The sequence below is a fragment of the Carcharodon carcharias genome, chromosome 5 (assembly GCF_017639515.1).
Source record: "Carcharodon carcharias isolate sCarCar2 chromosome 5, sCarCar2.pri, whole genome shotgun sequence".
NCBI classification, from domain to species: domain Eukaryota; kingdom Metazoa; phylum Chordata; class Chondrichthyes; order Lamniformes; family Lamnidae; genus Carcharodon; species Carcharodon carcharias.
Window position 1 is genome coordinate 107083942 of NC_054471.1, and position 64618 is coordinate 107148559.

The 64618-nt window shown below is 41.8% G+C and overlaps 1 protein-coding gene across 3 annotated transcripts; it reads right to left on the bottom strand.

Annotated features, from left to right (window-relative positions):
• Positions 1-13637: 13637 nt before the first annotated feature.
• slc17a5 (solute carrier family 17 member 5) lies at positions 13638-42201 on the bottom strand. Of its 3 annotated transcripts, none has more exons than XM_041188363.1 (12): positions 42064-42176; positions 37552-37702; positions 36486-36682; positions 33542-33775; positions 31531-31618; positions 30748-30834; positions 25934-26052; positions 23275-23433; positions 19991-20123; positions 17614-17761; positions 14842-14932; positions 13638-14216 (listed from the first exon to the last, which is right to left on the bottom strand). In XM_041188363.1, exons 3-12 carry the CDS (start codon positions 36585-36587, stop codon positions 14097-14099), a joined length of 1281 nt encoding a protein of 426 aa, XP_041044297.1. In that variant the 5' UTR covers positions 36588-36682; positions 37552-37702; positions 42064-42176; the 3' UTR covers positions 13638-14096. The 3 variants fall into 3 exon arrangements, with proteins under 3 accessions (XP_041044297.1, XP_041044299.1, XP_041044296.1); XM_041188365.1 differs by having other exon boundaries at positions 37548-37702; XM_041188362.1 differs by lacking the exon at positions 37552-37702 and having other exon boundaries at positions 42064-42201.
• Positions 42202-64618: the final 22417 nt, after the last annotated feature.

Genomic DNA, 64618 nt, shown 5'->3' on the forward strand with positions numbered 1-64618 from the left:
ATGTGGATAAGTGTGCGGTTAAGCATTTGGGCAAGACAAGCAAGGTATGGGAATACAAGAGTATTGGTAGGACCGATGGAAGTCACGACGATTACAGGGACCTTGCTGGGCAGACCCATTAAGATAGCAGAACAGGAACATAAGGCATTTAACAAGGTCAAAGCCAGACTTGCCTTTATTAGCAAAAGAATAGATTGTAGAAAATGGGAGGTCATGGTGCAAGTGCAGAAAACACTGTTGAAGCTATATCTACACTTCTGTGTTCACTTGTGACCTGTGCTTCATGGGAGGGATGCCATTGGAGTGGGGAGAGTGCAGAGGTTCCTGACCTGGATGCATGCTGGCCTGGAGAGTTGGAGTTATGAGGAAACATTGCACACACTGGCGACATTTGCCGTGGAGCACAGGAGATTGACAGATCACGTTATTGACCTTCATGCCGTTATGAGGGGCATAGATTGGGTGGACAGAAGGCAACATTTACCCTTGGCGCAGGGATGACTAGCGTGGTGGCATTTGTTTAAGTTGAGTGCCATGAGGTTGTCAGGTGAGGTGCTGAGGACCTTCTGGACAGAGTAATGTGGTTCGCACTGGCTGAAAGGGTGGTGGAGGTACAAACCCTCCTAAGATGCAATAAGTCTTTGGATGTGCAGCAGCGATGCCATGGCACTTTAGGCCATGGGGATAGTGGTCACAAATGGGATAAGGCGCCTTTGGAAGGTACTAGAGACGCGCATCCTCAAGGGGCCGAGGAACCTTTGTGTTTGACCCACATGTCTGACTGTAACAGTCTGTGAATGAGCAGTGTTGCTGCATTAACGATTGCAGCAATCATCAGTGCTTTGGATGATGGGGAGACAGAGTGGATGGGACTGTGGCCCTCAAATACCTGGCCACTCCACCCTAGCTTCACCAACACCTGCCGGCCTGGCCGCCTGCTCGTCTCATAAGTGGTGAGGTGCTGCAGCACAGCGTGCTCACCACCAGTCCGCAGACGCTCCCGGATATTACTCTCAGTTTCTGCCCGCAGAACAGAGAAGAGGGTTTATTGGGGCTGATCACTCATGTACTCTGTACGCGCAGGCCGCACCCCAACCACAGTGGCTCATCTGAGGCCTCCAGTGGTTCCTGTCCACACTACTGGTGATCAGTCCCCAGAAGATAGTACGGCTGCCCCCAATCCCCTCCCCCAACGGACATCTTGGACACATTCGGCGTCCATCACTTTCAATAACACACGGATCTTAGCGCCCACGGCAAGGAGGTGCAACTAGGTGCGGCGCTGAGGCCAGCAGATGGCTCTTGGCCCCGACACCTTGAGGCGCCCCTTTCACCATCTCATCACCATCAATAAGACGTGTTGGAGTTGTGTGTCTAGCTGCCTCCCCTGCAGGTTGCCCCCAGACTACTCAAATGAGACAAACGCCAACAGATGCTGTGGGGAGAACCCATCTTCTCCTCAACCACTAAAGCTGATGTAAGCATAGTCACTATCTTTTTGCTCACCCTGCGTGCGCCAAATGCCCAATGCCGTAATGACACTAAGACGTGGGGGGGGGCCTCAAAGGCTAAGGCTACCTGCTGGGTAAAATGGCCAAGGCTGACATGGTACTCACCCTTCCAGAGCGCAGCAAATCATTGAAACGCTTATGGCACTTTGTTCCTGTGCGCCGCATAGCATCTTGAGAGTTAACAGCCTCCGCCACCTCCTGCCACGCCTGCCTGGTCACTTGGGGGGGCCCCCCTTCTCCCATCCTCCAGAAACAAGACCTCCCGATGGTTGGACACCTCTTCCAAGAGGGCAGCGAGACAGGCATCGGAGAACCCAGGGGCACAATGGTCCCCCCACTGGCCTACCCTGCAGCCTTTGCCCCTCCCCCTCCTCTGCCCTCACCTCTTGTGGTGCCCGGTCACTGGCCATGGTCAACAGCCTAAAGGAGGCTACCTGGCCGTTCTTTATACAGACTGCCGGTTCCCCATTGGAACCAGCGGTCTGAACATACCCGCTGCCGATTTAATTTTCCTGCTGAACATGGGAGTCTGAAACGTGCTGGGTGGGCCTTAATTGGCTCGCCCGTGCAAAATGGCAGCGCAGCCCGTTTCGGCGGCGGGGATCAGCTCTCTGCCCACCACTGATCAGTCAGGCCCGCCTGCCCAACAAATACAAAGTTCGGCCCTTAGAACTATTTACCAATATCCTTAAAGGGTACATGCTAGGAGCTGTCTCCACGCTTGCTTGTATACACGGCTCTGTCCAAAATTAGAATGACCCTGGGTGCAGGTCATATACTCTCTTACACTACTGTGTGGGCAGCATTGTACCACATTAACTCTATATGTGCCAGACCATTATACTACATTCTCCTGTCCTGTTCAGTTTACATTTAGGCTGCTTGAGTTTCTTGTGGATCCCCCACCATCCCCCACCCCCACCCCATACTCTTCCCATTGCAGTTTAAAGCCTTGCCACCTCCCTATTTACCCTTAGATTTAACCCACCACCCCCCACCACCCCCCCCCCCCCCCCCCCACCCCCGACCCCCCCCCCCCACCCCCCCCCCCCGACTTTCCAGATAGAAATGTTTTATGGTTTCTCTTGTTGAATACATTGTTATGGAGACATGCTTAGGTCAAATTTTGGACTTTTAAAAAGACTGATTTTCTTTGAGACAGACTAAAATGATTTCAAATCTACAGAAAAATGGCCAAATCTAATTACATAACTACATCAAAGACAACAAATCTATGAACTCCATTACAGACAATGGCTATCCTGGGGATTTGGAAACTATCCTCTTCCTGCCTTATCAAAGATATCTATGGAGGCGTCCACAGTATTCAACAATGGAAAAAGAACCATTCAAAGGTTAATTCCCTGAACAAATTATCTTAATTCTTTTTTAAGATAGCGCTCCAGACAAACTAATCAAGTTATCATTGGAAAAACAATTATTTTTTGAAGTATTGGCAATCGGAGTGAAGTCACATGACCAGCCAAGTTTTTTGTGTGTATTTGAAGAACGTGCTTGGGGTAGCTGCAGTTGAGTGCAGGAGACTCCTGCTTTCTCTCTCCATCTAAGGAGTGAACCCTGTCTACTAAATGTGATTGCGTCTTCATTACTGCAGTAGGCAGAGGATTTTTAAAGAAAGATTTCAATTTTGCAGCAGCATATCCAGAGAAGAAAAAAACAGCTACAACTTTAAACCACCTTGGCACTGAAAGCAGGATCCTCCGATCCTATCTGCAGCCAGTCAAAACAGCAAGCTGCAAACTGTGAACTTTTGGTTTTTTTTTGCATTTTAATTTAGCCAAATTTAATCTCCTCTGGTCTGTAATCTGGATTTGCATGTGTGGTTTTTGAGTGTGTGTGCGTGTGTGTGTGTTTGCAGATGTTGGGACATATTTTTAATCTTTCTTACCTAGGTTCATTTTAGCGTAATAAAACTAACCCCTTTGTTAAACACAAGTAAAGCTGTCTGACTAGTTCTTTATAATCACAGTAAACAGTTAAGCACACTGAATTGGCAAGTATAACCTTTTTAAACAAAAGCCCTGTTGCGATTAAATGAGGAGAAGGAAAAGAGGGGAGCTCTTCAACCCCTCCTCACCAATCATAACAATATCATTAATTTTAGCAGTCATTCCTTGGAGCTCTATGAAGTGAAATATGTGGTTTTGTACTATATTTATCTTCATCTCAAGTTTCTACTGAACCAATATTTCACCTGGGCCTTTGCTTTGCACATTCTGTCTGATCAGACATCACACAGTTTTCATTGAGGTTTTGAATTTCTGTTAGAAATCTGAGGCAGTCAAGAATAGACAATTCATGCCTGTAACCTAAACCTTGGATCCATCTTCATTATTTGATGCTGTCTTGTCAGGACAGTCTACACTAACAGCTCAGGATCAGGGCAGCGAATGGTGAAGAATTCAAGGTGTGGTGAAGATGTAAATGATGGGGCAGTATCAGTGGCAAACTGGCAATCAAAGGTCTGGTTATAGTGGCCTCACTGATATTTTGAGGAGTGCCCTGTTGAAGAATTTGGAACTAAGATAACCTTCATGAGCTGTTGGTGCATCTAAAGGCATACTGCATAAGTCATTAATCTCTAATATTGTCTGATCCCACCACTGCCTCTGCTCACCTGCTTAAACTTTCATTCATGCCTTTAATTCCTGTAGAGACTATTCCTATCCACTATTCCTGGTTGGACTTGCACATTCTATCCTCCATAAACTTGAGATCATCCAAAACTCTGCTGCCCATGTTCTAACTTGCACCAAATCCTGTGCTCACTGACCTAGTGGGAGCTTGATTAAGCAACGCTTTGATTTAAAAATTCTCAACCTTGTTTTCAAATGCCTCTCGGCCATGCCCCTCCAGCCCTACAAACTTCAGATCTGTGTATTCCTCCAATTCTGGCCTCATGAACGTCTTCAAATTTAATTGCTCCACTATTGGTGGCTGTGCCTTCAGCTGCCATGTCCTGAGATCTGGAATGTCCTCTCTAAACTGCATTGCCACTTTTTCACCCTTGAAGACACTCCTTAAAACTCTTTGACCAAACCTTTGGTCATCTGACCAAATACCTTATGAAGCTCAACAGCAAATTTTATTTGAAAATATTTCTGTGAAGCACCTTGGGATGTTTTATGTGCTACATAAATTAGTCGTGGTGGTTGATTGTGGGTGTCAGGTATTGCTTCCAACTTGCAAACATTGAACTTTGCAGTGTGGGCACGAGTAGGTTATCTTACGGTTGTGGCTAGAAGCTTACTTTTTTTCTCCTGGGGAAGGAACAGTGCTTTTAGTTACTCTTTGAATGTAGGAAGCACTAGCAAGACAGTATTTATTGCTAAGCCATAACTACCCTGAAGCCATTGAGTTAACAATATAGTGTAGGATTACTTTCACATTGGACAGCAGGTGCCTTTCTCTGAAGGCATTACATATAGATTCTGACACAGGAACAGGCTGTTTGGTCTAATCCATTTGTGCTGGTGTTTATCCTCCATGGCAGCAGTAGTCCTAATTCTCCTCCTCTTATACCATCTAAATGTTGACATGGTCTCCAATTCAATCTTTATCCAGTGGTGCACTCCACAGCCTTGCTATCTTCTACATAAAAAAGAGATTTCTCCTGCCTGAACCATGAGACAATCTGGTCATTGATACCTAATTTTAAATAGCTCATGCAAATCCCCCATAATTTGCTGTGTACCGAAAAACTCTCAATGTGTCAACTGGGTTTTTATTGCAATCCTGCAGCTTTCAGGGCCATTTTCTGGTGCCAGTTGACAAATTATTTGATTTATTGAATTTGATTTCATAACTTGCTCTGGTGGGGTTTCCACTGACAAGCTCTGGGTTGCTAGGCTAGTACCATCACCACTAAGCTATACTTCTATCATCCAAATTAGGAGTTTCAGTTAAGTCTTTTCCACCAGTGGTTGGAGAAATCAGTGATCAAACTAAAGCCAATTTTGTAGAAGCCGCTTGCTTTCTAGATCATTGAGGATAGGTTTTGTGGCATTTACCTCTTCTGTTGGAGGGCCATTTAAGGCTCTAAGCTAGAACTTCACTCGATGCTGCAAGGGGGTGCTTATTGCTAGTTGTCACATCTGGTCCAGTTGAGTCATGTCAGGGAATTGTAAGCTGGAAGATCAGCTACATTTATACTACATTTTTAATCATTGCTTGAGATATACCTTTAATGTGGTACGATATTTAACATCCTTGAACAGCCTTGACACTTTAAAATTTATCTATTGTTAATTTAAATGTTGATCGTGCCACTTTCACCCATATTCTAGAAATACTTGAACCATGAGGAGAGAAGACAGCATGTCTGCTTCCAAGCAAATGTAAACCTCCCTCTGGGATAGTTTAAAGCAATGGAATTGGGGTATGGTTTAGCTAAAACCAATACCGGGGTATAAACGTACTATCATACATAGTGCTGATGATTTCCATACATTTATTTTGATCCGGAGCTGGGCTTGAGCTTTGTGATTGGCTTCACAATCCCTAGGCAATTGGAAAGTGGCTCCTTTTGGCTGCAGTTTCCTTTTCTAAGAGATAAATGTTAAATACTTTCTTGGGAGACATAATGATACAGCAGTACCATGCTGTTGTTCAATCCAGTGGAAAATTAAATTCACCCAATTCTGAAGTCTGCAACTCCCTGCATGATTAGGGAGGCCATGACTACCAGAAATCCTCATGAAATGTAGTTTATAGGAACAAATGTAGGCCATTCATTCCCTCAAGCCTGTTCAGCCATTCAGTTGTGTCACAGATGATCTGTACCTTAACTCCATTTTACCTGCCTTTGTGCCATATTCCTTAAGACGCTTACCAAATAAAAGTTAATGATCTCAGGCTTGAAATTTTCAATTGATCCTGCATCCAGACTCTTTTAGGGGAGGAAGAGGAGGAGAGAAATTTTGTTCCAGATTTCTAATACTTCACGCGAAAAATGCTTCCTGATTTTCCTCATGTAGCCTAGCTCTAATTTTAAGGTTGTGCATCTTTGTTCTGAATTACCCCAGAGGAAATAGTTTCTCTGGATTCTATTATCGTTTAAAGCACTGCAATTTGATCATCCATTGACATTTTAAATGCAAAGGAATACAATCCAAGTTTATTTAACCTGTTCTCGATGTAACCATTTAAGCCCTCGTGTTATTCTGCTAAATCTATGTTCTAGCCCCGTCAAAAGCACAAACCAATGCGTAGCTCCACTGCCCATATCCTAACTCAACCCATCCCATTCACCTATCATCACAGTGCTCACTGACCTACATTGGTTTAATGTTCACCAATTTAAATTTCTCAACTCTCCTCTTGTCATCTTTTTACCTCTAACCTCTTCCAGTCATGCAACCCTGCCAAAACTGTGAACCTCCAATCCTGACCACTTGTGCATCCCCCACTTTGTTCACCATTAGTGCTTTGCATTCAACACTCCAAGCCTTATGCTCTGGGATTCCATCCTTAAATCTCTCTCTCCTTTAAGACAATCAGTGTTAAATTATTGCCTGATTACACTGCCATGATGCACCTTGGGAATTTTTGCTTTGTTAAAGGTGTTATATACGTGAAGTTTGTTGTAAGATGCCATGCCCAAACACAGTACTTCAGATGGGATCTAATTAAACTTCCTTCCTCTTTGTATCCAAGCCCCCTAGAGATGAAGGCCAATATCTCCTTCGCTCTCATTGTCAGTTTTTAGACCTGTGCACTAGCTCTTAATTTCTGTACCTATACACCCCTTTGCTCTCTCACAGTTTCTAGTCTCTCACTACTGAGAATATTCTGTGATGTCATTTTTGGATCCAAAGTGGGTGACCTCACAGTGAATTCCATCTGCCACTGTTTTACCCACTCATCTGATCTCTTTTGTAACTTCCTGGTCCATCTACACAACTTACTGAGACTCCTCACTTTGTCATCTGTAAATCTGAATACACATACAAGTCTCTTTTCCTTGATGCATAAATGGTGAAAAGCCAAGGACCCAATATTGACCCCTGAGGAACATCCCATTAATTGAAAAAAAACCCTTCATTTCTACTTGCATCCACCTCCCAACCAATCTTACAAGGTTACCTTCAGTTCTCTGTACTCTTACTTTGGCTAATAATCTCTTCTGCAGAACCTTTTCAAAGATTTTCTGAAAATCCATACAGACAACATCCATAGACATTTTGCTATCCACCATGTTAACGGCCCCCTCAAAATATTTAGCTTGGTTAGTCAGAGAGCCGTTATCTCTTCGATCAGATCATACTTGTCCAAGTGCTCAACCATTCTCAGTGGTGTAGTGGAAATTTTGAGATGCAGGAGTTCTAGGAAAATGTGTTGGCTATATCATTTCTAAATCTATTACGTTGTTTTCTTATGGTTGGAATTTTCCGTGCCTGCTGGCGTGGGGCATGCTCGGTGGTGTGAGCGGACAACATGGTGAGAAGGCCAGATGGTACTTAATAGTAACATCTGCATATTATTCTAAGGCCAGGTGGCTGGTGTCAGCCCTCCACGGCTGGATCGTCCACCCACAATGGCGGGAAAGCATGCCAGTGCAGAACACGTCTTGACAAGCGTGATGTACAGAAGTCAGGACTTGTTGCCAGGCCCTTGCACACATTGTGGATATTTGAGGAGCAGAAGGTGCTGGAGCCCTAACAGCACACTGGAGGAACACCCATGGCATGCTGGCTGGATTCTCATGGACGTGGCTGTGCTGCGAAGCAGCTCATGGAAGTTGGAAAGTCACAACTGATGGTTTGCTCACAACAGATGTTGGTTGAGGGATGGATAGGAAGGCCCAGCTGTGTTTGGGAGAAGATGTAGTGGGGGTGGGAGAGGAAAGTCTAGGATCGACTGGGAGAGGAAGAGGTGTCAGGATGGGGTGAGGCTGGGAGGGGGGGAATGAAGGTGTCAGGATGGGGTGAGGTTGGGAGGGGGGAAATGAAGATGTCAGAATAAGGTGAGGTTGGTAAGGGGGGAATTAAGGTGTCGGGGAGAGGTTGGGGGCAGGGGAGAAGATGGCAACCGGGGAGGTAGGTGTAAGGGGAGGAGGGGGTGGAAGGTGCAAAGGAAGGAGTTCAGAAGGCGGAAGGAGTGCAGAGAGGGGAAGGAGTCCAGGGAGAGGAAGGATTGCGGATAGGGGAGGGAGTAAGGCTGGAGGAAGAAGTAAGGGTGTATGAAGGAGTCAGGAAGGAGAAAGACTAAGCTGGGGTGTAATCTGGGGGGGCAGGGGCTGGACCAAAAGGGGATGAGTTCAGGGGGGAGGGGAACATGCAAGGGAGGGCTCTGCTGAGTCCATGACTGCCTCCTAGGGAGCAAACTGAGGGTGGGTGTGGAATGAGGGCGGAGTGAGACGGTAGGGTGAGGGTTCAACAGTAACAGTAGAAGGGACGGCAAGGGTGGTTGGTGGGGACTCAGAGGCAGACACAGACCTTGGGAGCGGGAAGGTGAATGTGGATGGGAGTGGGATTTTTCAGGAAAGAAGGGAACGTACAGGTTCACTTGGACATCCCCGATGGAAAACGGTTGTGGCTGGTAGGTCACGGAGGGGAAGTGGAAGGTGATGCCGGGGTCAACAATGATAGGGGAAAGGAAATGGGGGGCTGGGGAAGGGGAAAAGACAGGGGAGTACATGAGAAACTGAATCAAGACCATGCTGTACAAATCGAAAGTGAAACGACAGTTGTGGTGGACGAGATCAGATGCTGCTTGGGAGTGTGATGCAGGTCAGCTCAGATGGACAACTGAAAGCAAACCCCAGCAGGTAACATTAAAGATGCTCAGGACATTGAGGTGAGTGTGATATGTGAAGGATTCGCATGCGTGGGACAGTGCTTGCACGAGGCTCTGAAAGGCCCTACCACACACACACACACACACACTTCTCCCGCTACGGTGACAGAGGACAAGGTTGCGGGGCTCACAGGCAAATGGGACTGAGAGAGAGAGGACAGCTCTGAGATTCCTGAGTGAATGACCTAGGGGTGTCCAGCTAATGCTCCTCTGCCCTTCAGGTGCCCAGGGGCCCTGGCCTGATTTCTTGAGGGGAAGGAGTGCCTAGAGAAACATTGAGGTGCCCAATTTCCCTCTCACATTGCCACTGCAGGAACTCACCCATGGCTATTGTGATGGAGTGCAAGTCTGCACACATTTCGGTGTTCTGCTGGAGCAGGGTCTCCATAGCATCTGCCATCCCCATGGAAACTCCATAAACGCACATGTGGGCACCACTTCATCAGAGAGCAAGGGGGCACACTCCTCTGACTCATGTGCCACTCAGTTGAGGGCTTCCAGCAGCTCTGTGTAATGTTCCCATGCCTTCTGCTGACTCTCCACAGAAGGCTGAATCCAGAGGCTTGACATCTGACTTGGGCCTCACAGGTGCCTCTTCCCCAGCCGTCCTTTGAGTGCCAGGGAGCTCTACCAAACCTGCCTCTACCTGTTGCAGCCATGTGTCTGTGTGGTGACCACCAGATTGTGAACCCAAGCCTGCTCTAGATCTATGTCCTACTGAGGTGTCTTTCTGCACTGCTGCAGGGTGTGGGTAAGCACTGTGACAGGTCTTCCAGGCAGCTTATTTCCACCTCTTCAATGGAGGGTGTCCCTCCTGCGCTGGAGGTAGGACCTGGATGGAGTTGAGAGACTGGCTGGCTGAGGGTGCCAGTTGCTTGGCAGAGCTCCTGTGAGCTGAGATAATCAATGCACGTCAGTGGAATCAAAATGAGAGCACTCACCTTTGCGTTGAGAGGGGGATGATGTGGCACAGGATCCTCACAAGGGTGTTTGCTGCCAACCGCACTGTCACCGCAGACACAGTCCATGTCCTCGCCAGTCAGCCCGATGGCACACTCCTCAGTGTGAGGGGCCTAATGTGAGCCAATCCACCCCCAGTCTGGAACCTCTCCCTGCTGATGTGAGCAGTCTTCTCCTGTGTGGAAACAGATGGAGAGTTTGTGAGTAGGACACATGGCACTGCATGGAACATTTGTGTGGTGAGCGGAGCCATGGACAGGATAAGGATGCGAGCTCGAGAGGGTATGAGCCTGATGGAGATATTAAGGTGTGTGAGCAAGTTAGTGTTGTTGTCCCTTGAAGTCTCAGATCCCTATGGATATGTGATGGGTTTGAGAGTTGAAAGTGATAAGAGTAGCTTACCCTGGTGGAAGGGACGAGGCCATTCATCCTGTAGTGGCACTGGATGGCTATCCTCTTTTGCAGGGCATTAATGCTGACCACTGCTGCAGGGCATTGGTGCTGATCACTGCTGCCACCATCTCCTAAGCTGGATTGGTGGTGCAGCTGCCCAACCTGCAGTCAGAGCATTGGTAGAGGATATCACAGCATTTAAAAGGCGCTCAAGGGACACGTCATTGAAGTAGGGGGCTGCAGTCTTTTTGTTACTATTGGCATAGTAGTGAACAGGTAATGTGCGAAAACCTTTGAAGCTCCTAGGGGATTTGCTCTTCCCAATTACAGCCGATTTACATTTGTGTGTGCCAGCCGCATTGGCACAACCAAGGACTATCAACCTATCCTTAGCATCCTTAACATCTATTGGTACACTCTCCTCAGCCATTCCTTTTCGAGTCATGTTACCAGAACAGACTGGCTTTGTCAGCATTATATATTTGTTCAAACAATTTTTGCAGCCAGGTTGTGACGTATGGTGTTGGATCCCAATGTGTCAGGAGTAGGAGGGGTTCTATGTAGCCTGACAAATATGACTGCTGATACCTGGCTTATGAGAATTCTTCAGGGCATGGGTGTTATAATTAAGTTCATTTGACTGAATCCTCACACATTCTGCAGTGCTGCTTGGAATTACTTGTGTGCAATTTAGTAATGGTCATAAATCCTGGGGAAATGCATTGTCCAGCTTGCTCCGAATAATCTCTGAATGCATTGATCACAGAAGTAGATGAAGCTATTGACGATTCTCCATTACCTGGTGACATGTCAGTTGGCCAATAGTCTTTGTCAAGAACGCTCAATTGGTCGATCAGAGACGCATAACTGGATTAGGTTGCAGAAGCTGAACAAGAGACTTTCAATGACATGGTTATGAACATTCAATTTTCAAAATTACTAATGAGATTAGTAAGAAACTGAAGTTGATGTTGATAATCTTAACTGTTGCTCCCTAACGAGACAGTTCCAAACTTTCCCTGTGTGACTGCAACGTTGGCCTCGAGTTTTTGTGCCAGGTCATTCTTTCGGTCATGCAAAAAGCCTACTCTGCAAAGGATCAGTTTGTCTGCATACATGATTGTTGGAGTGCGTTTCTGCAAACACTTAAAGCATTGAGTTCATGCAACATGTCATACATCAGAGCTAAGTCTAAGAGAAAATATTGAGGAAATTCTCTTTAACAGAACCTCATGGGTTTCCCTGTCAGTCGCAGACCTTGTTTCATCTTTCACTGACAGTTCAAAATAATTGGAGCACACAGCCGACACTGTTCAAGATGAACTTACTACCCATCTAGTCTTTAAAATGCAGCCTATTTTGGAAATTTGCTGTTCTAAATCAGCAGCACATTCGACCAGTTACCTCTGATTGAGAGGTGATCTGTTACACACAGGCTATAATTTGTCCATAAATGAATGGAAACGGTACATGCCACTTCTGTCACTGAATCACCCATTGAAAATTCTAATCCAAGGTTCAGGCAATGTCAAATAATAATATGACATTGCTCCATAAGTCTGTGAGCTACAACTGATTTGGTGCCCAGCATAACACTTGCTCCATCACCAGTAAGCGCTACAAGATGCTGCTTCAGGTAGAGGTCTTCAAAATCATGTTTTGCAAGATATTGAAAAAGATGCTTAACTATTGTACCAGCTTTTTGATCTGGAAGTTCAATCGGATCATAAAACATGAAGGGTGGATCATTTTCACACTTCAGGTAAACTACTAGAGCAGTTTTGGTCCTTAGGCTTTTAGATTCATCAATAAGAATCAAAATTTTACCCTTGATTATTTTGTTATGCTGGCAAATTTTCTTCCTCATTTGGGTAGCTGTGTAGTCAATAATTTCCTAACCTAATTCCTGTGTCAACACCATTTTCACTTTGAAGTTCCAGCAAACCAAAGTGGTCAGAGTAAGGTCTATTGTTTTGAGTCACGCAGTATGCAGAGCAGAAAACTGCACAAGTCACCTTTAGATGAGATGCATTGAGGTTGTCACAATTTTTCTCAAGAATGTCTTCCTCTGCTTTTTCAGCAATTTGTTGCACAGTGATGTGAGCTATCGTGTTCTATAATTTATTTTCTGAGAGATTTTAAATATGCACTCTGGCTGGGTCCATTGTATGTCACTTGGTACAAACACCATTCATTCGAAAGTCTCAATCCCAAAACTGATAAGCTACTAATATTTGCACACAGGATATGTCCCAAGTGCTATTCATTTCTTCATTACCATTTTTAACTTGTGTGTGTGTGTGTGTATATAATATATATACACATATATAAATGAAAAGGGGGAAATTTGACATCATGTTCCATACCAGAAAGAAAAATTGGTATCCAATAATAGATGAGTAAATGGATGATTTATCACAGATAGTCTTTAATTTCTTTATTAAATAAATATATAGAAAGTTTAGAAATTGTGGAACAGTTCAGTTTCATCATTTAAAGTTCGCACAACAAAAATGGTTCTTCAATAACTTATTTTAAAATTCCCTTGGACCATTGTTATTTTATCCTCTTTCTCTTTTGTGGATACAAAGTATTCATTTAACAAGTATACATGTCTGTCATTGTTTATTTTCTTTCACACTCCCTTTTTGAACCTACTTTCCAAATATTCATTTCTTTTTTTCAATGTGAATACATATATAAATGTATATATTTTATATATATATATATATATATATATACATATATATAAAATTCTACCAGCCTGATGGATTTCTTTATTATTATGTTTGTGCAAATCATTTATTTTAGCACGGTGCCATCTTTCTCTTCAGTTTAATGATCCACATCCATCATGGCAGCGTTCCGCTGGGCCCATTTGTTTATACATAGACAGATTAGACTGCAATTATAATTGTATACAATTGTGTGATTCAAGATGCTTAGATTAAGGAATTCTGCAGATTAAAGGCACTGTTTATTCACAATGATTCTTGTCACCAGGACATCACATTTTTTGACTTTTGACATCACATTTTACACGGGGAATAAAAATTGATATCTAATAATGCTGACTAAATAGATGATTTATCACAAATAGTCTATTTAATTCTTTATTAAATTAGTTTACTGACAGTTTGAATATTGTGGATGCTATTCGGTTTCAGCTTTTAAAATTTACACACAATCATGAGCTGAAAATGCTTTGGTAGCTTCTTTTTGAATAGTCACAGAATCCTTGGATTAAGCAGGATAAAGGAATACAATTAGATTATCTGGTAATTGTTGGTAGTAATAAAAGGAAAGCTCAGCAATGTGAAACAATCAGTCCAGGTCATATGGCAATAAAACAATGGAGGCACTTTCAGATCACATGATCAAAGCAAAAGGTACAAAAGATCACAAGAGAAATGTTCAGTGATTAATTGCCCAGGGCTGGACTACACCTTTCCCAAAAATGGTGAAAAATATAGCACCGAATACATCAATAGCAGCAGCAATGTAGAATACAGTTCGCCACTGTGCAATTGTATGCTGTGGAGTAAAAAGGAAAAATAAAAATGAACACTAATTCTGATTTAGAGAAACATATGCACACCAACTATTAATATAAAATGTGCAGTCAAATTCACTTGTCATTAACAATGTCAGTATCAGAGAAGACACCATCATTTCCCTTGCATGCTAAATATATTATAAATTAATACTCTGCACAGCTTATGATTTCATTATTCATTATGTACAGAGGAAATCCTTCATTGAATAGTCTTGCATTCAATCAAATTAGAAACATATTTCTTTATGATAAATCATGATGTTTTGTTCAGGACACAGTTATACTTAATGCACAGATGTAGTTTTCTACATCACAGTAGATATTTCAATCTGGTTAATTATTTTGAGGGCATTTTCAAGACCATTTCAATAAACAGTACCAAACTCTAAAGCTACCTATGTGATATGTTCTCTGTAATAATAAGTATTTTTGCCTATCACTATGACATACAGGTCAAGACATAATATTTTACTGGTCCAGGGATTCCTTTGGAACAACCAAACACTGTTTCCAAACAAACAAATGCAGGCCAAAATAGTTTCCTTGATGAGAAAATTTGCAAGGTTTTTCACTTGGTAAGGATATATAGAAACGTATACTTACATTGTATGTCAAGGCTTTGGCAATAACGGGTCCTACTATTCCTGGGATAGTAGCAAATGTATTTGTGATTCCAAGTAAAATTCCTGCATACCTGGTAATGATTAAGCATTTAATTTAACTTCTATGATGAACTTTCACACAAAAATAACAAAAAAGTTAAACATTTCCAACTCTCCCCCCAAAATGTTATCAATAGTGTAATTGCTGATTGGGAGGCACAGACTCCAACACCAGTTTGGTTTAGCAGCTTAACCAACAGCAGACTGTGGACTGGGTGGTACTGTGCCAATGAATATTGGAGCACTAAATGCTATGTGCCTCATAGTGGGAGGAACAGAGCTTCAGTCAGCTTCCAATCCAAACCATGCTGAACAGTGGACAGCTAGATGAGGGCTACTTTAGCATCCTATAGAGAGATGAGAGAAGTTCAGAGAACTATAAATGTTTAAAAACACAGGCAGAGGCCAGTCAGACCATCATATCTATACCAAATTCTTTATTATAGCAATTATAATAAACTCTGCTGATCTGCCTCTTCCTCAAATATTTATCCAATTTTCCTTTAAAAACATGTAATGGTCTCTTCCTCAATCACTTCATGTGCCAAACCATTCCATGCTCCAACAACCCTCTAAAAAAATTCTCATCTTTCTCTTTATTCTATGACCAGAGGAAATCATATAATTATATAGAATAGTATAATACAAAAGGAGTCTGCGCAGGCACTTCCAAAGAGCAATCCAGTTGGTCCCAATCCCCACACTTTCCCACATCCCTGAACGTTTTTTCTTCTGGTTTTTAACCCAATTCCCTTTGAAAGGCTACTATTGAATCCGCTTCCACCATCATATTAGGCAATGCATTCCAAATCTTTATGCCGAGTTGCATGAATATGTATTTCTTCATGTTGCCTTTTTTTTGTCAATTACTTTAAATCAGTGCTCTCTGGTTTTTGATCCTTTAGCCAGAAAGATCTAAACCTTTTAAGATCTTAAATAGTTTATCAAATCTTCTGTGCTCTGACCCTTATTCACTCAACATCATTCACAGTTAGAAATAAAACTCATTAAATCTCTGCTTTCATTAAGTTATAGTATCTTAAGTCCTGCTGAAATCCATAAACAGGTACCAAAAGGACGTAAGAACTAGCAGGAGTAAGCCATTTGGGTCTATGAGCCTGCTCTGCCATTCAATAAAGTCATGGGTGATCTGATTATAGCCTTAATTCCACTTTTTTGCCTGCCTCCCATAACACCCAGCTCCTTGTAGATCAAAAATCTGTCTAACTCAGCATTGAATATATTCAATGAGCCAGCCACCATTGTTCTCTGGGATAGAGAAGTCCACAGACTAACTAAATTCTGAGAGAAGAAGTTCCTCCTCATCTCCAGCTTAAATGGGAGACCCCTTATTTTGAACTATGTCCCCTAGTTCTAGGCTTCCAAACAAGGGGAAACATCTTCTCACATCTATCTTATCAAGCCCCTTCAGAATTTTTTACGTTTCAGTATGATCACCTCTCATTCTTCTAAACGCCAATGAATATAGGTTCAACTTTTTGCTCAACCTTTCCTCATAAGACATCTCCTTCGTCCCAGGAATAAAACACTATGAGCTACCAATTGAGCCACGGCTGACATTGCAACAAGGAAACAGGGAGAATGCATAAAGAAGCTTGAAAATGAAAAAGTTCCAAAGTGTTAGTACTACTACATTGGCTCCTCAAGTTGAACTTTAAGTCAACTATTTTGAAAAGTTACCATGTGATCTATTTTTGGTCAGCCTCATACCAAGAGATTGGGAAATTATCTCTGCAATGGCTGTGAACTTGAAGTTGGATTGGCCGCTGCATCCATCTGTAATGGGCAGCATCAATGCTTGTGAACTATTCTCGTAACAATGCACATTTCCTCTCTGATATATAAAGGCAAGGCAGGTATCAGAGGCAACTGTGCTTTCCATCAATCACTCTTGAAATTTCAGAAGCTGTAAGGTTAGTGCTTCTGTTGAAAACTGGGAGGAAATTTTGAAATAGGTGGTAGATATCCAGACGCTGTATTGGAAGAAAAAGTACCAAATTATCGAGGACAATCTGAGCCTGAAGGCTGTAATTTGTGCTGTATCTTCCATATTAGGAGGATTACCGGTCAGGTTCTCTGCTCCTTGTGTGCAAATATGTACCTTCTTGGGTAATAACCAAAAGCCACACAGTCTGTATGAGGTAAAGTACTACAATCCATAAAGAGTGGACAAATTCCTGCTCTCACCCTATCCCGCCAAAATAGTACTTATTGCACAGCAAGAAATGAAGGAAATAACTATTGGACAGGAAGATGAGGCAGATCCAACTCAATAGGAGCAGCAAATTTATTTTGCTACTCAACAAATTTGAACATCCAGGTAATTGAAAATTAGTCTGATTTCATGTCAATACCAAGAAACTTGACATTACTTTTGTATTAAATGAAGCAGAATAAATAGGATTAAATGATTGAAAAGATACATTGATGTATGTAATTTATGTATTTACAAGTTATTGATTATTGCAGTTCAGAAAAATCTGCCAATGATCAAAGACAAAAGGAAATAAGAGGGAGGATGTCACCCAGGTCATTCTTCTCCACCTTAAGAGAGGAAGCAATTTATAAATGTCTTTTCACAAATTTCTTCATTGTAAAGGGGAGATTAAAGAAAAACACATGGAAAATTATTTTGCTTTTCAGCAGCAGAATAAAGAAACCACAGGTTAATAGTTTAGACTAATTCACTTACGATGGGGCAATGTCCAAATGATTAATATTGAATCCAGACATGCTAAAGCCTCCCAACGCAGAAGATATTGTTAAAAATAGCACAGCCATTATGTAGTTACAGCCTATATATCCAGTAACAACAAGGAAAATTGCAGGTCCGATCATACCTAAATCAAAACAAAGGTTATTACTGTAATTATTGAAAACAAGGAATTGTAACAATCCTTTTGCAGGTGCTAGGGTTGTTAGTGTACTCATTTAAGATTCTAGGTTACTTCTGGATAAGAAATTAACCAATGGGTTATGGTGGTAGGTGCCTTTAAGTACAGGTTTATAGCTCTCCATATATCTGGAGGTGAATTTGAAGACAATCAGTGGAGATATAAAGGTCAATGATCCAACTGTTGATTAACATCAATATGTAGCAGATACCAATTTGGACATAGTCCTTTAGAACTGTGCTGAGAAAGACAAGGTCATTTTGATCTTTATCTTGTGGCTTATAACGCACATAAACAAAAGTTGTCCTTCTTGTTTAGGACTCACAAAAGCAATAGAACTTCCTTCAAACCATGCTCCAGTAATAAGAGCCATAGCGATTTGACATAACTATTTGCCAAAGCCCTTGACATGAAAGTGTTGATTTAGTTACTGGTGATTAAACCCATTTGAATTTAGATGTCTGGATTGACAAGGTTGCTGGTGCAAGCTGAATTGCATAGATGGTTCCATCACACTGAAGGTGGATGGCCACTGTAAAGTTTATGATGAAACTGCACTTCGAAATGATGCAAGAAGGCATTACCTGGACTAAGTTTATATATTCTGTCCACTGAATCATTTTATTTCAAGTACCTCAATTAAATCTGTGATTCTCGAACTGAGGTCTGCATACACCTAGGGGCCTCTAGAGACTTTCCTATGGGTCTATGATTTATGAAAGTGCTTACTTAGCAGGGTTGGCCTTATGGGTACCAAGGCACCATGATCAAGAGTAGGTGAATGAGCTGTAGCTGTGGGAGCACAGTGCAGCTACCCTGTGTGCAGTGCTAAGCGGGCTGGCTCTCAGCTAGGAGAGGTGCATGGAGGAGTGCTGAGTGGCATAAGATCTCCAGGTAGACCTGTGGTTACCAAGAATGGTAGTGGACATCAGGCGAATTCAGCCTTGTACAAGATGATAGTTTTTGTTTGAAAAATATATTTAGTTGCTACATAATTAAACTCAGAGAAAGGATGCCAAAATACAAATTTGACCTGAGTGCCATTTCCCCCCACAATTTAGATGATGATTATTAATCCATTTGAAAAACGGTCCTTCAAACAAAAAATTTTGAGAATCATTGAATTAGATCATCCCTTAATCTTCTAAATTCAAGGGAACACAAGCCAAGATTACGCAAACCATCCTATAATTAAAACCTTTAAACTCATATTTCACACATCTATTTGCAACCATGTGATATCAATCATGCAAATTGTTATCCTAGAAGAGTATAAGCTCTAAATGCCACTAGACCTAAATGACCGTCCTTTTTCAATGGATCATCCCCACCTACTCAACATCTCCTTCCCCAAAATACAGCTAATTGTTGTAAACTAATTTACGTTGTCCATTTCAAAGGTTTCCCTTAATAATTTATTCCACGGCTTTATGAACTCTGGTAAAATTTCAGCTGACTTCCCTTCCTATTCCTAGTCAATTCTGGCCACAAAATTGATCAGATAGGGTCTGAGCAGTGACATATATAGCAACAATATAGGCTTTTTTGATTTATACTCAAACTCTGCTAATGCTTATTCACTCCTTATTTATTTTATTTAGAAAGAAAACGACAGCTAAACACTAGTTAATGGTCTCATTAATTTACACATACCAACCCCTGAAGCTCTTCCTGGATTACTGTCCCATTTAGCACAAGCTCCTCTATTTGGTTCCTTACTTCCAGAATCAAAGCTGCGTACTGAATTGCAACCCCACCCAGTGGCCAATCATCTCAAAGGTCCATCAAAATGTGTTCCACTGTTCATTTACGCTGTCTCCTATTTATGTATTGTGCACAAATTTGGAAATGCTGCCTATAATGTCCTATTTTAAGCCAATTATCAATCAAACACCATCCTTTGCTTCATTGTGCTGGCAATGTGGAATCTTTCAATAAACCCATCCATATGCCAATTGCATTTCTACTGCCTACAATGTCAGTGAAGTCCTTTTTAAAAAGACTCCAGCAGCTTAATAAATCTAATTTTAAACTTTTTTCCTTAATGTCATCTAGGGTTTTTGGAGTCCCAATTACTGTTATATTTTGCACTGTCAGCACTTTTTACATCAGTTTTTAAAAATAAATGTCTCAGGATTGTCTTCAGCCATAAAAAAATAATTTGAAACACCTTACCTATTATGGTGCACATTTTACGAACAGCAGATGTGGTAAAATTATGTTTTTTTATCAGGCAATCAGCAATCAACCCAGCAGTGATCATCACCATCCAACAGAAGAGATACGGTAGGGCAGATAAAAAGCCATTCTACATAAACAGAGCAATTAGCTATATTGCAGTACAAAATTCTGTAGCACATTAAACATGAGTATAAGAACATAACAAGAAGTAATGTTCATCCAAAGAATGAATTGCAGAATTTGCCCATAATGGACTTTACCCCAAACCTCAAGCAAAGGTCAAATTTCTATCAGGTAAAAATCTGTAATAGTAATTCAAATTGCACTGCTCACCTATAACAAGATGAAGGTACTACATAAATTGCTAATGCAGCAAAATATTCTGAGGCAATTCAACAGCATTGGTCAAAATTTGTCATCGAGCCATAGAAAGAGATGAGGACAGATGACTAAAGCTTGATCAAAGAGGTAGGTTTTAAGGAGCATGTGAAAGGAGGGGAGAGGTGAAGAGGATTGGGGAGGAAATTCCAGAGCTTAGGGCCTAAGCAGCTGAAAGCACTGTTGCCAATGGTGGAGGCAATTAAGATCAGGGATGCGAAAGAATTGGAGGAGCACAGAGATCTCAAAGGCTTGTAGGGCTAGAGGAGGATTGAGAAATTGAGGGAGGCAAGGCTATGAAAGAATTTGAAAACAAAGATGAGAATTTTAAACTTAAGGAGTTGCCAGACTAGGAGCCAGCTAGCACAAGGATATTGGATGAATAGAATCTGGTGCAAGTTAAGGTATAGGCAGCAGAGTTTTGGATGAGCACAAGGTTATGTCGGGATGTTGCTCAGCATGGTGCAAAAAAATCAGGTTGTATGAAGAATTATTTGGGTATTCACATAACATAGTTTTAAAGTGATTAATTAACAAAGCATCAATTACTTTAGATTTGGAATAACATTTGGGACCTCCCTTGAAGCTTACTGATTTAGCACTTGTATCCTGCAGTCCAATGATTAGTTAAGTTAAATAGCTTGCTTATATTTGCAAAGTGAGGTCAATCGCTTTTAGAGTCAGAGTCATGAAGTTTATTTTCCTCAAATGCCCATTCAATTTCATTTTGAAATCATTGATCATCTCCAGTTCCACCATCTTCATGGATAATAGTTCCAGGACATGATCACAAGTTCTTCCTCACATCTTCCCGTATCTCTTGTCCAAAACCTTAACTTTATGTTCCCTAGTTCTTGTACCATTAGCTAATGGGAATCGTTTTCCTTTGTTTACTTTACCTAAACCTGTACTGGTCTTGTACACCTCTATCAGATCGCTCCCCCAATCTCCTTTGCACCAAGGAGAACAACCTAACCTTGTAGCTAAATTGCCTCATCCTTGAAACCATTCTGTATAGCTCCTCTGGACCCTCTCGAGGACCCACACATCCTTCCTAAAGTGTGGTGACCAGAACTGGATGCAATGCTCTAGTTGAGGTCTATCCAGAGTTTTATAAAGGTTCAGCATAACTTCCCTACTTTTGTACTCAATACTCCTATTTATGATGCCCAAGATCCCATATGCTTTGCTAACCAATCTCTCAATTTGTCCTGCCACCTTCAAAGATCTATGTATTTGAACCCCCAGTTCCTGCATATTCTTTAGAGTTGTGCCATAAAGTTTATATTGCCCTTCCCTATTCCTTCTGCCAAAATTCTCTTAATTAAGATTAAATTCAACCTGCCACTTGTACCCATTCTGCTAGCTTAACCATGCCCTGTTGCAGTTGATCGGTATCCTCACTGTTTGCCACATCTTCAAGTTCATATATACACATACATACATATAAAAAGGCAGGACCTACAAGGGATAGAACAGAGTATTTTCTAAATGCAAGAAGCTAAAAACAGTGACGGTCCAAAGATATTTGGGGTCCATACATCAATCATTAGACACAGATCATTAAAATGTCATGGACAGCTACAGAAAATAACTTATAAAATGGCCAATGCAATGCTGAGATTTATAACTAAAAGGACTAGACTACAAAGGGGTAGACCTTATGCTCCAGCTATTTAAAGCCATGGTTAGACCACAGCTGGAGTACTGAGAGAAGTTCTAGGCACCTTAGCGAAGGCTATACTGGCCTTTGAGGCAGCTCAGCATAACTTTACCAGGATGATACCTCGACTCTAAGGGTTTAAGTACAAGGGCAGATTACACAAACTAGGGTTGTATTCTCCAGAATATACACCGATTAAGGGATGATTTGATCAACAATTAAGATATTAAGGGGAACAGATGGGAGAAACTATTTCCACTAGCTTGAGAGTCTAAGACTAGGGGCCATAGTCTAAAAATTAGAGACAGACTTATTAGGAGTGAAGTTAGGTAAAACGCACACAAAAGGTGGTCGAAGTTTGGAACTTTCTTCCACAAATGGCAATTGATGCTAGATCAATTAACCTTAAATCTGAGACTGACAAATTTTTTGCTAACTAAAGGTATTAAGGGTTATGGGGCAAGTATATAGAGTTAGGTCACAGATCAGCCATGATCTTATTGAATGGGGAAAACAGCTCCTGGAGTTAAATGAGGCTACTCATGTTCCGACGTTCCTGCTGTTTTTATAAACTGATTACCCTGGGAAATTACCCCCTTTCTAATATTTAAAGATGTTCTGCATTGACATCTTAAATGTGGACTAGATCTCTTTGGCAGCCTTCCATCTCATAACACAATGGTTTGCGCCTTGGTGGTCAACTGTGTTAAACAATGCCTAGTGTGGCTCAGAGGTACCACTCTAGCATGGCAGTCTCTGCCCCATTTGTTGCAGATGAAGATATTGGGCTGCAAAGGCGCAGGATTCACTGGCCTCTGTTTTCTCTTCTTGGCCAACTAGATACCAGGCAGGTAAATAGACCACAGGGTATTTCAGGTCCACTTACAAAAGTGATTGATAACACTAAAGAGCATAGCTAGTGCAAAACCTGAAAAATTATGACCGGGAATAACACTGGAAGCTTATAATTTTGGACTAAATTGGTATTGGAATTCAATAAACATGAACTTCATTACTGGTAATAAAATGAGTAGTGATGGATCAGTTTTACTGACAGCATGGTGTAAAAATCATTTAACAAAACCAATATCTTATATATATTGTAACTTTACTCAAAGCACAACATAACTTAAAAACGACCAGGGTAGAAGATAATTTTGTTACACTATTGTTTCATTGTTTGCTCCAAATTTAGCAAAAACACTGATCAGGCTGCATTAAGCTGTTCAGGACTTACCTCTTTAATGTCGAATTGTAGAATTTCTTCCATGTATGTTGGCAGCAGTGTTAATAATGTGTAAAAAGTCCAGTTGTAGCAAAAATGAGGAACAATTATAGCCCAGAGCGGCAAAGATTTCCATAGAGATCCCCAGGGCACATAATTCTTGAAAGAATGCTATATAAATAAAACAAAAGAGAAGTTATTAAAATTGAAGGAGAAAACAACCTAAATGCTATTTAAATGCATGTAGTAACATTGCAACTCGGAGTGCTACGACTATCTAGAACTGAACATTATTCTTGACTATTTCTTTAGCCTTTCTACTAAGTAAGATTTAATTTTAAGTTTAGACAGTACTGGTGTTTTATTTTAAATCTTGCTTTGTGTTTTAATATAGGAATAAAAAAACAGCTCTTTAAGAACAGTTGAATAGAAATAATTTTCCCCACTTCATGATAAGCACGAGTCTTAGTTCAGTCCTACCAAGATTGTTTAACTACTAATTCATGACAATCTTTGGTCTGTCTCTTTAGTGTTGGGATCAATATCTGCAGAACTCTTTCCAAAGGAAGGAATACACCATCAGCCATATTGTAGAGGCAGCTTAACCAGAAATGTAATTCACACACCCTGAAAAATTGCCCAGATATACCCTGTCAACAAAAAGCCAATCAAGTCCAACCTAGCCAATTACCATCATATCAGCCTATTCCCAACAGAGATGAAAGGAGTTGTCTACAGTGCTATCAGGCAGCATTCGCTCACCAATAACCTGCTCACTGATGTTAAGTTTAGGCTCTGCTAAGACCACTCATCTCCAGACCGTATTGCAAAATGAGCTGAATTCCACAGCCACCACTTTTGACATTAAGCCCAACACAAAGAAAGATGATTGTGGAGGCTAATAATCTCAGGCCCAAGACATCAATGCAGGAGCTTCTCCTCATCATCATCCTAACAATCTTTAGCTGCTTAGTCCAAGATCTTCCCTCCGTCATAAGGTCAGAAGCGGGCTTGTTCACTGATGATTTGCAATGTTCAGTTCCATTCACAATTCCTCAGATAATGAAGCAATCCATGCCTGCATGCAGCAAAGCCTGGACAACATCCAGGTTCGGGCTGATGTGGCAAGTAACATTTGTGCCAGATAAGTGCCAAGTAATGACCATTTCCAACAAGAGTGTCTACCATCTCCCTTTGACATTGAATGGCATTAACCATCACTCCTCATCCCTTTTAACTTATCTGCAGTCTTTGACATGGCTGATCACACTGACCTCCTCCAACAACTCTTCACTGGCATCCAGTTGGGAATCTCTCTCCCCAGTTCCACTCTTACCAATCTAATCATTGCCATGGTATCACTTGCAATGGCTTCTCTTCCCAGTCCTCCAGCCATTACCTCTGGTGTCCCTCAAGGATCTATCCATTGCTCTCTCCTATTCCGTACTTACATGCTGCCCTTGGCAACGTCATCCAAAAGCACAGCATTAGTTTTTGCATCTGCCACCTCAAACATCCACTTCTTCCAGCACTGGTGCACCAAGGCTGCAGTATGTACTATCAACATGCTGCTGCAGCAACTCGCCAAGAATTCTTTGATAAGACATCCCAAACCTGTGACCTCCACCACCTGAGAAGGGTAACAGGTGCATGGGAACATCGCCATCATCAACTTCTGCTCCAAGCCACATGTCATTTCAACTTCGGGCATTTACCCTTCATTGCTGCTGGATCAAAATCCTGGAACTCCCTAATGTACTTTGGGAGTTCCTTCAACACATGCAGCAGCTCAAGAAAGCAGCTCAAGGGAAACTAGGGAGATGTGTGTTTGTTGCTGTGTATATTAATTACAAACATAGAATATGTAATCAAACAGGATAATGGAGTGTTTTGTCTGGAATTCAGAAGTGAGGAATTAATGTTTCAGTTGTACAGAGCCTTAGTTAGACCCCATCAGAAGTACTACATTAAATTCTGGGCATCACAATTCAGGGAAGATCTACTGACCTTACAGGGGTTACAGCACCAATTCATCAGAACTATACTAGGACTTAGAGTGTTAAATTATAAAACAGGTTGGAATAGCTTGGTTTGGATTATTTTGAATTAAAAGACTGAGGACTGATTGAATTGAAATGATTGAATGATTTGATAGGTAGATACAGAAACTGTTTCCTCTGTTGGAAGAATCCAAAACAATAGGACACAACATTAAAGTTAGAGCTAGACCATTTAGAGGTGATTGTCAGGAAGCACTTCTCACAAAGGATGGTGGGAATTTCCCTCCAAAAGGTCTGTGGATGTTGGATCAATTGAAACTTAAAGATGAGAAACGATAGATTTTTGTTCGGTAAAGGTATCAAGGGGTATAGAACAAAGGCAGGTCAATACAGTTCAGGTAAAGGTCAGCCAAGATCTGACTGAATGGTGTAACAGGCATGAAGGACCAGGTTGTCTACTCCTGTTCCAATGTTTCTATATACTCAAAAAGGTAGACTGTATTGTCTTTGTAAGCTTTAACAGTAGAACTAAATTATTTTCCTATTCTGGTAGGTGCAGAAAACACTAAGCTGCTGACAAAGAATTTAGTGATTTGATAGCTCCAAGGTATAGTATTTGAACCATATGCTCAGCTTGAGTCAACTATTCCAAATGACAGGGCATGTCCTACCTGGCCACGAAGTGAAGAGATGATATATTCTCGCTCAGCATTAGATATAGTTGTGTGGGTTTCTGGTGTGTCACTAGCCAACAAGAACCATAACAGACACCATGCCACTCCAAATGCACCTTATGAAAAAAAGCTATTAAAATGTCAAACAGTAGGGGACCTATGCACCAAAACAATCTGTTAATATATTAAAAATTTTACACACCTGTGCGTACCAATTTGTAACTTCTTCCACCATATTCACAGTTATAATATAAATTGCTAATGGCTGGATTTTGCAGTGGTAATGAGAGTGAAATTATTAGCATTCTTCATCATTACTCCACTAAAACTGACAGCAACTTCAGGAGTCCACAAAAATGCAGAATAATATGGAAATCCAGAAGTTGCTGCCAGTTATTCTACCCTTCTCCAGAGGGTACCTGTTGAGGCATCCCCAGACTGAAAGCAATGAAAAACCTTGTGAGATGATGAGAATTTCAACAAGTAGACTGTATGTCTTACTATGAAAACCCTTAGGAAAAAGTGGCACCTTGTTAAATAAGGTGTAATTGAATTTGTAAACAACATTCTAACTTTGTAACAACTCCTAAACACCCTCACTGGTCCTGAAAAGCCAATTTAAGATTAGTGAAATGTCAACTTTCTCCATTATAATGATAAATCTCAAATTAAAAAAAAACATATTTAAAAAAATTTTACTCTTTATTTTAGCTTCAATCTTAATTCAATCAGTCATGATCCAAGGCAAACTCACCTGCCGTAAGTGTTTGCAGCTCGAGGAGCTTTGGCTCAGAGTCACTGAGATGGAGGCTGAGCTGCAGACACTGCGACACATCAGGAAGGGGGAAGATTACCTGGATGCTTTGTACCAGGAGGCAGTCACAACACTTAGGATAGCGTCTTCTGATTTGGTCAGGGACAGGAGGATGCGACAGTGAATGAGGCAGGTCAGAAAGGTATGGGGGATTTTAATCTGCATAGAGACTGGGAAAGTCAGATGGGCAACAGTAGCCTAGATGAGGAATTCATAGAATATTTTCTGGATAGTTTCTTAGAACACATTCTGACATCAACCGGAGAGTCGGCTATACTGGACCTGGTATTGTGCAACAAGGCAACGAGACAGGATTAATTAATGACCTCATAGTGAAGGAGTCCTTAAGTAGCAGCGATCATAATATGACAGAATCGTACATTCAGTTTGAGGGAGGGAAGAGGGGCCCCAACACTAGTATTTTAAACTTAAATAAGGGCTATTATGAGGACATGAAAGCACAGCTAGCTAAAGTGAACTGGCAAATTAGGTTAACGGCTAGGTCAATAGAGATGCAGTGGCAGACAGTTAAGGGGATATTTCAGAATACACAGAATAGATACATTCCAACATGAAAGAAAAATTCCAAGGGAAGGACCCACTAGCCATGGTTAATTTTTTAAAAATTAAAGATAGTATTAAACTTGTGTGTTTTTAAAGTAATACAAGCAGGGACACTGAACAAAAGATGGCTGATAATGCAAAGTGATCGATTTCTGGAAAATTACTATGTGGATTATACTGACAGACCTGTCCCAAGAGAACATGGAATGTCGCACCTAAAAAGGTGTCATGGCCTTCTTCAAGCAGTAACACTTGAAAGGGAGATAAGAAAGATGCAAAAGACTGACCTTTAATCTCTTGTGGTTGCAGAGACAAAAGACTGATTTGCACTTCTCAGCAGTCACCCAAAAATCCTGTTTATATCTCAGGATATATGTAAATATTTCTGATATGAATGGAAGATGACTATTTCCTCTCCCGGAATACACAAAAAAAGGGTTAAAAATTCACTGCAGAACAGTGCAGTGTGCGCTCGTGTGCTGTGAGTGGCGCAGCACAAGACCACCAACTAGTCACCCCTGCAGTTGCAGGCTAAGTCTCTTTCTCTCTGTTGCTGGAGGCAAGGCTCAGCAGAAGCCACAATCAAAAAGGAAATAGGACAGCCTCTTCAGCAATGCTGCAGAACCAAGTGTCTCCAAACCAACTGTGAAATTACCAAAGTCAGCTCTACTGGAATCACCCAACTTAAGGCTGCAATGTACCGCCATTTACGCCTCACAGACAAGCCAAAGACTGATTCATATTTTTTTAAGCTGTAAATTAGACTCTTATGTTCTCATTTCTGATCTGTGTGTATGTGTGATGCGTTTAGATTATTTTTTCTCGGGTTTTTAGTAACTAATAAACGTACTCTTTCTTTGACTCAAGAAGCTTAGTTAAGTTGGCCCCTTCTAAAAAATAAATACCTTTGGACTAGAAAAAGGTATCCACAGGGGAAGGGATCTCTTTTAAATTAACCTTGTTGCGACCAACTGAGTGTGTTGAATAAAGAAGGGGAGCCAGCTCATTCCTCCTCATCCAGGAGGATTGCAAAATTGAGGTCCCATTTGCACAGTTAACAAATTGGGGGGGCCTCGCCTATAACACAGGCCAGAAGATAGACAGAATTTAAGAAACAGCAACGAATGACCAAAAAATTGATAAGGAAGTAAAAATTACAGTACAAGAGAAAGCTAGCTAGAAATATAAAGACAGATAGTAAGAGTTTCTATGCATATTTAAAAAAAAGTGTTAACACAAAGTGAGCAATGGTCCTCCAGAAAGTGAGTCTGGGGAAATTAATGGAAAATATGGAGTTGACAGATGAATTGAACCAGTATTTTTCATCGATCTTCACTATAGAGGATATATGTAACATCCCAGAAATAGCTGTAAATCAGGAAATGGGAGGGAGGAGCTTGGGAAAAGTACAATCGTCAGGGAAGAGGTACTGAGCAAATTGCTGGAGCTGCAGGCTGACAAGTCCCCGTGTCCTGATGAACTTCATCCTAGGGTTTTAAAAGAAGTGGCTAATGAGATAGTTGATGTGTTGATTTTAATTTTCCAAAATTCCTTAGATTCAGGGAAGGTTCCATTCAATTGGCAAATAGCAAAAGTGACTCCTTTATTTAAAAAGGGAGGGAGACAGAAAGCAGGAAACTGCAAGCCAGTTAGCTTAACATCTGTCATAGGAAAAATATTAGAAACTGTTATTAAAGTTGTTATAGTAGGGCACATGGAAAAATTCAGGGTAATCAGGCAGAGTCACATGGCTTTGTGCAAGAGAAATCATGTTTAACCAAATTATTGGAGATCTTTGAAGAAGTAATATATGCTGTGGATAAAGGGGAACCAAAGATTTCCAGAAGGCATTTGATAAGGTGTGCATCAAAGGTTATTGCAAAAAATAAAAGCTCATGGTGTAAGGGATAACATATTGGCATTGATAGAATATTGGCTAGCTAACAGAAAGCCGAGAGTAGGCATAAATAGTTTTTTTTCTGGTTGGCAAGATGTAACAAGTGGTATGCCACAGGGATCAGTGCTGGGACCTCAACTTTTTACAGTTTATATAAATGACTTGGATGAAGGGACCAAAGGAATGGTTGCTAAATTTGCTGATGACACAAAGATAGGTAGGATAATAAGATATGAAGAGGACACAAAAAGGCTACAAAGGGATATATGTAGGTTAAGTGAGTAGACAAAGACCTGGCAAATGGAGTATAATGTGGGAAATTGTGAAATCGTCCATTTTGGCAGAAAATATTATCTAAATGGTGAGAGGTTGTAGAGCTCTGAGATATAGAGGGATCTGGATGTCCCAGTGCATGAATCGCAAAAGACTAGTATGCAGGTACAGCAAGTAATTAGGAAGGCTAATAGAATGTTATCATTTATTGAGGGGAATTGATTACAAAAGTAGGGAGGTTACACTTCAGTTATACACGGCATTGGTGAGACTATATCTGGAGTACTGTGTCCAGTATTGGTCTCCTTACTTAAGGAAGGATATAAATGCATTGGAAGCAGTTCAAAGAAGGTTTACTAAACTAATACCTGAATTGGGCAGGTTGTCATATGAAGAAAGGTTGGACAGGCTAGGCTGGTATCTGCTGGAGTTCAGAAGAGTAAGAGGCAACTTGATTGAAATATATAAGGGTCTTGACAAGGTTGATATGGATGTTTCCTCTTGTGGGAAAATCTAGTACTAGGGGTCACTGTTTAAAAATAAGGGGTTGCCCATTTAGGACAGAGATATGGAGAAATTTTTTGTATCAGAGGGTTGAGAGTCTTTGGAACTCGCTTCCTCAAAAGGCAGTGGAAGCAAAATCGGAATATTTTTAAGGCAGAGGTATTCTGCTTACCAAGGGGTGAAAGGTTATTGAGATAGGCGAGAATGTGGAGTTGAGATTACAATCAGATCAGCTATGATCTTATTGAGTGGCGGAGCAGGCTCCAAGGGCTGAGTGGCCTACTCCTGCACCTAATTACCATAGCCATTGCTGTACTGCAGGTAGCTATTAATTAATTTTAACTGGTAGTATGCATTAGAAACCATGCTATTTCATTTAAGCAATTATTTTAAAAATGTTAAGTGAATTATAAAAGTTAAAGTTTAGAAAGAGAAAATGAAAAATATATACATAATCATGTCCCAAGAACCTTTTCATTGGTGTTACACAAAGAAAAAAAACCCAGCAATTATTTGTCTTCTGACATTAAGGCTTAATTTTTTGCTTAATGTTCTAAGAGAGAGTGATGTAATTAGACTGAAGATATAAATAAAGCTGCAGAATTATATGCTCTATAACAAAACTTTTTACTCATGGCCTTTTTCCTATCTGAAGGACAGCTCATAATTTTAACTACAATTACTACAAACAAAGCATTTTGCAGTATATTCAAAAAATGCATGTAGATGGTTTATAATTAGACTATTATAAAATCTTACCAAATATGTAGAATACATATGACCAATCCAAGTAATAGCAAATTATTCCAGACAATGGGAGGGAAACAACTGTTCCAAATTGAGCACCTAGAAAGTAATAAGACTCAAGATTTAGAAAACATTCCACTACATGACAAGTATTCAGGGTGGTACCAGCTAAATTAAAATTAGTATTCAATTTCAATAGTTTGTATAAACAGTCTACTAAGATTTACATAATGTTCAATCAACCCTACAGGTCTTATTTTCACTTTACATAAACTGAACAGAACATTTCGCACTACAAAAAATTAAAACTCTTGAATGTCATCACAGAACAAATACTGGCACAAAGAGGCTAAAACCAGAAACATATAATTACATTTTCATTTAGAAACATGTGCTACTTTTTGGAGTGAATCTAATGCTGTGGTTCAGGTAAGGAATGTTGCTAGGTCTTAGAACTGACAGGGCATAAACTAAACAGGAACATCTGAGGCAACTAAAAAATTTCATTATCAGGATCCCTTAGCAAATACAAGCCATTACAAAAAACACATGATCAATGATTTTATGTTTTGTGATTTTCTTATTTTGTTTAAACACTAAATGTCTATATGATCAGGATACTTGTTTAAAAGAAATGGTAGTACACCAGATACATGAGCTGAATATGCAATCGATACGGACCCCATTTTTTGAACAATTTCATTATTACTAATGTTAATTCTGCTCCCTCAGTGTCACCTTCAGCAAGTTAATAACAGAGAACTGCACAATTTGTTTTTATTAGAAGTAACTCACCTGCGTAAGACAAACTGACGAGTGTGCTCCGTTCTAGAGGTGGAGCCCATTTAGCCCACATTGCATGCATGGCAGGGAAGGTCACACCCTGTTACATAATCACAGTAGACACAAGAAAAAGTTCAACCTTTTAAATTAACTGAGAGCCAAATTGGGAAGAATAAATCCATTGGTTTAAACTCTACTCATTTGCCACTAATTCCATCCATGTCATTGGCCAATCCAGGCTCTACTATACTGACCAAAACTTTGCCACTCTATTTGAGCTACTGACCCAATATCATCCCCATCACCAAGGCAGCCCACTTCCACCTCCATAATATTACTCATTTCCATTCCTCCCTCAGCCCAGCTTTGTGATGCCTTTGTTACCTCCAGCCTCAACTGTACCAATGCTTTCCCTGCCACTCTTGATCTCTATAACCTTCCAAAGCAATCCAAGAACTCTGCTTTGCTTGAACTCTGGCCTCTTGTGCATCTCCTACCCCAGAATTAGCAGTTGTACTTTCAGCTGTCTAGTCCTTAAACTCTGTAATTCCCTCCCTAAATCTCTGTGCCTCTCCCTCAACATCTACAAGCTCTGTCTCGTTCTTTGGCTTGGTGTCAAATTTTGTTTGAATGCAGTCCAGTGAAGCATCTTGGAATGTTTTGCTACTTTTATTATGTAAATGTGAACTGTTGCAATGAAAGATCATCAACCCGAAACCTCAACTCTGTTTCTCTCTCCACAGGTGATGCCAGGCCTGCTGAGTATTTCTAGCATTTTCTGTTTTTATTCTAGAAATCAATGGAATTTAAAAAAAAACGATGCATATTTACACATATACTGATCAATAATAATTTATTAGGAATGAAGAAAGTGAATCCAAAATATCACTTATTTATAAAATGAATTCTACATTGTAGCAATATTTCTATTGGCTAAGGTTGAGAATACCCCAAAACATTTAGATTAGAGAAACCTTTTTTAAATTATGGCTGATCAAAGCTCTAATTATTTCACAACATTTATAGTGGTGGTGTAGTGGTATTGTCACTGGACTGGTAATCCAGAGACTCGGGGTAATGGTCTGGGGACCCACAGCAGATGGTGGAATTTGAGTTCAGTAAAAATCTAAAATTAAAAGTCTAATGTCATCATCTTGTTAATATCCATTGTCAATTGTTGTAAAAACCCATCTGGTTCACGAATGTCCTTTAGGGAAGGAAACCTGCTGTCCTTACCTGGTCTGGCCTACATGTGATTCCAGACCCACAGCAATGTGGTTGACTCTTAAATGCCCTCTGAACAAGGGCAATTAGGGATGGGCAATAAATGCTGGCCTAGCCAGCAATCCTACGAACACATAAAAAATATGAAAATGTATCTAAACAGCAAATGAACTTTAAAATCCAGGGTTTTGACAGAACTGACAAAAGTCATCTCTTTCTCTAACCACAGGTGCTGCCTGACCTGCTGAGTTCTTTAGCATTTTCTGTTTTTTATTTCAGATTTTCAGCATCACAGTATTTTCCTTTTCGAGGTGGAGAGTAGTGAGACGGTAATCAGGTAAACCCAAAAGTCATAGCAGTAAGTATTCAAATAATTATCATTCAGAAGGATGTATTTCCCTTGAAGATCCTACATCTATAAACTTTGTCTCCTACTCCACAAATATTTTAGGTCAATATGACCTTTTTACCTGAGTCATATTTAATCTGGGCCACAGTAGGTGCATGAGGAATTAGAAATTCTGAAGTGATCTGGTCCCAACTTAATAACTAAAGAAAATTCAAAACAATTCACCATTTTTAAAAGATCCATATTGTTTCCTAACAAAATTATAATTAATGCCAATTTGACTCAGTATCTTCCCTCCCAATGGAGATGCTATATTTTCTAGGAATCAGAGAAGCCAAATCAGTCAAAAATCAATGAAAAATTGTTTTTATATAACAAATGCCACACACATTTGAATGTTTCAATTATGTAAAACGCTTAAACATATGAAACAAAAACGTGAGAACATACCTCTCCCAGCCCTTCAATAACCCTCAGTACAATTATGCAATAAGCACTCAATGATGCTGCTGGTGGAGTCAACAGTGTTAAACATGAAGTGCCCAGTATACCAAAGCCAAGTAACAGCTTCCCTCCAAATCGACCTGCCAGATATCCACCAGGAATCTGAGTAACGATGTAACCAAAGAAGAAAGCACTAAGTATCCATCCTTGTATATCCGAATCCCAGTTATATACCTTGCCCTGTTAGAGACAATTTGAAAAAAATATAGTAAAATAAGACTTTATCTTTTCAGAACTGAGCTTATTCATGTTTAAAGTATAGATAACATAATTGACCTCAGGATTTTTCTAAGTGCTCAATTTGCAAAACATTTGAACTTCCACAAATGGGTAATAAACAAAGAAGTTCAACATCTTTTTAATATACCAATATATCATTCAGAAGGAATATTTCCACCATCCACTGTGCATAAAATATGTGTATTTCTGTGCAACTTTTTGCTCTTAGGATGTGGGTTACACTGGCAAAGGTAGGTACATTTATTATCAACCCTAGTTGCTTTGAGAAGGTGAAGGTGGACTTTCTTGAACCTCTGCAGTCCTTGTGCTGACGGTGCCATCATGTGGTTGGCCAGGGAATTCCAGGATATTGACCCAGCGATAATGAAGGAAAAACATTAATGTTCCCTTTTCAGCATACTGTGCAAATTATGAGAGGAACTTTGTACTCCTGTAACATTGCTGATTTTGCTCTTCTTAGTGGTAGAGGTCACAGGGGACGGAGGTGCTGTTTGGAGAAAGCCAATTTTGATTGGCTGTTAGGTCCCGAGTTTCTGAGTAATTCTGGTGAGTTTGAAACCAGTACTGCAAAGACGTTCTGAAGCATATTGTCATAGTGACTAGAAGTCAGTGTACTGGAGGAGTAGAGCAATGCAAGCTTTAAAATGCAAGCTTCAGGGTGCTTGCTTTGTATTGTATTGGAAATATTGCACATATGATCAATGGAATATGCTTCAAATTTATAAAAGTAGCCTCAAGGCAGCATAACTATTGAGATTTGACAAGATGATATAGAATTCATCTTGAAAGATGCTTTTGCAATGAATTAGTCTCATGGCTGAGTACAGTATCTTGCTATGGCTGAGAAATTCCTGATTTGGAATGCAGTGCCTTTGATTTCTCCCAATAGGAAGCAAAAGGAGTGTTGTTCTAACTTGTATTACTATTGCAGTCAAAGTAATTTTGATATTGACATCCTTACTGAAGTTCTTAAATTATCCAAATTAATATTTAAGTACATTATACTTCGAAATCTAGCTGCAGTAAGCAAAGCCATCCTGCCTGCATGATACAAATCTTAGGTGTGCTCTGAAATATGAATCTAAATAGCAAGAAAACACTCCTCTAAGGGTGTCAGCGCCAAAACTATTTTGATCACCAAAGTATCTTAAAATAAGTTGAGTCTAGTGCTTCCAAATGGGAGACTATGACACTGCTCCTCTCCAAACTCGTATGGAATTTTTTGAATTTCCTCGAAGTTTCGCTACTCACCCTCTCCATTTCTGAAGGTGAATGAACTGTATTAAGTTTCTTTATTCTTTCATGGGATGTGGACGTCGCTGGCAAGCCTATATTTGTTGCCCATCTCTAACTGCCCTCGAGAAGATGGTGGTGAAACTGAATGGCTTGCTAAGCTATTTCAGAGGGCAGTTAAGAGTCAATTACATTGCTGTTATCCAAAAGGTTATGTGCAAAAAACTATCACTGGAAGTATTTCTGCTTTGAAAGTTTGATGTGCTGAGCTGGAGCAGCAGCAGCCACTCAAGTTTCCATACTGCTATTTCAGTTTTTTGCTGTTAGTAGATTGTCATATACTCCACCTCCTTTACGTTGCAATAAACACTTGCTACTTCCATTTCAAACAGACGAATGCTTTGAGATCCAACAAGATTTCTTGCGGGCCCGAGCTCAGAACATTTGGACCTTGCCCTGCAATATAATGCCCGAAGATTTAACGTCCAGCTTTATGGAGAACAGCTATAGAAAATTATAGAAGCCCTTCCTCTGTGTATTCCAACTCTAGTGTAAAGTTCCAATAGCAACTTCCAGTGTTCCAACTCTGTTCACTGGCTTCTCCATCACATCTTCCTACCCTCGGAGCCATACAGTGCAAGCATGATGATCATCAGGGTGTCGGTGCCAAATTGTCAAAGCTGCATAACCACTAACAAAGCGCTCAAATTCTTGTCACTGTTTGTCATGCATTTCAAATAATCCAAGTTGACAGCTCTCTTTAAGATTATGGCCTGCTGTCTTTTTGACCAGGGCATGAACCTTAGAGGCCTGTTAATCCAGTTCTGCTAATACTGTATTTATGCTTCAGTGCTGCTGCAGAATATACCCCATCTGAATCACGAGTGCTGTTTTATGAAGCACTAGTTCTCTCGTACTATGGACTTGACTCAAGAGATAGCTTTGTTGTGTGTCTAGATACAAAGCACTAATAGTGGAAATTGTTAATAGCTGCCCAACCCAGCAGTCAAACAGGTATATTTCCTTTAAAGCATAAGTAGTGACTTTTGAGCAACTGTACACATGCAGTCATTTGCAGTCATGCTAATGTTTTGCATTCTGTCCCAAAATATGACTCAAGAAAATTCAGAGCACTAGCATCTTAAATAGATTGCAGAAGTGACCAAGAATACCAAGTTAATGATACAGCAGCCATGGGCATCTACACTGTGGCACCAGATTGGAGAAGCAACAGCAGCTCATGGAATAATATTACCATACAAATTGTGAAATATTAGATATACAAAAATATGTTAGTTAAACACACATTGTAAAAATTTCTGTGCTAAAAGATTTGGTAATCTTTAACTTTTACTAACGTACATTGGTGAGTATTTCATCTGGACATACAAGCTAGAGATACTAAATGTTATCTTACCCTTTTCACATACTTTTGTTGAGTAGAATTGGAATGTGGTGGACATGCCTCAACACTCCCGTTCTTGGGTAAAGTTGCATTATCATCTAACATCTCGACCATTGCCACACTGAGGTTCACACGCAGTGCATACACAACAAAAAATCCCCAGAAGGCCAAAATTGCCAGGTTGCATCGAGAAGAACAGCATGTCGATACTGGAGAGAGTATTGAGAACAGATGTTTTGAAGAATATATGTTATAAACCTTACATCACATGCCATCTCAAATTTAATGAACAAGCTAGAGACTTAGGTGGAAATTTGAAACAGTGGCATCTTTTGGTAAAACCAGCAATGTTTTTGTACAAATTAATCAGTGGACTTTCCAATTTTTTCTATTTCATCGGTTAATCTTTTAAAATCTATTTTTTTCTGGATTCTTTCCTAGCCCCTTCAGTTAAGGCCACACTGACCCCTTTGATCTCAACCTATCCCCCTTAAGGACAAAAAACAGACATGACAGTAAAACCCATCTCAATAGTAACACTTATGAACTAAAATCAGCAAACCCAGATCGAGACAAAAACAGAATTACCTGGAAAAACTCAGCAGGTCTGGCAGCATCGGCGGAGAAGAAAAGAGTTGACGTTTTGAGTCCTCATGACCCTTCGACAGAACTTAAACCCAGATAGAGGTCTGATTATTTGTGGAAGCTGCATAAAAGAACATCCTATTGTGGCTGTGTTGCTCCTGCACTTTCAGAATCATCAGACTTAACTGTCGCGACTTCTGACAGTGAAGCTAGTTCTGCCACTGGCACACAATGTTAATCTAATGTTTTTAATATTTGAATGAACGTTTGAATACATGTTAGAATTCCTTCATGCAAATCCTGTACTGGAACTTATACCCTGAAGGCAAAGTGGCTAGGTTGCAAGCCAAATGCAAAGCCAAGGATGACTTCTCTGACACAACAAAACGTTATAAAACTACCATATATACTCGAGTAATAATTGCTCTCATGCAAAAGTCAACCCCTGACATTTGGCAAGAAATCCAAACTCCTCCTACTTATACCCACTCACTGCGAAGTCAAACTCGCCCTGTTGCAAATCTACTCATTCGAAAGTGGCTGTTCATCTCCTTGGGTCTTTTTAGCTCCTTTTGCACTACTTGTAGAGTGGGGTTGGCAGGATCAGTCTCCGGCCTGGCAACTCTTGATCAGCTGATGTACCACTGTAAACAGGTAGCACGATGATGAGAGGGTGGATTTCAACCCCTCGAAAATATTACTTGTGTATAAGTCAACCCCTTACTTTTTGGTTAAAAATTTGGTCTCACAAACTCAACTTTTACACAGGTATATATAGTATGTAAAACCATGACTACAAAATTCTTGAACATTGAGATCAAGTGTCATAGATTTATTTTTATTTAATCACACTTTAAACATTATATTTACAACCAAACCTGGTGATGGTTTGATTAGTAAACATGTTACAGTCCAAGGGCTCAGTGTTTTAGAATTTTATGAATCCAAGTGCTCATCACAAACTGCTACATTTTGTAATTTTTTCTCACCTTTTGCCACAATCCACTGCTTCCATATTGCATGATTAGAAAAACAATTCCATATAAGAATTCAATTGAATGAGCCCCTTATCAATAACTGTAAGTAAATTACTTTACTAATGAGCTTCCTTATGGTTGGGCTAATGAGATCAGCATAACACCCATACTTTATCTTATTACCAATTTTGTTGTTGCAAATAATTGCAATTTCAGTAGGTGAAACATTTAATTATAAATCTGTTATTTATTTTGTAACATTCAGCACCCATCAATCTCCTGATTGTACAAAAACCCAATTAAAAATGTACACCTAGATATTTTCCTTTCCCAGAACTGTTTTGCTGAACCCATTATAAAATAATGCAGGAACTGGGGCACTCGGGGCTTAGGTGAGGCAAAGGGAGTCCACATACGTAAATCTTTGACAGCAGCAAGATGAGTTTTAGAAAAGCATAATGAATCCTTGGCTTTATAGAGGAAGAGACTATGAAAACAGGAACATTATGCCAAGCCTTTATAAGTCAGATAGACCTCAGCTGGAGTATCCAGACTTCATGGATGCTAAGGCCTTGGAAATGCAATGAAGATTGACTGGAATGGTGCCAGGGATGAGGGGCTTTACTTATCAGGGATCAGAGTGGCCAAAGACAAAAAAGTCTGAATTTTTTTGTGACAAGGGATTATGAACACATTATAGCACATGCAGCAAAGTCACTGCATTCTTCTAAACTCCAGTGAGAATAGGCCCAATTTACTCTCATCATAGAACAACCCTCTCGCCCCAGGGAACGATCTAATGAACCTTTGTTATAGCACTTCCAAAGCAAGTATATCCTGCCTTAGATACGGAGACCAAGACTGTACTCAGTACCCCTGTTGTGGTCTCAAATCCTGCATAATTGCAGCAAGACTTCCTTATTCTTGTACCCCAATCCCCATTCAATAAAGGCCAACATGTAATTTGCCTTCTTAATTGGCTTGTTGTACCTGCATGTTAACTTTATGTTCCTCGTACAAGTACACCAAAGTCTCTCTGACCAACAACATTTACAAGCTGTACATCTTTTATAAAATATTCTCTTTTTCTATTCTTATGACCAAAGCGAATAACCTCACACTTCCATAAATTGTATTCCATCTGACACCTTGTTGTCTACTCACTTAATCTGACTATATTTCTTTGCAGCCTTCGTCCTTCTCTCAGCTTAGTGTTTTATATAGTTCTAGCATAACCTCCCCTACTCATGTGCTCTAGGCCATGACCATTAAAAGAAAGTATTGCACATGTGTTCTTGACCATCTTGTCTATCTGTCTTGCCACCTTCAGGGAGATATTGACATAAACTCCAAGGTCTATCAGTTCTTCTGCACTTCTCTGAATTGTACCATTTATTATGTTTTATCACCAAAATACACTGCCTTATGCATCTTTGGATTAAATTCCATTTGCCACTTTTCTGCCTGAAACAATACCTGTTAAATTCCACGCTAGAATCAGTATGCTGCAGTCCATGTATAACAGCACTGTCTAAAACAGTGCAGTCAAAAATCAAGGGGAATATTAAAATTCCCAAATTCACTTGAAAACTGCATCAAAACAAAAAACATTAGGCAACTTTTTAAGCAGATCTCAGTAAACTTCAACTTTTAACAGATGAGATATGCAAACACTTTATTGCCTGTGTGCCCACAGAACTGAAATTTCACTGTATAAAACAGAAAAATAACAGAATGATTTACATTCAACTCCAAGCAAGTTTAGTCAGATACAAAGAAAGTGTTCCAGTAATGACAGAAAGAAAAGCTTAAATAAAATTCATCAGGACTCTTTCATTTGGCAGTGGCTTACACTCTTGCTTTTTCTAAAATGTTTGATATGCAACACACTTTGTTTTAAAAGAAGAAAGTTTCAAAACCAGTGTGTGTGTTTCAATCTCTCTGACCTCTGCTCTCACCCCTGCATGGGAGTCTTACGTGACTGAACCTCGAACTGCTCAAGAGCCTACACAAGTAAACTTCAGCCCAGATGTCGAAGCACTATCGGTTGAGTCCAGTAGGGAAACATAACTTGGCCTCATCTGCCTATGCATCTCTGGGTTCAAAAAGTAGCCTGCTTCATCAATCATGGGAGAAACAAGCTTGCGTTGCATTCACCATTAATGCTTCTGACTGCCAACTGAATACAAGGAAAGAGATTTCCACTGCCCACTTTTATCAAACTAATTTTTAAAAGCATTTTTATGATTTCATACAAGCAACCAGTAGCAGAAATCTCTTCGCCTTCTCTGCAACACTGGCTGAAACCCTTCCCGAAATATTGTTGGGTTGGTTATAGGCACCTCCGAGTGACAAGCTGGTTACATTTTATATACGGGCTGAGCCAGAGGGCTGCAAGGGGAAAGGGACAGTGGTGAACTGCAGCAAGTAGCAATGCAATGACTGACACAGGTCTCGCTCCCTGCCTAGCGCCCGCCGCCCCCCCACTCCACCTCGCCACATGGGAAGCAACTTTGCCCTGAAGCCCACTGCTAATATCCAGTGACCATGTACTACGCCTGAGAGTCCAGAAGGCGATGCAGTCATCACTGTGCACTAAGTGCAGTCTTTTGATGCTATACTTGTATTCCAAGTGGCCGGTGGGCCACTTGCTAGCTTCACCAATATCCTGAGAGCCAGCACCCGGTAACCATTACTAGCACCACCATCTTAGCAGTGAAAGTGGCTCAGTGCTGATAGCAGCCGGATACAGGCAGGAGAGAGGTTGAGTGGCAGCACCCTTGGGCAGAGTTCAGGAAGAAAATTAAAAGGGTGGAATTCCATGATTCAAAAGTCACAATTCCACCACACTGCACAAATTTCTCATCTCTGAGTTACATGGAGAGATTGGAGAAACTGGGATTGTAACCACCTCAAGCAGAGGTTAAGAGGAAATTTAATAGAGACTTCAAAATCATGAAAATTCTGATTGAGTAGATAGGGAGAAACTGTTTCCATTGACAAGAGCATCAATGGACAAAAGTTTAAGGAAAATGGCAAAAGAACAAAGAGAACTCCAGTTGCGTCCAGTTCTGGGTGCCACACTTTAGGAAGGATGTGAAGGCATTGGAAAGAATGCAGAAAAGATTCATGAGAATGGTTCCATGGATGAGGAACTTCAGCAATGAAGATAGATTAGAGAAGTTAGGATTGTTTTCCTTGGAGAAAAGAAAGCTGAGAGGAGATTTGATAGAGGTAACCAAAAGCCTGAGGGGTCTGAACAGAGTAGATAGGAAGAACCTGTTCCCACTCGTAAAAGGATCAAGAACAAGAGGCCATAGATTTAAAGTAATTGGCAAAAGAAGCAAAAGTGATATGAGAAAAAACTTTTTCACACAGCAAGTGGTTAAGGTCACTGCTTGAAAGTGTGGTGGAGGCAGGTTCAATCAAAGCATTCAATAGGAAATTAGACTGTTACTTGAAGGGAAAGGATGTGCAGGGTTATGAGGAGAAGGCAGGAGAATGGCACTAGGTGCACTGCTCATTTGGAGAGCCAGTACAGAGACAATGGGCCAAATGGCCTCCTTCTGCGATGTAACAATTCTGTGTCAAGGATTGTTTTTCCATGCAGACTCATTATAATCTGAAAGAGCCGAGCAAGCAGACTCAATAATAAGTTTCAAAAGGGAGTTGAATACATAAATGAAGGGGAATAATTATGGAGAAAGAGCAGGGGAGTGGGACTGACTGGATTGCTCTTTCAAAGAGCCAGCACAGGCACGATAGGCCGAATGGACACTTCACTTTTTTGGCTATACCATCGCAGTGAGAAAACTTACACTGTTTCAAGATTTTTGCGGTCTGATTATCTTTTAGAGAATCGTATATACTGCTCTCCAGAAAAACAAAACTGGAGTAAAACTAGACAGGTGGCAATCCCACATAAGGATGAAAGAATTAGACTCTTGGCAATCCTCTGGCTCGTGCCAGCACCGAGACGTTCAAATGTAACACCGGGATGGGGTGAAGGGTAAGTCGGACTCACGCACCTTTCTTCCGCTCCCTGCTGAGCAACGGCTGGATATCATCGTCACCCGATCCCTCCATCTTGCTCGGCTCCGGCCGGGCCTGCCTTCCCGTCATGTGCTTCCGTCTCCATGGCTCCCGGCCGTTGCAAGGTGCGTCCGGGAGACGTGCACGCGGGGAACGTGACCGGGAGGCGTGCGCATGCGCACGTGGCAGCCAGGCGCCCCTGGAACTGACGATGAGATAGTGTACAAGGAAACAGCTCGGGAGCTTTAATAAATAGTCGGAGCATTTCATACCCTGCTCAGACTATATGCAGATAGTATGAACAGTAATTATTCTCCGTTACCCTGTGCACTTAACAACTTTCCTTTATTATGTAGCACTTCTGACGCAGTAAAATATTTCCAGGCGGGTTTTCAGATGATAAATTGACACTGAGCCAAAGGAAACGTTAGCAGTTTTGTTCAAGAGCTTGTTACAAGAAGGGTCTTAAAGGAGGAGAGATACAGAGTCAGAGGTTTAGCATAAGAACGTCAGAAATAGGAGCAAGAGTAGACTATACAGCCCCTTGGGGGCATGCTGTGTTATTTAATGCAGTCATGGCTTATACCTGTTCCCAGTTTGATTCCCTGAGAGACCAAAAAACTGTCTCAGCCCTAAGTATATTCAATGATAGAGCATCCAAAACCTTCTGGGGTAGAGAATTTCAAAAGACCACAACCCTTTGAAGAAACGTCTCCTCATCTCAGTCCTAATGATCAGCCCCTTATCCTGAGACTGTGCTCCTATGTTTGGATCTTCCAGTCAGGGTAGACATCTCTGTGTCTACTCTGTCAAGCCCCTCACAGTCTTCTATGTTTGAATGAGATCTCTCATTCTTAACTCCAGAGAATTTAGGCCCAATTTATTCAGCTTCTCATCACAGGACACCCCTCCCTATTCCCAAGAGTTAATCTTTGCTATACTGCCTCCTATTCATGTACAAGTTTAGGTTTTAAGTTTGAGGTTTAGTGGTGGAATTCCAGAGCTCAGGCACAAGATGGCCAAAAGCTCAGCTGCCTACAGTGTGGTGATGGAAGTCAGAGATGTACAAAAAGCAGGAGTTGGAGGAATGTAGAGTTCAGAGGGTTGTAAGGTTACAGGAAACAAAAAAAGGAGGGGAGACACCATGTAGAGATATGAATTTTGAGTTGTTGGTGGGCCACATGCCAATGTAGTTTAATGAGAATAAGGGCGATTGATGTACAAGACTCGGTGCAAGTCAGAATACAAGCAGCAGAGTTTGAATTAGCTCACTTTTACAGTGGGTGGAAGATGGGAGGTTGGCCAGAAGACCATTAGAATAATCGAGATCATAAGGAGCGAAGATACAGATGAGGTTTCAACTGCAAGTAAGCTGAGGCAGGGGTGGAGACAGGCGATGTTACAGAGGAAATAGGAAGTCTTTCGATGGAGAGATATGAAGTCAGAAGCTCAACTCAGGTCAAATAGGATACTACGAGTAGACTGGTAGGGGGATGGAAATGCTGGCAAAGGAACGGAGTTCATGGCCAGGGCCCGAGATGATGCCCTTGTTCTTCCCAATGTTGAATTGGAGGAAATTGAAACTTCTTCAGAACTGGATGTTGAAAAACTTGGCTTACAGCAAAGAGACAGTAGAAGGGTCAAGAGAGACAGTTGTAAGGCAGAACTGGGTGCCATCAGAGTCCATGTGGCATAACTCTGACCACTTGGAAAATAAATATAACATGTGGAGCCTAATGTCACATTTAGAGACAATATCGCCAAGGAGCAGCATATAGATAGGAAATAGGAGAAAGCCAAAAATTCTAGTGGGACTCTAGTCATAATAGTTCAGAAGCAGGAAGAGATGCCATTACAGGAGATTCTCTGGCTAGGACTGGATAGGCAAGAGGGGAACCAGCTATTATGATGGTTCTGCTGCACTTAGTCTGCAGCATCACTTTGTCACATGATTGTTCAAAAATGTACAGTACTAAGGTCATTATTAATTAATCTGTGATGTTGCACATAGGGAGTCAACACCAAGTGTAGACATAAGCTGAAGAGGATTCAGATACTTGTGATAATTGGACTACAGTGCACAATCTTTTTAAAACAGTGTATTCTGCAATTATATACACCTTGTTATTCTGTGAATATTTCCTATCCGTAGCACCTGACTTCTTTTCACATTTTTCTTCCCATCTTTACTACCCTTCTTCCTGATCATTACTGTCACCCTCTAGCCTGATTGTTCTTTCACCTGATCATTCCCTTCACCTGAGGGGCGCTGCAGACAATAGCAGAGCCCTCTCCTCTGTTGAATTGGTTGGGGAACACCCATCTAAGAACAGCTGCAGATCCTGAAGAATATCATAATTAATGCTATAGGGATCTGGTGTTCCAAAGGCCCTGAGTTGGTGATGTCTAGATTCATCCTGCTGAGGAATTGCCTGGTAAGGGACTTCACCTAATTAATTGCAGCCCTGGTGCGTGCTCTCACACACGTGATGTGTGATAGTGGGGAAGAGCCTAGCATCTGTTAGTTGTCTGCAGGGCAACTCTATAAAATGTATTGCTAAACAGGAACACTCTTAACACAGCAATGTAAATAAAGCAGAGAATTAACCCTGCTTTTCACATTTAAGTGAGGCAACATGACATCATGCATCCCATTTTCATTTTTTCTACCAATACATTGTGAGCATCCAGCAGTGCTTGAAAGAAAAAATAGATGCAGGAACTAGCATAAACATTTACCAGGGTTTTAAAGCCTTATTTTGTTATTGTTCTTTGTTGTCAGCATTTACTTTGCCTTAATGCCATTAGCTAAGGGACTGCCATTTATCATATCTTTCAGACAGGTCACATTGGTGCACCCATTGAGAAGCCCTCTAGCTTTGCTTCTTGGAAGAGAAGAAAGATTAACAGAGACAGCTCACACTGGTGAGGCTGCATGCATCCACCCATCTGTATCTCCACATCAAAGCGTAAAGGGAGAAGTTAATTTACATTTGTCCAAGGATCAGTACCAGTTATGAGTTTATTTTCCAAAGAAAGCAGTCAGGGTTATGCCACATGCTACAAGATGTGAATGGAGCTGAACTTTGGAATTGTCAGCAAACAGCCTCTTTTTTGTCCTCATAGTGGAATTAAGATCATTAGTGAAACAACTGATGAAGGTTGGGCTGAGCACACCTCCCTAATGAACTTCTGCAGTAATGTCCTGAGGCTATGATGACTGGCCTCTGACACCCATAACCATCTTTCTTTGTGTCAAGTGTGATTTTTTTTTTCTCTTTGACCCCCATTGACTTCAGCTTGCTTGGGTTCTCTGATGTCATATTTCATTCAATATTGCTGTAATGTCATTGACAGACGTGGGGTGGGACTGTCAACAAGAAGACATCCTTCAGAAATCCTTCCGGTTTTGCTTTTCCCGTGGCTAATGTAAAGTACACCTACACAGTGCTGCCATATGTACGTAGGATGAGCACAGTGGGGCTGAAATGCCATTCCCAAATTGATCTCAAGAGTGACTGGTTCATGGTTTTACCTTTCATTCGCCTTTATTCATGGTTTCACCTTTCTTCAACTGTAAAACTCCATTTCCCGTTGGAGCAGCAACCACTCTAGATATTCCTGGTTTCCCACAGGGCAGACAACCAGGAGTCAGCATATATTTTATGGGCACCACCTATTTATGAAAATGCCCTTCATCCTTCTCTCTATTGGCATCCCTGTTCCCCCTATTCTTCTTAACTCCCACAACCTCTCCCTATCACTTTTCCTCTCCCCCCCTCCGCCCTTGTATCTCTAGGCTACCTTCTTTACACTATCTATCATGCCCCTCTTTCTTCTTATGTCCCCTGCCCCTCCATCTTTAATCTTGTACTTTATGCAATACCCTCCTCCTACCCTTCTGCATCAAAAAGGTCTCAGTTTTGGAAATTTAGCCTGATCCTGGGCTTTAATTTTAAAGAACTTAGAGATAAAATTGCATCTTCACCACCTGGCCAGCAACCTAGGGGAGTGAATGTCCCATCCATTACAGAGGTTGCTCAGTTTTAATTTCATTGAGTTCACCTCAGCTGTACACTGCACATTCAGAGAAAGGGCTATGTGACGTAAGCAGGGTGCCAGTTTGCCACATTGAAATGGAGCACAGATGTTACATTCTACCTGTAATGTACAGTGTTCTGGGAAAAGAAAGGCACGCACGTGCACTTGGGAAATATTTGAGCAGATGTCCCTCTTGGAAGGAACAAGCTTTGTGAAATGCTGATTAGTGTATGGCAATATTTTTAAAATGAACAAGACAAAAGCAGCTCTTATCCTGGTAACCGTCCTGAAGCCAGCAACCACCTCACATGTTCTTGGATACTGACACAGAATTGACCCTTTCTGGCACTTTCATCCACACAACTCTGACAATACTCTTCCAGAAAGTGGAACATGCTTCACAAAGATGATCATCCTTCTTTAGAAGGACCCCTTATAACTATATCTCAAAGAATAACTTCATTAAATAGCGCTTTAAGAGTGAGCATCAAGCCTTTAAGAGTTGTGTATTCCCACCATATGTACTATGGTCCAGGAGCTAAAATATGGCCAAGAAGGTTAGCTTTCTGGACTACTCACTCTGTGGGTCTGCTTTACCAGCCTCATAGACTAGGAATACAATTCCAATCAAATGGGAGAAGATTTTGAGAACTCTAGATATATACCTGGCTCAACACTAAACATTTGCAATCAATCCCAATTTGCAGTCATCAACAAACGTTTGAAGTTGGTTACTGCCGAAAAGAATTACAATGCGCTTTAATAACCAGCTAATAACAGTGAGCCTTTAAATATTTAAAAATAAGAAAAATATTGTGTGACTGCCAAATTTTCTTTAATATGCTTTATCACGTTTTTTCATTATGAACATAATTTTAATGGTAGGTTTGAAATCTTTGCTCAATGTTACTACAGGTCAAAGGGTCAGGTATGGAGGTCAGTATGATGCTGATCATTTTGATGACCAGTATATCTGGGGAGATACCCTAATTCTTTAGTTTACACTCTTGCCAAGCAAATCTCCAAGTGCTAGGGACCTTACTCAAAATTTACCCTATAATTTTTTTACTTTATTTTTTTCTGGGCATCTTTGGGTGAGTTTTTTTGTTTTTTTGTTGACATCTTTTTCATTGAATGCTGGAGCTGATGCCTACAACTGTCAAGTTTACCACTGGCTTCAGCCTTCCATCAACAGGGATTAGAGATGACACAAACGTGAGTCTCGCTTGTCGCATTTGCCCTTGCCTCTGTTGGGTGGTGCTGAAACCTCAGTGATTTCCTGCTCGATATGGTTCCAATTAAGAACTGAAATCAATGGAACTTGAGTGTACCTGATCCTATAGAACCACAGAAATTTACAGAATGGAAGGAAGCTATTCGGCCCGGGTGACATGGAGCCATCCAGCCTAATCCTACTATCTGGGCCTTGGTAACAGTAGCCTTGTTGCTTACAGCACTTGAAGTGCGTATCCCAAGTACTTTATAAATGTCCTGGAGGGCTTCTGCCTCTACCAACATTTCAGGTATTGAGTTCCAGATCCCCACCACCCTCTGGATGAAAGTACTTCCCCTCGCATCTCCTTTCCCCTCTAAACCTTCCAACACTTACCCTAAATCTATGCCCCCGGTTCTGGACCCCTTACCGAAGGGGAAGAAGGCCTTCCTTGACCCCTCAATTTTATATACTTGTTGAGTTTCCCCTCTGCCTCCTCTGTTCCAATGGACACCCTAGCCTATCCAATTTTTCTTCATAACTAACGTTCTTCAGGCCAGGCAACATCCTGCGCTGCATCTGTGGACTGCAGACTTTTATTTTTTAATCTGCTAGTTACAAACACAAAAAGTAAACATAAAGTTAAATGATTTCACAACAGATTTTTTTTAGAACAAGTTAAAGGCATCTGCAGCCTCAAAACAGATAACACATTTAGTCCAGTCATAAACCAACAGAAGAATGCCAACCAATGTAATCCCAACATTCCATGGAGAGGTGGCATTCTCAGCGTATCTTCATGTGTACTGATAAATTTTCACATTGTGATGATGGCAATCTGCAACAGCTAAATACCCTTCCTGTGTCAGACACAATCCACAGGGTCCTTGAAGGTCCTGCTTCACTATGATTGCAGTGAGGGACAGGTCTGGATTAAACATCACCACACAGTTTTGTCCTTTATCAGCAACAAGGATATTTCCATTTTCATCTACACATATCCCAGATGGATTAATGAAATCTAATTTACTTACATACTTTGGTCCAATTTTCTTTTGGATGGTCCTTTCTTTATCAATAATTTTTATGCATCTACCCTCATATGGACCAAATAGCTGCCCTTCAGTAACTAGGACATCTTCATCCTGTTAAAGAAATGAGTGTCATTACATTTGTAAAAATGTGCTGTGTTATATTTTAAAAGGGACAGAGAAAAAGAGTAGATAGAGAAAAAAAACTATTCCATTTGACAAATGGATCAATAACTATAAATTTAAAATCAGTTGCAAAAGATCAAGTGGGGACACATTTTTTTTCACTCAGTTGTCAAGATCAGGAATGCTGCACCTGAAAAGATGATGGAAGCTCATTCCATAAATAACAGAGAATGGGACAGGTACTCAAGGATGAACAACTATGGGGTTACAGACAAAAAGCAAGGGAATGGGACGAAGCAGACCTGTTCTTTGAAAGAGCCAGCATAGGCACAATGGGTTGAATGACCTCCTTCTGTGCTGTAAGTTTCCAAGATTTTATAATTCAAGTAAATTTATTACCAGAATCTATGACCACACACTTTTCCTCCAAACTCAACCTTGTTAAATTTCTAGTTTCTATTAGGAGCTTGTTTATTTGAAAATCAAAAATGTGAGCAGAATATGAGTTTTACAGCTTTGCTGAACATTATCCTTTACATCAATGAAACTGTGCCCCAACCCTGTTGCACAGCAGGAAATTTAATCTCTAACCTTTCATTTTTTGGTTTACAAATCATTATAATCCTACTCACTACCACACTGATGAATAAATAACCATCTCAGGCAGAGAGACCTGATTAAAAACAAAACACTGTGGATGCTGGAAATCCAAAACAAAAACAGAATTACCTGGAAAAGCTCAGCAGGTCTGGCAGCATCGGCGGAGAAGAAAAGAGTTGATGTTTCGAGTCCTCATGATCCTTCAACAGAACTGGTCCCTGTTCATTCCCTGACCTGTGTTTCATTAACTGATCTTTTCCAGATAATAGATAGTAAGCTATAATTGGTCTCATTGTCTCCAGGCTAGAGAGGAACAGCTCAGCCAGAATTCCTGCTGCTAAGTGCTTCTGGCTAAGAAGTAAGTGTATGTATGAGTGTGTTTTGTGTGCATGTGCTTTTTCATGGAGTGAAATCAAGATTGACCTTTGTTGTAACTTCCTCATGACCATATCCAGCAAACAACCAATGACTTTAAAATTGTGCAATGTTTCTACTGTTTCCTCCTGAGAGTCTGAAAAGAGACTAGTGGGACTACAGAGAACATGTGTAGTAATCATTTTTATCTATTTATGGTGTCGCCCTGAGAGAAAAGCTATGGAAGAGATGACACATAAAAACTAGAAAAGAAAGTGGAACAAGGCCACCAAGGCCAAATGCACCTGTTAAAAGAGATGCAACAATCCCCTACAATGACTATTCTAAAGAACTCTCTTAGTGGGCTTTCCGTCTTCCATTTTAGCTAATTTAAAACTCTGATGCCTGTACCCTACCACTCACAAAGACCCTCTCAGCCATCTACCCTGTCCCCATTGACCTACAGTAAATCCTAGTTTCCCCACCCCACCTCTTGCCTTAAACTTAAAGATCTTATTCTTCTGTTTAAATCCCTTCAAAAGGTCTTGCCCTCCCTATTTCTATAACCTCCTGCAGTCCTACAATACATCCTGGAACTCTGCATTCCTCTTATGCATCTTCCTTTCACTTGGCCATTTGGTAGCCTTGCCTTCAGCCACTCTGGGAATTCCAGAGCATTGCGCCTATCTAAACCTCTCCATCTCCCTCTCATCTTTTAAGACACTCTTTAAAAACCATTTCTTTACCTAAGCTTTTAGTTATCCATCCTAACATCTCATTCTTTGACTTGCTCTTATGGCCCTGGGAAACACCTTGGCTCATTTTTTGACATTAGAGACACTTTATGAATTCATGCTGATTTTGTTACTTAGAATAAATTCATATCAACTTAATTAATACCGTGTTGATTCATTCTATGACATAAATATCTCAGTAAGAATGGAACATAACATATGATCAAATAAACTATTTAGCACAATCACGCCTGTCCTGTTGGTCAGGGGAATGTCATTTGTTGCTAAGAAGCATTTATCCCCCTTTTCTCTTTTCCGTCCCACAGGGGCTCATGTTTGGGTACCTGAACACCAGCAGTAGCTTACTGCAGTGATGTTAGCTCTAAACTTTTAAAATAGAACTTGAAGTGACAATGGTTTGTCCTGTTGGTCTCTGGGAGTCACTGAGTAACTACAGGAAGAAGGAAGAGAATAGGGATGAAAGAAAAAATGAGCACTGAAAGAAGAGAATACTGAGGTGAGAGAACAGAGGTGAAAAATGAGGAGTGCTTGGAACGACAGTGGTAGCAAACAGAAATCAGCAACGCAATTAAACCATTACATAACCAAACATCACGGAACTGTCTTCCAAGATACTTACACAGTAAGTTTGGTTTTTGAGGTCTTAAACACAGATTTAAGACACATCTTTCACCGATATTCTGAAACTGCTCACCTACCTTACTAACTGCCACACAGGTAGGCCGATAAAATCCCTCTATCACATCCATTTCTAGAATTTTATTTTCTTTCCAATCTACACACATAAAGTGGACTTTCCCTCCTTCTGGCCAGTCAGTTACTGCCACATTATCACTTGGCAATATTGCTAATCCATAGGAGTGATTCCAGTTGATATTTGGCATTGTTAATTGGTGGATTAATTGTCCTTCTCTAGTAAACACTTTGATAGCTTTGGCATCATTGGTAACTAGTAACCGTCCATCTCTGATAGTTTTAACATCTCCCAAGCATTTTATTGGAGCAGATTCATAAGAAAAGCCATGTTTGTAGAGTCCTTCAGGGCTGAAGGTCTGGATCCTGTCATTTCCACTGTCTTTTAACTACCAGATCCCCAGTAGATGTGAGTGTTACAGAGCTTGGCCAAATTAACTGTCCCGATTTGCAACCAAGTGTTCCAACTTCACCAATCAGTCTATTCAAAAAAATCTGCCTGATTCCAGAGAGCTTCCATTCCTTGTCCAAACTATGGAGCGTTGCCTATTAAGTAAACAAAATGATGCAATAATGATGATTAGCTGACATGAAACTTCATTTAGAAAAGAACAATATCTAAAAAACTTACTTCCTCATCATCCAGTTCTTTCAGAAAAAAGGAATCCATCAATTCCCTTTTCTTTAACATTCTCAAGATAATCATAACTAAATTAAGCCAACCTAAAAAATGACTGAAGAAAATTTTTTTTAAATCTGAGTAACATATCTAATTTTTAAAAATGCTCTCACAGTGGTGTACTTGGACTGCTGTACAATATATCCCTTGAGTATCTTCTGATAGGAGCTTCTTTTAGATAGCCATATCAATTTAGCAGTTCCTTTAATAATAATTTATAAGGTGACTGAGTCTCTCTTCCAATTTGCGCTGGCAGACAGGTACAGCAGAAACACTATCTGGTAATTGTGCTAATATAAATTCCTTGCCAAAGCACACACAGCCTTTTTCACCTGGGAGGGGATATTCATTTGATTTAATTATTTTTTAGGCGTGGAAAACAGGCAACAAATCAGATGTACATACAAACATTGCTGTAGATTGGTACTGTAGTTTAGTAGTGTTGTAATGTTGTTTGGTCTCTCACTAAGAGGTCTGGAGGCTTGCATGGTTGATCTTAAACTGTTTATTGGTAACCTAAAATATATACGTATCCAAGGTACTGCCATGCATGGATGCTGTCTCCATGTTAGTTCCTTCCAGACTCGACTCTACACACAGTCAACTATCATGTGACCCTCTACATCATACCATGGGCTCTCCAGTCCCACATTAACTCTTACTCTGCCTGAACATCCTTATATTACCTCTCCCCTCAAGTCCTCACCCAAATATATTTACAATGCAATCTTTACTTGATACCCTTTCTCCCACACCGCCCCCTACCCCCACCATCCTCAAGTCTCTGATTTTATAACTTCAAATGGTCTGGAGGCTTGACAGTTCTTCATGTTTGGAGGAATGGTAGTCTCAGTTGCTTTGGGTGGACTTTGTCAGTTTGGCATTGAAATTGTAGTACTCTGTGTTTCCAGTATTTGGTTGTCTCTATATGATTTGCTTTTTGCACCCCTTTGAATTGCATTTCTCTTTATCGATAACCCATCTGCTTTGTTCGGATACAATGGGGAGAATTTTCCCCATGCTGGGTGGGCCGTGCGGATTGGGTTCGCGCTGCCATTTTATGTGGGTGGGCCAATTAAGGCCCGCCCAGCGTAGTTCACGACTCCCATGGATAGTGAGAGTGGGAGTGGGCGGGCAGCGGTGAGAGTGCACAGACCGCTGGGTCCAATGGCGACCTGGCGGCCTGTTAGATGAAGGCCTGGCAGCCTTTGCAAGGCTGCTCACAATGGCTGGGAGAAGAGCACATCAGAGGTTCAATGTGACTGACGCAAGTCTAGAGGGTAGTCCAGCGGGGCAGGCCAGGCCAGAGGGTAGGCCATTGGGACAGGCCAGGCCGGATGGTAGGCCAGTGGGGTAGTGTGCCCCTCGTTTTACCGATGAGTGGCTAGCTGCCCTCCTGGAGGAGGTGACAGCATGGCAGGAGGTCCTTCTTCCGAGGGATGGGAAGCGGAGGCCTCCCCACCTGACCAAATGTGCGTGGGAGGAGGTAGCCGAGATTGTGAGCTCCTATGATGTTGTGCGGTGCACATGGGTCCAGTGCCACAAAAGATTCAACAATCTCCTGCGCTTGGGAAGGGTGAGTACCATGTTGCCTCAAGTCACTTAATGCAGTCATCACCCTTTCCCGCCAACCACCCCCGCCCTGCCGCAACTCTGAATACAGTAACGACACTGAATCCTTCACAGCATGTATCCCTCACTGGGTGTGCCAGCACATATTGCCCATTCCCAGTTCACCCTGAGAGGAGTTGAGCTAGGATGTGTTCTGCATCTGCAGCATGTGTGGCACTGACACCCAGAGTATAGAATGGGGTTGAAAGTCAATGGTCTGCACCTAGGTAGAGTGCTGGAACTGGGAAGCATGTCAAAGTCAGGGAGGGGAGCTTCCAGTTGACGGGGCACCAATCCGTCCGCTGGTCTTTGGGCTCCACATGCTTGTGCCTCCTTGTTTAGCAAGGTGACAGCTTGTGTTGCCACATGTGAAGGAAGCAGCATTTGGGCAAAGGGGAGTGTGGTCAGCCCTGGCTTGTTTCGATGAGTCATAGAGTCATTGAGGTCTACAGCACAGAAAAAGGCCCTTCAGCCCATCAAGTCTGTGCCAGTCAAACAAGTACCTAACTATTCTAATCCCATTTTCCAGCACTAGGTTCATAGCCTTGTACGCCATAGCATCACAAGTGCACATCCAAATACTTCTCAAATGTTGAGGGTTTCTGCCTCTACCAACCTTTCAAGCAGTGAGTTCCAGATACCCACCACCCTCTGGGTGAAAAAATTCTTCCTCACATCCCCTCTAAACCTCCTTCCCCTTACCTTAAATCTATGCCCCCTGGTTATTGGTCCCTCTACTAAGGGGAAAAGTTACTTCTTGTCTACCGTATCTATGCCCCTCATAATTTTATACACCTCAATCATGTACCCCCTCAATCTCCTCTGCTCCAGGGAAAATAGCCCCAGTCTATCCAATCTCTCCTCATGACTAAAACTCTCCACGCAACATCCTGGTAAATCTCCTCAGCACTCTCTCTAGTACAATCACATCCTTCCTATAATGCAGATTCCTATAATTCGCAATACTCTAGCTGTGCTCTAACCAGCGATTTACACAGTTCCAGCATAACCTCCCTGCTCTTATATTCCATGCCTCGGCTAATAAAGGCAAGTATCTCATACGCCTACTTAACCACCTTATCTACCAGTCTCGCTACCTTAAGGGACCGGTGGACATACACACCAAGGTCCCTCTGATCCTTGGTACTTCCCAGGGTCCTACCATTCATCATGTATTCCCTTACATCACAAGCATGTGCATCATCTCACACTTATCCGGATTAAATTCCATTTGCCACTGATTAGCCCATCTGACCAGCCCGTCTATATCCTCCTGTAATCTAAGGCCTCCTCACTATTTACCACTCCACCAATTTTCGTGTCATCCGCGAACTTACTGACCAACCCTCCCACAATTAAGTCTAAATCGTTTATATATACCACAAACAGCAAGGGACCCAACACTGATCCCTGTGGAACCCCACTGGACACAGGCATCCAGTTACAAAAACACCCCTCGACCATCACCCTCTGCTTCCTGCCACTCAGCCAATTCGGGATCCAATTTACCAAATTGCCTTGGATCCATGGGCTCTTACCTTTGTTATCAGTCTCCCATGCGGGACCTTATCAAAAGCCTTGCTGAAGTCCAAGTAGACTATGTCAAATGCATTGCCCTCATCTATATACCTGGTCACCTCTTCGAAAAATTCAATCAAATTGGTCAGACATGGCCAAAACCATGTTGACTGTCCTTGATTAATCCCTTCCTCTCTAAGTATAGATTAATTCTGTCCCTCAGAATTGCTTCCAATAGTTTCCCCACCACTGAGGTTATGCTGACTGACTTGTAGTTCCCTGGTGTATCCCTTCCTCCCTTCTTGAATAACGGTACCACATTGGCTGTCCTTCAGTCCTCTGGCACCTCTCCTGTGGCCAGAGAGGTATTGAAAATTATTGCCACTGCCCCTGCTATCTCCTCCCTTGCCTCACTCCACACCCTGGGATACATTTCATCCAGGCCTGAAGATTTATCTACTTTTAAGCCTGCCAGATCACTTAGAACATCCTCCCTTTCTATGCTAATTTATTTAATTATGTCAAGTCCTTCTGCCTGATTTCCATACCCACGTTGTCCCTCTCACTTGTGAACACCGACACAAAGTATTCATTTAGAACCCTACCTACGTCTTCCGGCTCCACACACAAATTACCACCATGGTCCTTAATGGGATCTACTCTTTCCCTAGTTATCCTCTTACTCTTAATGCGTTTGTAAAATAACTTTGGATTTTCCTTTATTTTACCTGCCAATGTTTTTACATGCTCCCTTTTTGCTCTCCTAATTTCCTTTTTAAGTTCCCCCCTACACATTCTATACTCCTCCAGGGCTTCCACTGTTTTGAGCCTCGGTATCTGCCATAAGCCTCCCTTTTCCTCTTTGTCCAATCATATATATCCCTGGATTTGTTGGTCCCATCCTTTGTCTTTACTGGAATATGTTGGCCCTGTACTCTCCCTGTTTCCTTGTTGAATGAGTCCCACTGCTCTGATGCAGATTTACCTAAAAGTAGCTGCTCCTAGTCCACTCTGGCCAAATCATATCTGATCTTATTAAAATCGGCCTTCCCCCAATTTAGAACTTTGATTTCTGGCCCATCCTTGTCCTTTTCCATAACAACATTGAATCTAACCGAGTTATGAACTCTATCTCCAAAATGCTCCCCCACTGATACCTCTACCACTTGCACGGCTTCATTTCCTAAAATTAAGTCCAGGACCTCCCCCTCTCTTGTAGGACCTTCTACATACTGGCTTAAAAAGCTCTCCTGGATACATTTTAAGAATTCCACTCCCTCTAAACCTATCACACTATGATTAACCCAGTTAATGTTGGGGAAGTTGAAATCCCCCACTATTACTGCACTATTATTTTTACACTTCTTTGAAATTTGCCTACATATCTGCTCCTCTATTTCTCTCTGACTGTTTGGGGGCCTATAGTACACTCTCAGCAATGTGATTGCTCCTTTTTTGTTTTTCAGTTCTAACCCTATGGCTTCATTTGAGGAGCCTTCTAAGATGTCATCCCTCCTTACTGCTGTAAGTGATTCCTTGATCAATATTGCAATACCTCCTCCTCTTTTACCTCCTTGTCTCACCTGAAGACTCTATATCCTGGAATATTAAGCTGCCAATCCTGCCCCTCTCTCAACCATGTCTCTGTGACAGAAATAACATCATACTTCCACGTGTTAATTTGTGCCCTCAACTCATCTGCCTTATTTGTCAGACCCTTTGCATTAACATAAATACCATCCAACCTTGCCAAACTCCCTTGTGCCTTAACTGGCCTATAATTTTCGTGCCTTCCAGGCTCATTTGCTCTCTCTTCTAATTTTGGCTGTTCATCTCCTCCTGTTGAACCTCCTCTCAGGATCCCATCCCCCCGCCAAGTTAATTTAAATCCTCCCCAACAGCATGAGCAAACCTCCCTGCAAGGATATTGGTCCCATTCTGGTTCAGGTGCAACCCATCCGCCTTGTTCAGGTCTCACCGTCCCCAGAAACAGTCCCAATGTCCCAGAAGTCTAAAGCCCTCCCTCCTGCACCATCTGTCCAGCCATGCATTCATCTGGACTAACCACCAATTTCTATACTCACTAGTGCATGGCAACAGACTTAATGCAAAGATTACTACCTGAGGTCCTGTTTTTTAATCTGTTTCCTAGCTCCCTAAATTCTGCTTGCAGCACCTCATCCCTCTTTCTACCTATGTCGTTGTTCCAATATGTACCACGATCCCTGTCTGTTTGCCATCCCCCTTTAGCATGTCCTGCAGCCATTCAATGACATCCTTGACCCTGGCACCAGGGAGGCAACATACTATCCTGGAGTCACGTCTACAGAAACACCTGTCTGTTCCCCTTACTATCGAGTCTACCACTATTGCTCTTCCCGTCTTTTTCCTTCTCCCATGCAGCTGAGCCACTCACAGTGCCATGAGCATGGCTGCACTCCCCAGAGGAACTGTCACTCTCACCATTTTCCAACACAGAAAAACAGTTCTAGAGCGAGATGCACCCTGGGGATTTCCTGACAACCTGCCTGACATCTTTCTTCTGACTGATGGTCACCCATTCCCTCTCTGTCTGCACTTCTGTAAGCTGTGGGGTGACCATGTCTAAAAACGTGCCACCCACGAAACTCTCAGCCTCGTGGATGCACCTTAGTGCCTCCAGCTGCCGCTCAAGCTCCGAAACTCAGAGCTCAAGTAGCTGCAGCTAGTGGCACTTCTTGCACACGTAGTCGGTCAGAGCACAAGGAGCGTCTAGGACTTCCCACATGTTGCAAGCGGTACATAACACGGGACTGAGCTGCCTTGCCATGCCTCTAGTTGAAAGAAAAGCCCTTACCTTAAGTTAAATACAGTAAAAAACATTAAATTATTTATGTACTTCAGATAAAAACTAGAACTGTTACCTTTTCTTAGCTTAACCTATTTTAAACTGGAAAAAACTGGAGAAAAAAACTTACCCACTACTCACCAATCAGTTCTCATCATTGTGCTGACATCACTTTTAGAAGTGACTGCTTCACCGCGATGCTGACTGTAGGACACTCTTCCCAGGCTGCTTCACCGTGATGCTGACTGCAGGACGCTCTTCCCAAGCTGCTTCACCACAGTGCTGACTACAGGACACTCTTCCCAGAATGCTTCACCACTATGCTGACTGCAGGACACTCTTCCCAGACTGCAGCTCCTCCCAGAGTGTGTGGCAGCTGCGGGGTAACAAAGAACTGGAGTCCTACAATGTCCCACTCTGGCTGGGTTGGCAGGAATGCGATGGGAATTCAGATGCAGGCTGGACTAATCAATGCTCTTCTCTCCTTTTCAGGAGAAGACTGCACACAATGCCTCTGAACAAATGCAGACTGGTGGAGGGCAGGCCTAGTTAGCCATCCTAATGGCTTATGTGCAGCAGGCCATGGATCTGGAGAGGCGCCATGCCCCCAGGTCCACCGGTGGCGGTGAGGCTGGGTTGCCATGGGGAGGTATGTTTGGTGAGCACTCAAGTCACCATGTGTGTCCCAGCAGCCATAGCACTGCTGAATGCTCAGTGATTGAAGTTAGCAACATGCGTTTACCATTGATTATTGCAGGATGAGCGCATAATGATCCGGGGGAGTGGCATGCAAGTTCACATTGTCTGCACTGTAACTAATCAAATGTCTTTTTTCTTCCTTTCAGCATCACCGGAGCAGGGTCAGGAGGAGGAAGCAAAGGTCTCACCTCTTACCCTGAAGCCCTAGAGCAAATCCACTCACCAACGTCACACCATCTCAGCCAGGCAGGCACCAGCGCAGACGCTAGCACCTCAGTGGGAATTAGATATTTGGCTAGTGTCCCGGGGCACAGCGGTGAGGGCACTTCACACTCGTTTGAGGTGGGGGCAGAGACGAGTGCCCAGGGCACTGTCAGCCAGAAGACTGCTGGGGACCTGGTACATGCTTGGTCAGTGGCTGATGATGTGCCTCTGGAATCATCCGTGAGGCAGTGAACACTGGAAGTGCAGCAGGGTATGCGGGAGGATCTGGCGGAGATACATGAGGCTATACATGGCATGCTGCCTGTGCTGGAGGAGTCCATGCGGAGCATCACTGATGCAATGAGCCTTATGGCTGAGCGCCATGCTTCCTCCATGGAGAGTGGTGACTCTTGTGGAGAGGCTCCTCCAGGAGACCAATCAGGGCCTCCTAGGGTTGCGCTTGGACCTGCAAGCCCTCACAGCGGCATTGGCCTGAGCTGGTCAGTGCCAGTGTGGGAGATGTTTTGGGCACCAAGTATCCAATCAGTGCTGGATCGGTGCCCATCCATCAATGGTGAGCAGGGAGGTCCGAAGCGACCTCACTTCGGCGCAGCAGCTGCTTATCGTCTCTTCGGGCTCCTCTCAGGGCGCTCCAGGTGAGGGCAGCAGCTCCTCTGCCCCTCTGCCAGTGACCATGGCATCTGATGAGGCTGCAGCGACTGGGGAAAAGCCAACCATGGAACTGGCTGCTCCCTCCCAGGCGGGGCCATCAAATGTTCCACGGGCCAGAGGATGTCTGCCAAGGTCATCGAGACCAACAGGACAACACAGTGAGCAGACAACACAGACGCCAGTGCCAGCAAGGGGACAGCACCTAGACGTAGCACCCGTAAGTGTAAATTTAAGGCTCCTTAGGCACACCACAGGTTTCTCACTGGTGCTTTTATGTTGGCCCATAGTACTTTCTGGAAGACTTGGTGTGATGACCAACACCCGTTTTTTTTTTGCTTTATGAAGTTACATTTGTTCACGCAATAAATTTTGACATGTTGCCATGCCTCAGGGTGATTCCTTACTTCTGCAAGTGGATGGAAAGCCATGATGCTATGACTGAGTTGTTTGACATTGAGCTTTATTGACAAGGCCCTTAGTTAATGATCCTATCCTGGCAGGTTTAGCACTCAGGTATCGAATGTGGAGCCTGCAGCCCTGGCATGTGTTGAAGGTCCATTTGTGGTGGGCTAGCTGAAGGTTCTTTGGATTAAAGCCTCCCAGATGTCCCTGCCTCCCTGGACTATGCCCGGGTCAGCGTATACCCCCTCAGCATTCTCCTGTGCATGTTCATCCTCGGACTCACTGCTGACTCATTGTGTGCGTCCGGAGCAACTGTGTCTATGTCTTCCTCATCCGCTGCGTAGCCCCTTTCCAGCACAAGATTGTGGAGACTGCAGCATGCAATCACCATCAGCAACATATGATTTGGGGGGTATTGGAGTGCGCCCCCTGGGCGGTCTAGGCATGGGAAACGTATCTTGAGAAGACCGATGGTTCTCCCCACCAAAGCCCTTGTGGAGGCGTGGCTCCTATTGTGCTGCTGCTCAGCTTCTATTCTTTGATGGCAGAGAGGCATCATGAGCCACCTTTTGAGGGGATAGCCCTTGTCACCCAGCAGCCATCCATCGAGCCGGGCTGGAGCACTGAAGAGTCTTGGAACCTGGGAGTGTTTGAGGATGTAAACGTCATGGAAGTTGCCTGGGTACCTTGCACAGACTTGCAGAATCTGCAGCTTGTGATCACACACTATCTGCACGTTCAAGGAGTGGAATCCCTTCCTGTTGACAAAGGCATTGGGCTCACCTGCTGGCGTTTTGATGGCCACATATGTGCAGTCGATTGCACCCTGGACGTGGGGGAAGCCAGCAATCACTGCAAAGCCCCTGGGTCACTGTGTCTGACTGGCATCGTCCCAGCGGTAGTGGGTGAAAGTCAATGCACACCTGAATAAAGCGTCTGTCACCTACTTGACACAAGTGTGGACAGCTGATTGGGAGACTCCTGGAAAGAGCCAGAGGTGTAGAAGTTGAGGGCAGCTGTGACCTTTAGAGCCACAGGCATGGGGTGCCCACCCAGACAGTTGGCGGAGATCTCAGGGCCTATCATCTGACAGATGGAGGTGACTGCCTCCCTTGAGAGATGGAGCCTCCTTCAAAACTGGACCTCAGACATATTAAGGTAGCTACATTGCTGTCTGCATACCCTGGCAGCAGGATATTGGCGTCTTCTGCGACTCCTTCTGCCTTGGACTTCCTGTTGGCCCTGCGCCCCTTGTGCCTGTACCTCTCCCCCCAAAAGTGGCTCCCCTGGAGGCTGAATGCACACTTCTGGCCTCCTCCCCCTTTTGGCCCTCCCTCCCTCCTCAGAGGAGGTGCCACCAGTGGAGAGCACTACTCTCATTCCCAGGCTAAGGGAAGGCTTCCTGAAAGCTGCAGGCCCCAAAAATGATCTTTACTGTAGAGTCCTGACCAAGGCTTTTACTCCTGTCCTAGCAGCTGGTATGAGTTTTGAAGTATTCCTGCTTACACAGGCAAGTATAAGTAACTTTCACACTGAAATACCTGAAAGATCACATTTGTGACCCCACTCACCCCTCTTATCCCACCCGCGGATGAGGTTTATACAAATGTCTCCTATCCACCTGCCCGTTGCGCTCACACAACGCCCTGAAGATCGAACGGGCTTCGAAAAATTGAATTCAATTGCTGCCTCAAGGGCCTTATCTGGCCCGTTAATTGATGGCGGGTGCGCATCCAAACTTGTAGCGCGCCCACCTTCCCAAATATTGCGATGGCGCGCAGTGACATCAGGCTCACGCCCGACATCACCGCACGTTATTTTACATGTCAGCATGCGGGGACCGCCCCTGCATGCCAATGGGAAAATTCTGCCTCATGGGTTTGTCCCATTCCTTCCAAAGGGAATGTTCACTCTATTCATTCCCAGAGTGGACTCGGATTCCTTTTTCCTGTGGTGTCTGCCATGATCATGCTGGACCTTGATGTTTCAAAAATGGAATGTTTATTTCCACTTGTTTCACAATTTCAGCCAAATATTTGTTTATTCTTTTATTTTCCAATCCTTTTTCAACCTTATGAATCATTTTATTCAGCTCAGCAACTCTGATGAATTTAGTTGTTTTTGTTTCAGTGTTTTCTTCACATTCTAAGTTCTTGATTGTCATTTCAGCCATGTCATTTTTCAACACTTCAATGATTTTCAGTAAGTTTGAGGCACCCAGTGCTTTATCTTCTAGCTCCTTGAGCTTCAGTGTCGGATTTGGATATTCTGATCTTATTTCTGTCTCTTCTTTCTCTGTCTGCAGTAGATCTTTGTCCTTGTCCTTCATTTTAGTTTCACTGTTGGCCAGGTCTGTCTCCGGTGAAGTCTTAATTTGTTTCAATTGTGCTAGTCATGGCTTCTTTCAGTGCCTCCTCTTTTCCATTCAGCTAGCTCTTCAGCTCTTCAGTCACTTTCTTGTACCTCCTAGAATCTGGAATGTTGTCGAGTCCTCTCTGCCAACTGGTTCTTCAGTTCGTTCAGCGTGACATTAGATTCATTTTGCTTCTCTTCCTAATTTTCCAGAAGAGCAAACTTTGATCTTATAGACGTGAAGGTCCAACAACAGGTTTTGCTTTCTTTGTGAAGCTCAATTGCTTCATCTTGAGTTTTCTTGTAATTCAACAGAGTCTCCTAGAGTTTCTTCTGCTGTTCTGCTGTTTAAGACAGTCTTCATTTCTTCATGCTGCTGAATGGTCATGTACTCCTTTTGCATTTGATCTTGAAGAACAATCAGTTGTTCTTTTAATTGTTTATTTTCTTGCTGACCTCCTGCTAACTCACGCTGCACTTCAGTGCATTACGTTGTGGTTACTGATAGTTCTAATGGAGCTTTTTCTGAAGTAGTATTCAACATCTTTTTTTAGCTCCTCATGTATTTCCAGGGCTTTACATTGATTCTTCAGGGCAGTGACTTCTTTGAGTACCTTTTCTGCCTGCTGGTGTGTTAGGCTACACTGGTTGAGTTACTTCAACTCAGCTTTGATACAAACATTTTTCTGTGTAATTGTTTCATTTTCTTTTTGCAGGTTTTGTTTCTTTTGAAGCTTTCCTTCATTCACAGCTAGTTGCTCAATCTGCATTGCTACCTGCTGTTGCAGTTTGGGTAATGTGTCAACATTTCCAAAAATCTCTATTTTTAAGCATTTCAGCTGCTTCTCATCCTCTTCTTTCTTCTGTACTAAACTCTTTGACTCATGCACTTCACTGCACTGACATAGTCTGCAACCATCTTGTGTTTTGCTTGAGGATTGTCTCCCTTGGCCTGGGGTCTCTGTCTCTCTCGGTTTGGGGTCTTCTGTCTCCGTTGCTCTAGGATCTTCTGTCTCCCTCACTATGGAGTCTCCTGTGTCCCTTGGACTGGAGTCTTCTGCTTCCCTTGCTCTGGGGTTTTCTGTCTTCCTCAACCTGTCTCCTCACCCCTTTGGTGCTTTATTGGGAGTGTTCTTTTAAGATCTGCACTCTCCATAACTTGGAGTTTAAAAAAATTGTCAAAGGCTTTTAATATCTCACCAAATGTGGTTGAGGATCCATCTATACTTTGTTTTAGGATTACTTCATCCGCAAATACACCTAACAAGTATAAAAATATTTTAACTTGTACTTGTTCAGATTTCTTACTTAACCCTGATGTACTCCTGTAATCTAAAAGTTTTCTTCTCCAAGGCTCCCAATTTTGGGTCTGGTTTGGCCCTTGCCTTAGCCTAAACTGGTCCAGTAATTTTAATTTACTATCCATGGCCATTTTTTACAAACAAGTAGATCAGCTTTAATTTTTTTTCTCTCTCTTCAAGATGGCTCCACAGTTGTTGCAGATTCTTCAAGGTAGCTGATTCTCCAGGAAACGTCAAAACAAGAAGCCTGAGCCCTTTAATGGATTTTTAAATCAGATAAAAGATACTGGAAGCTGAGTTTTTAACTCTGCCTGCTGTTTTTAAAAACTTTTTTTTCCTTTAGTCAAGCTTGGATGTTATGACTGATGCAGTTAGTAAAGCTGAGTTATTTAAAAATCCCAGAGGGAAACTTTAAACAACTGTCATAACCTATATTTTTACTTTTGTATCTTTGAGATGCAGCTCTAAATTCAGGAATCAGACCACCAGTTCTCAGGAGATTTTATATTAAACTAAATGGAACAATTTGTTAGTTTACATAAGTTAAATATATACACATGGCTACAAATTACTACTATCATAACTTTTAACTTCCCAAACTAATCTCTATTAAGGCAACAGCAACCCAAAGACTTTAAGCAGACACCAGGCAAAGCATTTTCACCTTACAAATTCAAAATGAGATTCCCTTCACTTTGGTTCCTGTGGCAACAGTTGTAGGCTTACAGCTACTTTGATCTTACATTGCCTCTGCTCTGCACAAATGAAAACTGCTCTCAGTTATATCCAGCACATCTCATTGAATGTAAATTCTCATTGTACCACAATCTCGTTGAACTCCACCTCTTCTAACAATAAAAGCCCTTTCATAGCACCAATTTTAATAGTAATATAAACATATTGCTTGGTCTCTGCTAGCTAGGTGCCAGATTTCACTCCACTTCTTGAATGTTCTATTCAAAAAATGCAAATACATCTACCTCTCTTACATCTCAAAACTAGTATACATTAAAGTGTTCAGACTAGCTGGCTTTAATCCAATTAGGACACGCCCATGGACTAAACCTCTATTTTAAAAGAAAAATATTTTCCAATGATATTATATACATTAACAGCTTCATGACATCCCCCTCCTTATCAAAAAATAAACCATCCTAACTCTAAAAGATGGCTTCATTTTAATAAACCATCTCACACTATCTCCTATACTTATTATAGTATTACATTATTAGATGCATGCATTAACATAACAATATATAATCACAAGTTCTTGGTATCAACAGAAATCACTCCAGTTCAGTGTCCAGGTTTTTTTTTAAATGTCCAATATTCTTTTAAGCTTCAAACTCTTGGGGCTGAATTTTTCTGTCGGTGAGCAGGGGGCGGGGCCCGCTCACTGATGTGAAAATGACATGGGATAACATCGGGGGGAATCCCCGACATCATCCCGCCCCATTTAAATCTTCAGGAAGG

What these genes read in the sequence shown, in the direction of transcription:
- slc17a5 (XM_041188362.1), bottom strand. Translation starts at nt 42,157, where the DNA reads ATGACGGGAAGGCAGGCCCGGCCGGAGCCGAGCAAGATGGAGGGATCG. An exon ending in CAGCAGGGAGCGGAAGAAAG is followed by an intron (nt 36,683 to 42,063) that starts GTGCGTGAGTCC and finishes TACTCTCTCCAG; the next exon opens with TATCGACATGCTGTTCTTCT. An exon ending in AACAAAAGTATGTGAAAAGG is followed by an intron (nt 33,776 to 36,485) that starts GTAAGATAACAT and finishes TGTCTCTAACAG; the next exon opens with GGCAAGGTATATAACTGGGA.